General features: G+C 52.3%; 1 protein-coding gene across 1 annotated transcript; it reads left to right on the forward strand.

The window, feature by feature from the left end:
• The first annotated feature begins 20,884 nt into the window (after nucleotides 1-20,884).
• LOC144130277 (uncharacterized) lies at nucleotides 20,885-48,342 on the forward strand. Its single transcript, XM_077664236.1, has 3 exons — nucleotides 20,885-21,116; nucleotides 33,813-34,045; nucleotides 47,885-48,342. The coding sequence occupies exons 2-3, from the start codon at nucleotides 33,823-33,825 to the stop codon at nucleotides 47,980-47,982; spliced, it is 321 nt and encodes a 106-aa protein (XP_077520362.1). The 5' UTR covers nucleotides 20,885-21,116; nucleotides 33,813-33,822; the 3' UTR covers nucleotides 47,983-48,342.
• Nucleotides 48,343-52,139: the final 3,797 nt, after the last annotated feature.

Raw genomic sequence — 52,139 nt, forward strand, 5'->3', positions numbered from 1 at the left:
CAACAAAAAATGACCGATACACCATAGGCCGGCGAACGCGAGGGCCGCTCGAGAGCCAAGAAGGGTGACTAAGAATCCCGAACACCGGGAAGAAGATCCAGATCCAATAGCAAGGACTACAACCATTTCACAGCCAAGGAGGGAGACTTCCCAAGGCTGGAGGAAAGAGCAACCGCCAACTCCATGCGCCGCCGCTCGAGCTCCGGTACCAGGAGCCGATCCAGCTCAGGGCGAAGGCGCTCTAGCTCGAGAACCTCGGCTGACTCCTCCTCCACGGCCAGCAGTCCCGGGCGCTTCACACGGGACCCCAAGGCGCCATGGGGGCCATCTGCAAGCAGACGCGGTTCGAGTGGAGATCGAAAATCGGTAAGCTTCACAGCCAGCAGTCCCCAGGCAAATAGAGAGGCAGATGAGAGAATCGAAAAGCTAGAAAAAGAGAATCAAGAACTCAAGAGCATGCTCCGCACGCTCACTGCAGAGATCCAAAATCTAAAAATGGGAAAGAGTACCCCTCCTTCTCCACCGAGGAACCAATCGGTACCCCAAAAACAGGCACAGAAACAGACGCCCTCTCTCCCGCCTGCGAAGGCAGTAATCGCGCGCCCCGAGCCGAGGGACAACGAAGGGGAGAAAATGACTACTGAAACAATCAGGCAACCCGCCGCGGTGGCTCAGTGGTTAGGGCGCTCGACTACTGATCCGGAGTTCCCGGGTTCGAACCCGACCGCGGCGGCTGCGTTTTTATGGAGGAAAAACGCTAAGGCGCCCGTGTGCTGTGCGATGTCAGTGCACGTTAAAGATCCCCAGGTGGTCGAAATTATTCCGGAGCCCTCCACTACGGCACCTCCTTCTTCCCTTCTTCTTTCACTCCCTCCCTTGTCCCTTTTCTTACGGCGCGGTTCAGGTGTCCAACGATATATGAGACAGATACTGCGCCATTTCCTTTCCCCAAAAACCAATTATTATTATTATTAAACAATCAGGCCACCCCCGCAAAAACGCAAAGGGGATGAGACGGACCCGCTGGTGGCACTCGAAAGTAGAGTAGAAAGGAAACTAGAGGCTAGAGATGCTAAGTACGAAGCAAGATTCGAAAGAATCGAGACCCTCCTCACCCAACTAATGGGTGCAATGAATCAAATACAGACGCAACTCGCGCAATTCACTGCCGTGCAGAACGCCTTCAACGAGGGGCTAACTACATTAGGAAAGACGGTTACTCAAATACAGCAAAATGGACAAGCGCAGCAAAAATGAAAACACTCTGGTGTGGCAGTGGAACTGCCGCGGTTTCCAACGCAAGCGAGCGCTCTTGCCGCAGCACTTAGAGCAGATTGAAGAAAAACCTTTAGCTATAGCCCTTCAGGAAACGGGAAAGGGACCACCAAAATTATCGGGATATCAAGCGTTCCACAGTGACCGAGGCGAAAAATCTCGCGTCTCCACGCTAGTTAAAAGACATATAGCGGTAGTCGAGCATGAGGTCAACTCACCGGATATCGAAGCCGTATTAGTAGAAATTATCACCGGTCGCAAAGACAAGGCTAGTCTCTACATCTTAAACGTGTACAGCACCCCCCAGCAAAAAGGTACGTTTCCGCGCCCTCTTCCGCAAGGCGATTAGAGCAGCTGGAAACAACACACTCATAATCTTAGGGGACTTCAATGCCGCCCACCAAGAATGGGGCTACAATAGACACGATCCCAAGGGCAGACAACTATGGAAGGACATACACGACCTTGGCCTCACCCTCCTGACGGACCCTAACTGCCCGTCCAGAGTGGGAAACAGCGTCTGTGCAGACACCACCCCGGATCTCACCCTTGGGAAAAACACGAGAGACGCGGCCTGGAAAAACACGGCTCAAAATTTAGGCAGCGACCACTTTATTCTGGCTCTCACCCTCAGCAAGGGCGTCAAAACACGTCGCCTCAAAAAACCCAAGATCACTGATTGGTACATGTTCAGGCAAATTAGAGAAAATGGTGAATCGGAAGGCGATATCCAAGACATAGAGCAATGAGCGGAGGAACTTAAGCAACAGGTCGAGAGGGCAACCACGACCCTGCGAGAAGACGATGCGCCAGCGACGGTTGATAGCAAACTCCTTCACATGTGGGAAGCGAAATGCGGCATGGAGAAACGCCTCCGGTCACAAAGATGGAACAGGAACCTTAGAAGAAGGATAACAAGGCACAACAAAGAGATTGAGGATTACGCAGCAAAACTCTGCGAACAAAATTGGTGCAATAGATGAAACGAGATGGAAGGGAACATGAGTCTAGCTAATACGTGGAGTCTACTCAGACACCTGCTTGACCCTGATAATTCGAAAACCCAATCGGGCATAAGACTTACGAAAGCCAGGCTTACGTTTGAGGGCTCGGACAGAGAACTCATGGCAAAATTAATTAATATGTACAAGGAGATACAAAAACCTCACTCCTGCCGGAGTACGAAGGACCCCCAAACGAAGCCCTAGACGCGCCGATCACGGAAGCGGAGGTTCGCGCCGAAATATTAGGCCTAAAAACAAAGTCGGCCCCTGGTCCAGATGGCATTACAAACAAGGTCCTCCGAAACTTGGACGATAATTCCATCCGCATATGCTCACCAAATACATGAACATCGTATGGGACAGAGGCCGCCTCCCACAACAGTGGAAGACGGCAAACGTGATTTTAATACCGAAGCCGGGCAAACCCCCTAAGCTAGAAAACTTACGGCCAATCTCTCTAACATCCTGTATTGGGAAATTGATGGAACGGGTTGTCCAAACGCGCCTAACGCGTTTCATGGAGCTCAACGATCTGTGGCCGCACGAAATGGTAGGGTTCTGACCCGGCCTGTGCACACAAGATGTAATGCTCCGCTTGAGACACGACATCATAGAAAATAGCACCAAGGACGCGAGGGTAATATTAGGTCTCGACCTGACGAAGGCCTTCGATAACGTAAAACACGCGGCAATCCTCTCTGGCCTCCGAGAGCTGGGGGTTGGAAACAAAACGTACGGCTACATAAAGGACTTCCTGTCGGGTAGAACGATAAAAATAAGGTTTCAGGACATTTAATCCCCCACCGTCAAACTAGGTAGTAGGGGTACGCCGCAGGGTTCAGTGCTGTCCCCATTCCTCTTTAATGTTGCCATGCGAAATCTCCCGGCAGAATTGAGAAAAGTGGAAAACTTGAAATTCAGCATGTACGCGGACGACGTCAACCTATGGGTCACCCAGGGCAGCGACGCGAACATCGAGGAGCGCTTACAAACGGCAGCAGACACCGTAGTGTCCTATGCGACTGAAAGGGGCCTCTCGTGCGCTCCCCAAAAATCGGAGCTTTTTATCTGCAATCCGAAGGCGCTCAGGCACAAACGCCAGATAAACATCAACATAAGAGTAGAGGGCCAAACAGTGCCAAAAGTCGAGCAGATTAGGATCCTGGGGCTATTTCTACAAGCGGACGGGTACAATGATACAACGATAAAGAAATTGAGTGCGTACGCCACGCAAGTCATGGGTCTGTTCAGGAGAATCGCACTCAAGGGTCGAGGCCTTAAAGAACGAAGCCTCCTGAAACTAATGCAGGCTTACATCACTAGCCGCATATGCTACGCCACACCATTCCTAAACATCAGATCGGACGAAAAGCAGAAAATAGACGCACTCATCAGACGATGCGTGAAGAGGGCTCTGGGACTCCCCATCTCGACCTCTACTGAACGCCTCCTCGAAATGGGTGTGCACAATAATTGGACGGAGCTAGCGGAGGCTGTGCGCATGGCACAACTGGAAAGATTAAGCAAATCTACCACGGGCAGAACCATCCTTGGCTGGGTGGGGCTGCAGTCAGACAGGGGGACATGCCAACACGCGGACATTCCACGAGGATGCCGCGAACACATAACAGTGCCCCCGCTACCTAAAAACATGCACCCCACATACAACGGGGAGAGAAGACGGAAGAGGGCCGAGACTCTCGCAAAAAACGCGGACAAAATAGGGCCGAAAGGAGTCGCCTACGTGGACGCGGCTAGAGGAAAGTTGGGGGCGGCGGTGGCTGCGGTCGTTGACGACCGCGGCGTACCCGTCGCCGCCGCTTCCGTTAGAAGTCGAAACATAGACACGGCCGAAGAAGTTGCAATAGCGCTCGCTTGCGTTGGCACGGAAGCCAGTACGATCATTAGCGACAGCAAAACAGCTGTCTGGAACTTTGGAAAAGGGAGGGTCTCGAAGGAGGCAGTCAAAATCTTGGAAAAGGGAAAACTCGATAGACGAGTTCGAATAATTAGGACCCCCGCGCACGAATCCGTCCCCGGCAACAAGGCGGCGCACGAGCTAGCCCGAGCACTCTACTTCCGGGCAGCCGCAGAGCCGCCTGGTTGCGAAGGGATGGACGAGAGGCTGCAGACATACAAAGAGATCATAGAGCACTATAGACTTGGTAGACGGTCCCTGCCACCACCGGACCGAGCGCTAACAAACAGGGAGGCAGTCGCATGGCGGCGCCTGCAAGCTGGGAACTTCCCGAACCCCGTCTGGCTCTACCACACGCAAGTGGAGGAAAGAGCCGACGATAAATGCGCGACATGTGGAGAGAGGGGTACTTTAGACCACATAATCTGGCAATGCCCTGGTTCCCCTGGCGCCAAGGAGAACATAAGGAGTAGAGAAGCCTGGGAACTGATGCTGCGAAGCGAGTCCCTCGCCCACCAGCAGCAAGCCATCCGCCTGGCGGCTAAAGCCGCGAAGAAACACTGTCGCTTCGCCTGTCTTTAGTCGCGGAGACCCCGGCCCCCGTTCTCCAGGCCTGCGTGCCGGGGATGGGGAGTAGGGGGTCTCCTACATCGGTGGAAAATAAAGTTCTTACTCACTCACTCACTCACTCACTCATCGTTGCGCTCGCCTCCCCTCGCTTTGCCAGCAGCGTCGCATGCCTGATAACATGTCGGAGGATTGGAAAGGTGAGCCTGCGTGCGCCGCAATCACAGTTCTGTCGTCTTTAATGCAACAACATAGCTGAACAACCAGACTAACCTGGACTTGCAATCAAGATCAACCAAGGCTCAACATGCTATGCGTTAGCTTTCGCTACGTATAGCCGAGCTAAGCCAATCCCAATTTTGTTATTGCAGTCGCTCCTTTATCCCTTCCCTTAAGGCGCGCTTAATGTGTCAGCCGAGATGCGAGACAGATACTGCGCCCTTTCTATAATAATAATAATAATAGTAATAATAAAAATAATAATTGGTTTTGGGGGAAAGGAAATGGCGCAGTATCTGTCTCATATATCGTTGGACACCTGAACCGCGCCGTAAGGGAAGAGTAAAGGAGGGAGTGAAAGAAGAAAGGAAGAGAGAGGTGCCGTAGTGGAGGGCTCCGGAATAATTTCGACCACCTGGGGATCTTTAACGTGCACTGACATCGCACAGCACACGGGCCCTTTCTATTCGCCAAAAACCAATTTCCCTCCACTATGGCATATCTTTCTTCCTTTCTTCTCTCACTCTCTCCTTTATCCCTTCCCTCACAGCGCGGTTTGACTGTCCACAGGTATATGAGATACAGTTAATACGTCGCTTCCTTTTTTCTTTCAACTGGCTGTTGAGGAAAGGAAATGCGAAATATTTGTTTCACATCTCGGCGGACACCTGAGCTTTGTCGTAACGGAAGAAATAAAGGAGGGAGTAAAAAGACAAAGGAAGAAAGAGGTGTCCTAGTGGAGGGCTCCGGAATAATTTCGAGCACCTGGGGGTGGTGGTGAAAAACATTTATAAGCAATTAAATTTTTTACAGAAAGGTGATTGGGGTAGGACCCTATTGGCCCTTTCCCCTCACAGTACTAGGTGGAGCCCCTATTCTGGGGCCCCATTGGCAAGCAACGCCGCCCGCGTCCGTTGAACCAAGGCCTTTTGGCTCTTCAGGTCTTGACAGCCGAGCAGAGCCGCCTCCCAGTCCTCTCTGGTGGGGTTGGGGTTGGGGGGGATAGATGGGTTAGATTGACACGCCCAAACCATGTGGAAGGTGTCAGACACCTCCCCACAGAACTGGCACGTGCCATCAAAGGATGTATTGAAGTGTTTAAGCACCGCCGGGCACAGTACAGTGTTAGAATTTTGATGAGGAGGCGCTCGTCAGCGCGATCCAGACCCTTACAAGGGGCCGGGTAGCGCCGGTGCTCCTCCTTGTTGTAATCGGTGATTTGTTTGAATGTAATGGCCAGATTGTCTGATTGGGAGTACCCTTCCAAGGACAGGGAGATAGCCCGGGGAGAGATTGCGCGGGCGGCCTGATCGGCCTGTTCGTTTTCCTCGAGGCCCTGGTGATCGTGCACTGACATCCCACAGCACACGGGCGCCTTTGCGTTTCGCCTCCATCGAAACGGCCGCCACGGTCGGGATCTAACATATGCATACATATATAATTGTGGGCAGAGAAAAAGAACAAAAAATAATGTTGCCCAGCCCACACAACTGAAATTGGAAATGGTGGTGGTGGTGGTAGTGGTTTTTTATTAAAATAATAGTAAAAAGGAAGGAAAAGATTTTTGCTAGCCCCGGCATCTGCCATCGATACCGAAGCACCTGAGCTGGGGCAGCGGAAATAAAGGATAGCAGGCAGAAAGGAGAAATGAAATTAAAGACGCGCACAAGGCCGATCCCGGAGGTAGTGCAATACCGGGCCAACCGGTGGCGTGAGTGAAGCATCCTTCAAACTCTCCGCCACATTTCCAAAAATATGTGCAATTGGACCCGTAACAGATACTCTACGGGGTCCGGACATTCGCAATGGAAATTAATTTCGTTTGGGGGGAAATAAATGGCGCAGTAGCTGTCTCACATCTCGGCGTACACCTGAACCTCGCAGTAAGGAAAGGGATAAAGGAAGGCCTGACAGAAGAAAGGAAGAGGTGCCATAGTGGAGGGCGCCAGAATAATGTCGGCCACCTGGGGACTTTTAACGTGTTCTGACATCGCAGAGCACTCGGGCGCCTTTGTGTTTCGCCGCCGTCGATACGAAGCCGCCGCGGTCGGGTTCGAACCTGGGAACTCCCGACCAGTGGCCCAGCGCCCTAACCACTGAGTCACCGCGGCAAGTGCATACAACTGCTGAGGGGGAAAACTGTCAGGAAGATAGTCATCTTCTGGGTCACTTCAGCCGCTCCAGTTGGCCGGCAGTTTAACTCTGTCGGCGACCTCCTGCGCTCTTGCCGTGGCCCAGGACTGAATGTCCGGATCCAGGCTGGCGAGAACAGCTTCCCATTTTTCAAGTGTGGGAGACAACTGCTGAACTGAAGACTTCGCAACGAGCGTAAACGTTTTCTTTTTTTTTATTTCGTAGACCCACTGCAGATTCCCGGCTCAGTGAGGACAAGTAAACGAAACATACGCTCTTCGCAACAATAAGCATGTGATTTTACACAGCGTAAATTAAAAACCTGCCAAAGTAAGGCAGTGAAACTTCTTCCATTTAAAAGATAATGTAGCTTTCAGAAAAGAACGAAAAAAATTTTGTATATGCCTAATTGTGAACCCATCCCTTTTCTTCATGTTTCGGACTGTCATGACCATCGTAACTGGCTAACATTGAACACTTCATTCACAGTCCAGTTCTCATTTTCGATGCACTCAATGTGAAATAGAATTTAACCACGCCTCATTTAATACAGAACGCCGAATAAGGCAATCTTCTACAATGCGAAAGCACGCTGTGATTCATTTATAAATTTCTCTGACTGCTGGTCATCCTGAACAGCAGCCCAACTGTATTCACTCTCGTGCGCGACCACCCTGTACACGGGGGAGACTTCCTATCTCTTCCGCATACCTGATCCCCCTTACTACATTGCCTTCCCTTGAAAGATGATTGGCTGTCTGCTCTTCCCTAGCCTAAAGAGCAGCCCCAAAAATTACAGGATTCCACTTGTCTAATAAGAGAGGAATGCGAAAGCCTTTCTCTTTGATCTCTTTGTCGCCGGATTTTTAATTTTTATTTTTTGAATTTTTGAATATCTTAAATTGTTGTTGTATTTTTATCTGTTTATATTTTATTTATTTTAATTTTCTTTCCTTTTTGTTTTTATTGTTTTATTTTATATTTTATTTTTTGTAGTAAGTAAGCCTTCTCACTAATTTACATCGTCTTTCATCGAATCAGGTGCGAAAACCTACCTCAAACACAGCATATATTTTCATTAATTCAGTTCAATTAACCAATTACAATTCATCAACCAAACATTTGTCATTTAGAGGTATACTCATGCACTCCCTACCACACACTTTTGAAAATTGATCTCCGCAGAACGACACAGTCATGCGGATCAAACTTGCAGACACTTGTGCTGACGCGACATAACCATTATAATGGTTTGGCATTAAGAATATAATTAGTTTTTGGGGAAAGTAAATTGCGCAGTATCTGTCTCATATATCGGCGGACACCTGAAATCCGCTTGCTGTTTTCGGCAGCTGAGATACGCTTACAAAGTGCTAAATGGCTATGTCTGTAACTTCTTACCTGCAGATATGAGACAACAAAGTTGATGGAAAGACTCCACATGCTTTCCAGCAGCCTTTTGAGTTGTTACTAAGAGGAACTGATTAAATATTTAGTGAATTGAGTTTCCTTCCCGGAAACTCGGATATTCGGAAATTCGGACGATATCGGAACATTTCATTTCGGTGTTGCGTCATCTGGGTCAACGCAATGCGCTTGACAAATATGCTTGGACACCTGGATCAAAATTTTCAACCGTCAGCGTCCGACCCTTAGCAGTGCCTGCATCATCATCCTACGCCAACATGCGCAGAGTGCTGTCCACTTGGACTCTACGTGGCGACACAGTGCGATGAAGCTACAAACGAGCCTCGCGCTAGTTCCGCATCGCACGGCAGCATCGGAAGCATTCGCAACACTAATCTGTCCATCTACCTTGAGCAGTTGTATGTACATAATGACGCACTCATAGCCGACGAAGTAATGCATTCGTTGGCAGAAATGAAAGTTGGTGGCGTCTCGGTAGTTCGGAAGACTGCAAAGCCAAATTCCGACGGCTGCAACAACCGGGCAACACGACCGGTCATAGAAAACAACCCCAGAGTGCAGTGGCCCTGGGTCCTGGCACCGCTCAGAAAGTCCCCCCGCCTAGCAACAAGAGAGTGCCAGGCGCAATCGGACAAGCGCCACCGGCGGGCGCCTTGCCCGGGCGTGCCCAGAAGCCTCCTCGATCAACTAATCAGAAGCCGTCGCACGATCCAGGTGCCCCGCATTCCAAAACGAGGATTTACCGCCTCTCGTGGGCCCTCCACCTGGCGCGCCAAAGAAGACATCACAGCCCAAGGTAGGCAGCCGAGATGGGCCTCCTCCGCCTCCTCATACTCCCCTACGTTCTCCTCCACCAAATCTTCCTCCTCCTCCACCCTTAACTCTGACGTCGCGGACCTCCACTGCGAGCTCGAGACTCTACGAGCCCAAAATGCTCAACTCCACGCCAAAATTCATGCGCTAGAAACGGCTCGGTCCTCCCCGCCCACTGCCCAGGTAGCTCTGGAACCGATGCAAGAAGTGCCGGCGGACCCGACGCCCTCTAGCTCTGACATGCGTTTCACCGCTCTCGAAAATGCCCTCGCCCAATTAACGACTCAGATGTGCAATTTCGGTCAAATCCAAGACAGCCTGCTCAAGGCAGTCACGGCCACAGTTACGGCCGCCATGACAGCAAACATTAAGACGTAGCTAGAGTCAAACCCTCGGCTTCTACGCCGAATGGGACCACTCAGAGACGCGAACCGCTCATCAATATTCAACCGACCCATCGAACTAGCCGAACTCTTGGAGGAGCCGGAACCGCTCCCGCTACAGGTGACGGAACCTGTTCCGCCTCTCCAAGGCAATCTCTCTTCAAATCGGCATGGCTGCGTCCCCTCCCAACCAACCCCATAGAAGGCCCTGCCCCCGCAAAGACAGCAAGCTCTTTCTTTTGTACAGTGGAACAGTTGGGGTTTCGAAGCCAGGGCCAAACTCACCAACTTAAGGGCGTACATTGACAACCTCGAACACCCCGCCGCAGTCCATGCTTTGCAAGAAACCGGGGATGCAGTCAAGCTCTCCGGCTATAGTACTTTTCAACGGGACCTGTTCACCTGTATCCTAGTCCGTTACGCCTACACATCGCAGGAGGTTAATCTCGACCTAAATCTGGAATATTCGTACGTGATGGTCTCTGTCCTCCCTCTACGGCGAACAAATAGTCCTGCACACATCCTTAATATCTACTGCCCCCTAAACTCAAAAACACCAGTTTTTCTAACATCTTTAGCGCAGCGCTAAGGATCGCAGGTCGCCCCCCCCCCTCATTATAGTGGGCAATTTCAACGCCGCCTGTCCCAAATGGAGCCATCGCTAGGAAGAGCCGCGTGGTCGTAAGTTGGCGGAACTTATCTACGCTGGGCATCACTCTTCTAACCGACCCTGCCCACCCGGCACGTATAGAGAATTCCGTCACTGAAGCAACGGCCCGGCCTTACCCTCACGAAACACATCCGACACGCAGAGTATATCAACACTGAGGACACCCTCGGTAGCGACCACTGAATACTGAACACTGTAATTTACACTCAACCCTTACATCGCCCCCTAGCACAAGCCAAACTTCCCGACTGGAATGCTTTCCGCCACGCGCTCTCAGTAACTTCTCTCTTGGAGCACGACTACTCAACTTGGGCACATGGACTAATGCAAACGCTCCGTTCACACGAAAAGCAGATCCAGCTTACGGAACGTGCATCGGACGTGGATAACCACCTCATTCTCCTCTGGTGGTGGTGGTGGTGAAAACATTTATTACGGATGAATAGGAGGTATGTTTGGATCAGCCCGTAAGGGACCGATCCGTACAAGCACTAGGTGGAGGTCCCTAGTATGGGACCCCAGTGGCGGTTGCCGCCGCCCGGGCGCGCCCGACTAAGGCTTGTTGGGCCTGTAAGTCGTGGCAGCCGAGCAGGGTCGCCTCCCAGTCCTCCCGGGTTGGGTTGGGGATGGGGGGAATAGCGGGGTTGGAGGGGCAGGCCCACACCATGTGATAGGTGTCAGAGGACACTGCACTACAGTGTGGGCAGCTGCCACTAAAGGAGGGGTCAAAATGTTTTAGCGCTGCCGGGCACAGCAATGTATTGGTGAGAAGGCGGAGAAGCAGCCGCTCATCCGCCTTCTTCAGGCCTTTATATAGACTAGGGTAAAGGCGATGACAATTTTGATAATATGTTGTAATATCTTTGAATGTATAGACCGGATTAAAATCGGGTTCCTGATTGGATGGGGAGGAGAAAACAGCCCGGTGAGAGAGCGCGCGGGCGGCTGCGTCTGCTGCCTCGTTTCCTGCCAACCCCTGATGAGCAGGGGCCCATATGAGGTAACGGTGTGCGGGGTCCGTATCCCGTTGCAATTTTGGTATATTCGATAGGCTAGGAAGGGAGTGCAGCCTTGTTCGACGTTCCGACAGGCCCCTCGCGAGTCGGTGATTATGTATTTTGAATTAGAATGTGAGGCCGCGAGAGCAATCGCGACCTCTTCTGCTTGTGTTACACTGCGGGCTCTGAAAGTTAGGCCGTTAACTGTGTTGCCTTTGTGAACTACCGCGGCCGTGTACCATCCCCCGTGGTGAGGGCCGGAGGCGTCCACGTAGTAGACACCTGTTTTGTTGCCATAATATCGGGCTAGCGCTTCCGCTCGTGCCAGGCGCCGACCATTATGGTGTTCGTGTGACATGTTTGCTGGAAGAGGCCGCACGTGGAGGGCACGTCTCCACAGTTCCGAGATGCGAAACCTGTCTTCCATTGGAGGGGTGTGTTGGATATGGAGTCGAGCAAGAAGGCGGCGACCCGACTCCGTTAGCGACAGGCGCGTGTACTGGTTTGTAAGGTGCGCCTCCCGGAGCTCCCGGAAAGTGTTCACCACCCCAAGAGCCATAAGCCGGCTGTTTGAAGTAGTGATGGGGAGGTCAAGGGCACGTTTAACAATTTTGCGAAGGATGACCTCAAGAGCCTCCTCCTCTTGTTTCCGTAGGTGGAGATAAGGAGTCGAATAGAGAATTCGACTAGTTACGAAGGCGTTTGCCAGCCGCAAGGCATCCTTACTTCGTAACCCTCCGCGTTTGTTGGAAACCCGGCGGACCATGCGGCCCACTTGGTCCCCCACCTTACGGAGTTTGGCCAATGTAGTGTCTGGCCGCCTGTGTTTGTGGATGTAGAGTCCGAGTACCCGTATCTCATCACTTTCGCGTATGGGACCGCTCTCAAGAGAGAGAGATATTTTAGTTGTGCACTTCTGTGAGGGGCGGAGGTGCACAAATTCCGATTTTTGAGGGGAACATTGAATACCGCAGCGGCGGGCGTAGCGGTCTACTATCGTCGCCGCTGTTTGCAGGCTGGTTTCAATGTCTCCTGTGCTGCCCTGTGTGGCCCACAGAGTGATGTCATCGGCGTACAGGGCGTGCTGCACGCCGGCGACACCACTCAGCTGGGCCGGCAGGTGCATCATGGCCAGATTAAAGAGCAGCGGGGAAAGTACCGCGCCTTGAGGGGTTCCCCGCGTGCCGAGTAGGTAAGGACCATGGTCTCTATCTTGAATTCGAATGTAGGATTGACGATCCATTAAAAATTGGCTTATGTATTGGAATGTGTTGAGGCCACAGTCGGTGTGACTTAGGTTAGTGAGTATGATCTCATGTGTTACATTGTCAAATGCCCCTTTAAGATCCAGGGCGAGTACTACCCGGTCATTATGGGGGCATTCGAGGGGGTCAAGGACTTCCCGATTGAGTTGCAGGAGGACATCCTGTGCGGATCTGTGTGGGCGGAATCCGAACATGGTGCTCGCAAAGACTTGTTTGTGTTCAAGATATGTAGATAACCGATCCCGCACCATCGTCTCCATTAGTTTGCCCACACATGAGGTGAGAGAGATGGGGCGGAGGTTATCTGTGTCAATTGGTTTGCCAGCTTTAGGAATAAAAGTCACCAAAGCCGTTTTCCATTCGATTGGCAGGGGGGTGTCCCCGCGCCAAATCGCATTGACGTATTCCAGGAGGGACTGGTATGCCAAGTCGGGCAGGTTCGTCAAAAGCTTGACGGTGACCTTATCCCGTCCTGGCGCAGTGCCCCGTTTCATTTTGGCGAGAGCCACCCGCAGATCATGGAGCTGGAAAGGTTGATCCAGCTCCGTGTTCTCTCTGCCTGCATAAGAGTACGCAGATCCACGGGGGTCTTGGGCTGTACACAGATACTGGTCCCGAAGTTTCTGTGCCAGTTGAGTCGTGTTGCCAGGAAAATAGTGCATGGCTCGCTGCAAATGTTTTTGTGTTTCGGTTCGTGTTTGGGTTGGGTCGAGTAGGGCTCGAAAGAGACGCCAAGTGTTTCGGATGGACATTTGTCGCGCGGCCATGTTGCATCTATCTACCCAGTTGGAGTCGGCGAGTTGGGCCGCGTACTCTGCCGCTTTCTGAGTAAGCTCGGCAATTCGAGCTTTAAGCTTTCTGTTGTGTTTCTGGCGTCGCCAACGGCGGACGAGGCTGCGACGGGCTTCCCAGAGGTGTAGAAGGTGGTTATCCACGTCCGTGACCGCCTCTGAGAGCTGGATGTGTGTTTCATGCGAGGAAAGGTGTGCCAGCAGCTGTTGGGACCATGCTGTGTAGCCTTGCGCGGAAATGGGTGTATTATCAAGTGTGTTAAAATTTTGCCTGAATTTCGTCCAATCTGGGATATGGGCTTGTGTTCTGGGACGCTTGAGGGGGCGTGTGCGTAGTGTAGTGTTAATGAAGCAGTGGTCGCTACCGAGGGTCTCCTCGGTGTTGAGCCAGTCTGCGTGTTGTATGTTGCGAGTGAAGGTTAGGTCCGGACATGTATCCTGTGTCACGGAATTTCCTAGCCGGGTTGGGTGGACAGGGTCCGTGTGGAGGGTGAGGCCCAACGTGGACGCAAGCTCCGCCAGCTTACGCCCGCGTGACTCCTCCTTGCGATACCCCCATTGCTGACTGGGAGCGTTAAAGTCGCCCACAATAAGCAGGGGATCGCGGCCCGCTACTCTTAGCGCGCGGCTAAAGAGGTCCGCAAAAGTCACTCGCTTTAGTTTGGGAGAGCAGTACACGTTGAGTATATGCAACGGTGGGTCCCTGCGGCGGACTGGTAGGAGGGTCACCATTACATAAGAGTACTCTAGTGGGAGGTCGAGATCCACTAGATTTGCTGTGTAGTCTTTGTGGACAAGAAGACAAGACGCGGGATCCTGTTGGAACGTCGTGTAATTTGAAATTGTGGCGCCCAGGCCTGGCTCTTGGAGGGCAACCACGGCTGGTAAGGACTCGAAATTTTCAAGGTAGAGGCGGAAATTGGCCCGCTTAGTGCGGTCCTTAAAGCCTCTACAGTTCCACTGTGTTATTGAAGTTGACATGGCCGAATTGGAGATGGCGGAATTCATTTGATTAAGGTGTCTCGCCATGATTTAAAATTCTTGGGGGGGGAGGAGGAGGGATTGGCTGCCTCAGAGCCAGCTACTTGCGCCATCAAGGGGGTGATGACGGAAGGAGCGGGGCAGTTGTCCTCATTGTCCGAATCAATCATCAGACGGGTGAATTTTGAAGGGCGGGATACGCCCCTAATGGTTCCCGTCCGACGGAGGAGGCGGGGGTTGTCCGAGATGTGTTTTGAGACCACCGCGGGGACGGCAGATTTGACCTTTGTCAAGATCTGGTCCATGGCGGTCTCGATCATATATCGCAATTTAGAGGTTAAGCGCTCCTCCATCGCAGAGATGGCTGTCACGAGGGCAGGCGAGATCTCCGCGTCGCTCTCCATTGCGTCCGAGTTCTGCGGGCTCGGTGCGGCGGACGCCAATTTTGATTCTAAATTTTGAATTTTGTTGAGCAAAAGCTCATTCTGTGTCCGGAGCACGTCTATCTGTTTTTTGTATTCCGCGTCGAGTGCGGAGACGGTTACGGGGGAGGGTGAGGGATGGGAGGAAGAGGAGGCGATCTCAGCCCAGCTGCTCACCTGTTTGTGGTGTTGAGGCGCTGATGCCCGGGCGTCGGCAGCGCCAATTGTCTTGAGGGCCGGGAAGTGGCCAGTGTCTCTGCCGCTGGGCGGTGGAGGCGCCGTCTTCTTCCCGGGCGCTGGTTTCACCGACGGTGAATAAGGTGACGATGTCTTGTGGTCGGTGCCGTGAGCACCACGCGGCGTTCCGCCACCGGCACCTGGTTTTGAATGACTTGGCTGCTTGCCAGGTCGCTGGTTTTTTGGCACCTCTGGGCGCTTAGCCTTGGGGCCATGCACCTTGAGCTGCCGGAATTTTCCCGTGCAGTCGCGGGAGTTGGTAGCGTGGGCTTGCCCACAGACTGCACAGGACAGACTGCATTCATGCTGCGCCTTGACTCCGTCGACGGTCGGCGCCGTTTGGCCACACAGGCCACACTTTTCATCCGGGCAGGGGCAGGTGTCTGCTCGGTGGCCCACAGTGCCGCACCGCACGCAGGCCGGAATGGTTCTCTTGTACGGACGCACAAGGGTCACCTCAGAGTTGTAATGCACATATCGCGGCACCACTTTTCCCACGAAGGTGAGCGACGCGACGTCGGATTTGCCAAGCTTGCGGATATCGGCAAGCTCTCCAGCACGCCACTGGATCTTGTTTTGGAGGGACTCACTGGTCTCCTGCTTGGCCACGGTGATGACGCCGCGGCACACGTCTCCAGTGAGTTTCAACTGGCCGTACATGGAGAGCTGGCCCTTCGGTGATGTTAGTTGAAAATCCCGCAGAAGCTTGTCCGCGACGTGCGGCTCTCTGGTGCCTGCGACGATCAGGTTTTGCTCCCATGTGGGGAGCAGGCTGAGGGATGCTGCGGCCTTGGCGCCCAGGTAGGCCGCGAACGCTGCTCCCAGCTCGCCATGTTGGTAGACATCCCTGAGAGCGACGGTCACCCGGGGCTTCAGGATGATGACGATGTCTTCTGGATGAAGACGCGGCAGTGGCTTTGGTTTCCAAGAGGGTCCGGTCTTAGACTGGGCCCCTCCGTGAAGCGCTGCAGCGCGCGCAGCAGCGCTGTGCCGTGTTGAGCGGCCTGCCGACGTGGCGTCCGCTTTCTTGGAGGCGGCGTCCCGCTTGCGGGAGCGGCGTTCCACTAGTTTGAAGAGCCTGGGGTTCTCGATGGGCGCAGAATCCGGACTCTCAGGCGTTGGAGCTGAAGGAACCTCGGACCAGGCCATGGCGTCCTAGTCGTAGCCGCGTTGTACTTCTTGGGCAGCCATCTTGACACGGGTGGGCGACTCACTCACGGCCGAGCGTCGGCGTAGGCGTTAGGCCTAGCGCCGTCGCCACGAAACGCAAGTGAGGATCGGCCCTAAAATGCGTAAATGTTGCCCCACCTGTGTGTGAGTGGTGTCCACAGGTAGCTGTCGACTTCGCGAAGACAGACGCGGCTGTGTTTACGGGGTTCCGGCCGAGGAACCGTGGCTCCAGCCAAAAGTTGGTGGAGACGATGCGCTGTATGTCCACTCGCTTCGCGCGCTCACCTCATTCTCCTCTGGGAAGCTCGCCGCAGCCTCACTAAACGATGGCGGCGGCAGAAACACAAACGAAAGCTCCGCGCTCGCATCTCTGACCTCACCCAGCAAACTGCCGAGTATGCTGTCCAGCTCACTAACAATAATCGTGTAGATATATGCAAGAGCGCAGCAAGACAGATGTCGAGCCGCAACACTTGGCGGCTCTTTAGGAGTCTCATAGACCCTACACAAACACGCTCGGAAACCCAGAGACACCTCACTCGCGCGATACACAAGTTTCAAGGCAACACAAAACAGCTAGCGAACGTCTTTGCTCACAATACCTCAGTCAGGATCAAGATCCACGCGGGCAGGATTATTCGTGTGCAGGCAGCGATAATCCTGAACTGGATCATCTTTTCCAATTTAACGACCTTCGCGCGGCTCTTTCCAAAATGCGCAGGGGGAAGGCGCCCGCGAGGGATAATGTCACAGTCAAACTGTTGGCAAACCTCCCCGATCGGGCATACGAAGCAATACTTGAATATATCAATGCCATTTGGGCCGGGGACACTTCGTTGCCACCAGATTGGAAGACATCATTGGTAACCTTTATCCCGAAGGCGGGGAAGCCGGTAAACACAGACAACCTCCGGCCCATTTCCCTCACTTCATGCTAGAGAAACTGACGGAAACGAAGGTCCGTGACCGCCTCTCGGAATATTTCGAGAGCAAGAACACCTTCGCCAACACCATGTTCGGCTTCCGACCTCATAAGCCCGCACAAGACATAATTTTACAGCTTCATCACAAGGTTCTCGAACCCATAAAACACCCAAAAAATGACAAGATAGTCCTTGCACTCAATCTGAAGGATGCGTTTGACAATGTTAAACATGCCGTAATATTAAAACGTCTTAGCGAGACCAACTGAGGTCCACGTACATTCACCTACATGAAACATCTGTTAACAGACCGCTTGGCCTATATACGAATACAAGCGACCGAGTACAACAGGTTTGAAATAGGAACGCGGGGCACACCACAAGGCGCTGTGTTGTCCCTGTTTCTCTTTAATATTGCGATGATGCACCTCAGGCACAGCTGGCGGGTGTCGACGGTATTCAGCAAGCACTGTACGCAGATGACATCACCACCTGGGTTACTACGGGAAACATAGGAGAGATGGAGGAATGCCTGCAAGCAGCGGCGAGCACAGTAGAACACTATGCTACGTACTGCGGCTACAGTGCTCCCCGCCCAAGTCTGAATTTGTGCATATTCGACATTCTTCAAAATGAAAAAATCTCCGTTCAGCTCTCGCCAGCGGCCCCATCCGTGAAGCGCAAAAGCTGCGAATACTCGGTCTCTTCATTAATATCAACATCACAATGCAAACATGACCCTTGCCAGACTCCGCAAAGTCGGCGACCAGGTGGGCCGAATGGTTCGCCGCGTTTCCAACAAGCAAGGAGGGTTGCGAAGCAGGGATGCGGTGTGGCTCGCTCGCCCATGCCTTTGTAACTAGCCGAGTACTGTACTCAGCTCCTTACCTCCGATTAAGGAAACATGACGAAGATTGCTTGGAGGTTGTACTCCGCAAAATTTTCAAAAGAGCCCTCGCCCTCCCACTCTCCACTTCCAACGCGCGACGGCTCGCTTTGGGGATGAACACCTGTCGGGAAATTTTTTTTTAAAGCGAACTTTATTGCCCCAGGGCATTAATGATGGGTTAAGGTGTGATGAATGATGCAGTAGAGATTAAGTGAATGGAAAAAGGTTAGCGGATTTGATGAAGTCCAGTAGAGAACGATGGTACGGTGCCTGCGTCCAGGCAATGTATGAAGCAGGGTTGCTTGATGAAAGACCTGCTACCATCAGGTGCCGGATCCTTGTAGGCTTGAGAGCTGGGCAGTCCCACAGTAAGTGATATATGTCGGCTTCAATGTCCTCGTGTTTACATATCGGACACCCTGGCCGAAGAAACAAATCTCGGTACTGAGGCCACTTCCGAGTGACGGCTGGTGTGAGGGAAACACCGACCCGGATCCTCCTAAGCGCAACCTCCTCTGCACGGGTAAGACCACGGGAGAGGATTACTGCACACGGAGGGATGAGAGCACGTGTGCGGCGCCGGAGGAGTTCCTTTCTTGATGAAAAGAGGGTAAAATTGTCCAAATGAAGGAGCCGAGGCGGTGATCAGTTTGTATTCGCAAGGCGGCTCGCTAAATCTGCCTCGCTTTGATAGGTCAGCAGATCCCGTGGGACCCACTCAAATCGTACTGGCTGCGTGATGCGTGCCGCGAGCCGGCGGATGTCCTGACATATCGTTGGACAGCGGCTAACACGTCGTAGCAACTGGACAACTTGAAGGGCGTCAGTGCGGATGACAACGCGGCCGCAGGGAGCATAGTTATGTCGGCCACAGAGCCGAGTGCTTCTTGAACTGCAACGAGCTCAGCACAAAATGACGAAGGGGGTTCCGTAAGCTGAAACCAAGAGGTTTGATTCTTGGCAGGTGTGCACGGACAGTAGATAGCTGTGGTTGCTTTGCAGTCTTGTATGCTTGCGTCTACGTAGACAACAATGGATCCATCAGGCAGTCAAGCATCTTGTTCCTCAAATTTCTGGCGAAGCAACGATGCCGAACTTCGCGAGACCCATCTCGTTAACCAATACACGCGTCTCGCTCAGACCGTGCCCGGTCACCGCCTTTTGGCCCGGTTACATATAAGACATGACCACCATATAATGGGACGGGTTCGAGTGCCCGAACTGTGGAGGCGCGTCCTCTACGTTCGACCCCTTCCGACTAAGATGAACAAGGAGGACCATAATGGCCGGCGCGAGGCGCGGGCGCATGCCCTGCACCGCCACTATGGCTCAAAGAAACACGTCTTCTACGTCGACATTGCAGGCCCCTACCACCACTCCAGGGGGGAATGGTACACGGCTGCAGTCATACACGAGGGAAGACCGGTGGACGGCCTCTCGTTCAGGGCGCCCAGCTCAACTCATGCGGAGGAGGTAGCGATCGCCCTCACAGCCTCCAATCCTGACTCTAAATTAACTCTCACAGACTCTCGCGGAGCCTGTCGTAACTGTGAGCGGTTGGATCACTTCACTTGCTCACCAAATTCTTCACCACAGTACTCGCGACTGCGATCCAACTCATCACTCTATCATATGGGTCCCCAGCCACCAAGGCATGCCAGGTAACGAAGGCGCCCATGAGGTTGCCCGCGCACTCACTTACCGGGCACAAGGCGTTTCTTGGGCGGACCTCAACCCAGATCACAGCCCTCTTCTTTCTTTTAAAGACATTACAGAGCACTATCGTGCCGTACGCCGGCGCTGCCCGGTTCCTATGAAGGGACTGGGTAAAGCTGGCGAACGAACTCTCTTTAGGCTCTTTACAAACACCCTGCTGTGCCCGGCGGTTCTCAAGCACTTTGACTCTTCTTTAGACGGCCGCTGCTCATTCTGTGGGGAGGTGGCCGACACCTTTCACATGGTTTGCGCATGCAGGAAAAATCCTTCTCTCCCCCATCACACCTTCCCCTACCCTAGAGGACTGGGAGGCGGCTCTGATCGGCTGCCAGGAACTATTGCCCCAACAGGCCCTGGTTCGCGGACCTGCGCAGCGGTAAAGACCGACGGGGTAGCGGAATGAGGGACTCCGTCTTCTACTGCAGTGGGCGAGATTCACTAGGGGCCTCTCCCCGAGCACCTTTCTGTACATATAGATTAACAAATGCTTTTCACCACTACCACTCTCACTCGTGTTAAACTAAATTGGTTTTCTTGTGAAATGAAATGGCGCAGTATCTGTCCCATATATCGGCGGACACCTGAACCGCGCCATAAGGGAAGGAATAAAGGATTCAGTGAAAGAAGAAAGGTAGAGAGAGGTGCCATGGGGGGGGGGGGGGGCTCCGGAATAATCTTGACCACCTGGGGATCTTTAACGTGCACTGACATCGCACAGCGTTTTGCCTCCATCGAAACGCAGCCGCCGCGGTCGGGTTCGAACCCGGGAACTCCGGATCAGTAGCCGAGCGCCCTAGCACTGAGCCACCGCGGCGGGGCTCGCTCATGTTCCCGGGACGGTTTTGGGCCCTCCGCTCTGATTCGCTTTTCTCCTCTTCTTCGATGGTTCTACTCCGTGCTGTACTTTGCACTGTGTTTCGCATTCTCAAACGTATGCAGTCCTGCCACATTTTTTTTAACACTGAGCGATGACGCATGCCTCCTTGCACCGCATATCAGCAGCTACGCTCCGACGCCGGCACTCACGATATTCATAGCGGAAACCGCTACGGGGCACCCGGACGCTCTCGGAAACCCAACCGCGCAGACGACTGCGCGGACGTGCGAGTGAGAGGACAAGAGCCGGTACGGGGACAAGAGCGATTGTGTTACGCGCGGCCACTCTTCGGCATGGCGACGCAGACGGTCGTGCAGGAGCGACGGCGCCTGCTTGTGCAGCTAACTGTGTAGGACTCCTTCAGTATTACTGCTCTTTAACCACAACGCCCCTAGAACGTGAACCCGGACGGGATTTCTACGAACGCTGTGCTTCAGGTAACGTTTCTTGTATTCTTGTTTTGTGAGTGATTTACACGCCGCGGTGGCTCTGCGGTTATGGCGCTCGGCTGCTGACCCGAAAGATGTGGGTTCGATACCGGCCGCGGCGATCGACTTTCGTTGCAGGCGATATTTTCGAGGCCCGTGTACACTGCGATGTCAGTGCAAGTTAAATGACCCCAGGTGGTCAAAAATTCCGGAGCCCTTCACTACAGCGTGCCGCATAGCATGTGTCGCTTCGGGATGTTAAACACCCATAAATCAAACCATTTACACACGACTGACTATCTTTATAGTGAGACAGTCCATGCGTGTCGATTCTATTGATCAAATTACCTACGTTGTCCGCAATGTTATCTCTGTATTCAAGATGATATTTCGAGAAACAGCACACCTCAGTGGTGCCTTAGATGACACGTTGCTTGAGAGCTGGTCTGGACATTCGCCTTCTTTGTGCTCGACACATTGTCTCCCATTTAAATCTCGGCAAAGAAATCTCAATAGGGCATGGCAGATACTCCGCCCACGCACAGCCAGCAATCGAATCATTTTAATAGCACGGGATAGGTTAAAATTGAGGACTATTCATTTTTCGGATTTCTACCACTGTGGAATGCCGAAACAACCCTGTAGTACATCATTCAGTGACTCACATGCTTTCAGGATCTTTGTTAGAACCAGAACACGCTGGTTTTCGAAACCATGGGGCGCACAGGCTCACCCAATTTTGTTGGAACCTCCACTCTGAAATCGAAAATGATGAAAGGAAAACGGCTGTTTTCTGAAGTGGCCTTATTTTCTATCAGCCATAAGTTAAAGGCGAAATATGGATTGCACGTTTTATTGAATGCTGGCAAGTTTTGCTCTCTGCTGCTTTTGCTTCATGTGGAGAGCGCGATTCCTTTCTCATTCGTGCTTGTTTTGCAAGTCGGTTGAACATCTGGCTGAATAGTTAAAAAACATGATTGAAAACGTATTTTCAAGCATTGCCTGCCCAGCCGCGGTGGCTCAGTGGTTAGGGCGCTCGACTACTGATCCGGAGTTCCTGGGTTCGAACCCGACCGCGGCGGCTGCGTTTTTATGGATGAAAAACGCTAAGGTGTGCTGTGCGATGTCAGTGCACGTTAAAGATCCCCAGGTGGTCGAAATAATTCCGGAGCCCTCCACTACGGCGCCCCTTCCTTTCTTCTTTCACTCCCTCCTTTATCCCTTCCCTTATGGCGCGGTTCATGTGTCCAACAATATATATGAGACAGATACTGCGCCATTTCCTTTCCCCATAAAACCAATTATTATTATTATTATTATTATTATTATTATTATTATTATTATTATTATTATTATTGCCTTCTGACAGTTACCCTTGTAATGAGCGCTCTTGAAAAGATCCCCCACTTGTTGAGATTTTTTTAACTATCGAGAGTTACTCAACAGGATTCCCTGAAGGCTCATTCTTCCTTTCTTCTCTTAGTCCCTCCTTTCTCCCTTCCCTTACGGCGCGGTTCAGGTTTCCGCCGATATGTGAGACAGATACTGCGCCATTTCCTTTCTACAAAAACCAGTTTTCCAAGGCTCATTATATATAATAAACCCCCGCGGTGGCTCAGTGGCTGGGGCGCTCGGCTACTGATCCGGACTACCCGGGTTCGAACCCGATCGCGGCTGCCGCATTTTGATGGAGGCTAAACGCTAAGGCGATCGTGTGTATGACTGCACGTTAAAGATTCCCAGGTGGTCGAAATTATGCCGGAGCCCTTCACTACGGCACCTCTTTCTTTCTTTTAAAGCGAAAGCTAAATTTACTGGCCGCGAACTTGCGATTTCGCCGTGGCGATGCTCCGAAGAGGCACATGACGTCACAACGCGCGCCTCGCCGCCGAGCCGAACCGGTCTGGCCGGGCCGGCGGCGGCTGGCGCACTCGGCGCGAAATAGAGATGTGCTCCAAGTCTCCGCCAGTGCGGTCACAGTGCGCCGAAGCGGCCGAACGCGTCGGCGGTCAAGCGCAGTTGGAGTTTAGAGGGTCTCGCTTTGGCCAACGTGACGTCGCCGTGCAGCGCGCACGAGCGCGTTACGCCGGACTATAAACACGCTTTAACAGAGCCTGCGCTTAACCGCTAACCAACGTATTCGGTGGCGGCATCTATGGGAGCCACTGAAACCCCCCGCTCACTCACTGTATAAAAAAAAACCTCTGGCGGGGCTCGGAATCGAATCATGGCCTTTGGCGTTTAAGGCGGTGGTGGTGGTGAAAAGCATTTATTAGGCTATATGTACAGAGAGTTGCTCGGGAGAGGCCCCTAGTGGGCATCGCCCCTTACAATAGAAGGCGGAGTCCCTCATTCCGGCACCCCGCTGGTCCTGACCGCTGCGCAGGTCCGCCGAACCAGGGCCTGTTGGGCCGATACTTCCTTGCAGCCGAGCAGAGCCGCCTCCCAGTCCTCTCGGGTAGGGGAAGGTGTGATGGGGGAGAGAAGGATTTTGCCTGCACGCCCAAACCATGTGAAAGGTGTCTGCCACCTCCCCACAGAATGAGCAGCGGCCGTCAAAAGAAGAGTCAAAGTGCTTGAGAACCGCCGGGCACAGCAGGGTGTTTGTAAAGAGCCTAAGGAGAGTTCGCTCGCCAGCTTTACCCAGTCCCTTCGTAGGAACCGGGTAGCGCCGGTGTTCGGCACGATAGTGGTCTCTGATATCTTTAAAATAAAGAAGAGGGATTTGATCCGAATTAAGGTCCTCCCAAAGAACGCCTGGCGCCCGGTAAGTGAGCGCGCGCTGCCTCATGGGCGGCTTCGTTACCTGGCATGCCTTGGTGGCAGGGGACCCATATGATTGAGCGGTGAGTTGGATCGCAGTCGCGAGTACTGTGATGAAGAGTTTGGTGAGCAAGTGGAGTGATCCAACCGAACTCAAAGTTACGACAGGCTCCGCGAGAGTCGGTGAGGATGAATTTAGAGTCGGGATGGGAGGCTGCAAGGGCGATCGCTACCTCCTCCGCATGAGTTGAGCTGGATGCTCTGAACTAGAGGCCGTCCACCTGTTTTCTCTCGTGTATGACTGCAACTGTGTATCATTCCCCCTTGGAGTGGTAGGAGCCTGCAATGTCGACGTAGAAGACGTGTTTCTTTGAGCCACAGTGGCGTTGCAGGGCATGCGCCCGCGCCTCGCGCCGGCCATTATGGTCCTCCTTGTTCATCTTAGTCGGAAGGGGTCGAACGTAGAGGACGCGCCTCCACAGTTCGGGCACTCGAACCCGTTCTATTGTATGATGGTCATGTTTGATGTGTAACCGGTCCAAGAGGCGGCGACCGGACACGGTCTGAGCGAGACGCGTGTATTGGTTAACGAGATGCGCCTCGCGAAGTTCCCTATAGGTGTTCACCATCCCCAACGCGAGCAGTCGCGCGTTAGAAGTGCACGGAGATCGAGAGGTCGAGGGCTCTCTTGAAAATTTTGCGGAGGACAACCTCTAAGCAATCTTCGTCATGTTTCCGTAATCGGAGGTAAGGAGTCGAGTACAGTACTCTACAAGTAACGAAGGCATGGGCGAGCCGCACCGCATCCTTACTTCGCAACCCTCCTCGCTTGTTGGAAACGCGGCGAACCATTCGGCCCACCTGGTCGCCGACTCTGCGGAGTTTGGCGAGAGTCGTGTTTTCCTTGCGATGCTGATTAATGAAGAGGCCGAGCATTCGCAAATCCTGCGCTTCACGGATGGGGCCGCTGGCGAGAGAGAGCTGAACGGAGATTTTTCATTTCGGAGAATGTCGAATATGCACAAATTCAGACTTGGACGGGGAGCACTGGAGGCCGCAGTACGTAGCATAGTGGTCTACTGTGCGCGCCGCTGCTTGCAGGCATTCCTCCATCCCTCCTATGTTTCCCGTAGTAGCCCAGATGGTGATGTCATCGGCGTACAGTGCATGGCGAACACCGCCGACACCCGCCAGCTGCGCTGGGAGGTTCATCATGGCAATATTAAAGAGAAGCGGGGACAACACAGCGCCTTGTGGTGTGCCCCGCGTTCTCATCTCAAACGGGCCGTACTCGGTCTCTTGTATGCGTATATAGGCCAAGTGGTCTGTTAAGAAATGTTTGATGTAGTTGAATGTACGAGGACCGCAGTTGGTCTCGCTAAGATGTTTTAATATGACGCTGTGTTTAACGTTGTCAAACGCACCCTTCAGATCGAGTGCTAGGACTATCTTGTCATTGCGTGGGTGTTCTATGGGTTCGAGAACCTCGCGATGAAGCTGTAAAATTATGTCTTGTGCGGGCTTATGAGGTCGAAAGCCGAACATGGTGTCGGCGAAGGTGTTCTTGTTCTCGAGATATTCCGAGAGGCGGTCACGGACAATCGTTTTCATAAGTTTCCCTGCGCATGAAGTGAGGGAGATGGGCCGGAGGTTGTCTGTGTTTACCGGTTTCCTCGCCTTCGGGATAAAGGTTACCAATGATGTCTTCCAATCAGGTGGCAACGAAGTGTCCCCGGTCCAAATGGCGTTGATATATTCAAGTAGGGTTTCGTATGCCCGATCGGGGAGGTTTGCGAACAGTTTGACTGTGACCTTATCCTCCCCCCCCCCCCCCCCGGGCGCCGTCCCCCTGTACATTTTGGCAAGAGCCGCGCGAAGGTCGTGAAGCTAGAAAAGCTGATCCAGTTCCGAATTATCGTTGCCTGCTTACGAATAATCCTGCCCGCGCGGATCTTGATCCTGACTGAGGTATTTGGAGCGTAAGACATTCGCTAGCTGCTCTGTGTTTCCTTGGAAATTGTGTATTGCACGAGTGAGGTGTTTCTGGGTTTCCGAGCGTGTTTGTGTGGGGTCTATGAGACTCCTAAAGAGCCGCCAAGTGTTGCGGCTTGACATCTGTCTTCCTGCGCTGTTGCATCTATCTACCCAGTTATTGGGCAGCATACTCGGCAGCTTGCTGGGTGAGGTCAGAGATTCGAGCGCGGAGCTTACGATTGTGTTTCTTTCACCGCCATCGTTTAGTGAGGCTGCGGCGAGCTTCCCAGAGGTGTATCAGGTGGTTATCCACGTGCGATGCACGCTCCGCAAGCTGGATCTGCTTTTCGTGTGAACGGAGTGTTTGCATGAGTCCGTGCGCACAAGTTGAGTAGCCTTGGTCCAAGAGAGAAGTTACGGGGAGGGCCTGGCGGAAAGCATTCCAGTCGGGAAGTTTGGCTGTTGCAAGGGGGCGATGTAAGGGTCGAGTGTAAATTACAGTGTTCAGTATGCAGTGGTCGCTACCAAGGTTGTCCTCAGTGTTGATCCACTCTGCGTGTCGGTTGTGTTTCGTGAGGGTAAGGTCGGGGCAGGTGTCCCGAGTGACGGAATTCCCTACACGTGTCGGGTGAGCAGGGTCGGTTAGAAGAGTGATGCCCAGCGTAGATATAAGTTCCGCCAACTTACGACCACGCGGCTCTTCCTTGCGATTGCCCCACATTGAACAGGGGGCGTTAAAATCGCCCACTATTATGAGGGGGTCGCGACCCGCGATCCTTAGCGCTGCGCTAAAGATGTTAGAAAAACTGATATTTTTGAGTTTCGGGGGGCAGTAGATATTAAGGATGTGTGAGGGACTATCTGTTCGCCGTAGAGGGAGGACCGAGACCATCACTTGCGAATATTCTAGATTTAGGTCGAGATTAACCTCCTGCGTTGTGTAGGCGTTATGGACTAGGAGACAGGTGAACGGGTCTCGTTGGAAAGTACTATAGCCCGAGAGCTCGACCGCATCCCCAGTTTCTTGCAACGCAAGGACTGCGGCGGGGTGTTCAAGGTTGTCAATGTACGCCATTAAGTTGGCGCGTTTGGTCCTGTCTTTGAAACCCCGACAGTTCCACTGTACAAGGGAAAGAGCTTGCTGTCTTTGTGGGGGGCGGCCCCCTGTAGGGGGTTGGTTGGGAGGAGACGCAGCCATGCCGATTTGAAGAGAGACTGCCTTGGAGAGCCGGAACATGTTCCGCCACCTGCAGCGGAAGCGGTTCCGGCTCCTCCGAGAGTTCGGTTAGATCAATGGGTCGATTGAATTTTGACGAGCGGTTCGCGTCTTTGAGGGGTCCCATTTGGCGGAGAAGTCGAGGGTTTAACTCTAGCCACGTCTAATGTTTGCTGTGACGGCGGCCGTAACTGTTGCCGTCACTGCCTTGAGCAGGTTGTCTTGGATTTGGCCAAAATTGGACATCTGAGTCGTTAATTGGGCGAGGGCATTTCCGAGGGCGATGAAACGCACGTCAGAGCTAGAGGGTGTCGGATCCGCCGGCACTTCTTGCATCGGTTCCGGAGCTACCTGGGCAGTGGGCGGGGAGGACCGAGCCATTTTTAGCGCGTGAATTTTGGCATGGAGTTGAGCATTGTGTGCCCGGAGAGTCTCGAGCTCGCGGCGGAGGTCCGCAACATCAGAGTTAAGGGGGGGGAGGAGGAGGAAGTTTTGGTGGAGGAGAAGGTAGGGGAGTATGGGGAGGCGGAGGAGGCCCATCTCGGCTGCCTACCTTGGGCTGTAATGTCTTCTTTGGCGCGCCAAGCGGAGGGCCCACGAGAGGCGGAAAATCCCCGTTTTGGAATGCGGGGGCACCTGGATCACGGAACGCGTTCTTAGTTGGTCGAGGAGGCTTGGGGGCACGCCCGGGTAACTCGCCCGCCGATGGAGCTTGTCCGATTTTGGCTTGCACTATCTTGCTGCTAGGCGGGGGGACTTTCAGAGCTGTGCCAGGACCCGGGGCCACAGCACTCTGAGGTTGTTTTCTATGATCGGTAGTGTTGCCCGGTTGTTGCAGCCGTCGGAATTTGGCTTTGCAGTCTCGCGAGCCCGTAAGATGGGCGCCACCGCAGACGATGCAGGAGGGATTGCACTCGTGGGACGCCATGTTGCCGTCTTTGAGGACTGCGACCGTTTGGCCGCAGTGTCCGCAGCGATTGTCTTGAGGATTCAGGCAAAATTCCACGCGGTGACCGATGGTGCCGCATCGGAAACACGCGGGAATAGTCCGCTTATATTCGCGCACCAGTCACCACACTGTTATAGTGCACGTAACCACGCCAAAGTCAACGGTGAAGTCTGCATGGGGATTATTACGGTCCATGAGCAGAAAACTTCTACCACCTTTAAATCTGAAGTCCAGTGGCGCGGAGGAGAAATTGCCTTCATCCGCAAGCTGGGGAAGTCGACGATTGCCCTGCTCACCTTCGTGGTTCGTAGAGTACCGCGTTTAAGGCGGAGACGCTACCACTCCGCCACGACGGCCCAAGAATTAACCGTGAATAAAGGCACATCTAGTGAATGCACTTTTCCGATGCAGAAGTCTCCGCGATTTCGCTACGTATATCCTGGCCTAACAGAGCTAGGCCATCAGCAATTTTTCTCTCTTAGTCCCTCCTTTATCCCTTCCCTTACGCCGCGCCTCAGGTGTCCGCCGATATGTGAGGAAGATACTGCTCCATTTCCTTTCCCCAAAAACCAATTTTATTCGCGCCGAACGATATATGAGACAGATGCTGCGCCATTTCCTTTCCCCAAAAACCAATTTTATTCGCGCCGAACGATATATGAGGCAGATGCTGCGCCATTTCCTTTCCCCCAAAACCAATTAATATTATTATTTATTATTGCAAAACTTCGGTCCACAGCTCAACACAGCCTCTACGTCGCGAGGAAGTTCAACACCATTTAAACATTTTAGCTCTTTGCGGTTCACTTCACTCCTATATGTTTCCTTATCCAGGCGCACAGTGCCGGCAGGTACTGTTCCCACAGAAGGTTGGACAATCGCTCGCACTTGAACGAAAGGCACTAAAATCTGGCCTTGCATGTCGGCGCCGCACTGTGTGTGCATGCATGCACAGAAGGTTGGATAATCGCTGAGCTTTCCGTGTCCAAGTGCTATACACTTGCTCACTTCCCCGTTCCGCTCAATTTCCTGCGCGTGTAAACAGGTGCGTTTTCTTCGTCTGTGTCTTCGAGTACATGCCACGTCCGTCGTGCAAGACCAGCTGGGTAGTGAGCAAGTGCATAGGACTTGGACACGGGGAGCTCAGTGATTGTCCAACATCCTGTGGGAACAGTATCTTAGGCTACACCTATCATTTTTCTTTTCATAGCTCGTTGCGTTGTCCTTAACTTAAGCTGAAGCCTTTTCCTTAGCCTCTGGGCATCTGCCCCATAGGTGAGTAGTAAGATACAGCTGCTGTGTACTTTTCTCTTGAGGGATATTGGTAAACTGCCATTCATGATGTGACAGAACCTGCCACATGCGCTCGACCCCATTCTTAATCTTCTAGTTATTTCCCTTTCATGATCTGCATGAGCCCTACCAGCCCTAAGTAGGCATCTTCCTTTACCGCTTCAAGCACCAAGCTAGCATTTGTGAACTGCTGTTCCCTTCCTAGACTTGAACCCTACTTTGGTTTTCTACATGTTAATTTTTGGACCCACCGTTCTGCTCTGCCTGTCTCATTGATCATACTTTGAAATTCATCCCCAGAAGGTGATGACGTAAATAATTAAGGAAGACCCGCCGCGGTGGCTCAGTGGTTACGGCGGTCGGCTACTGAGCAAAGTACCCGCTCTTCTATGTCAGAGCACAATAAAGATCCCCGGTTGGTCGAAACTATTCCAGAGCCCTCCACTAGGGCACCTCTTTCTTGCTTTCTTCTCGGTCTCTCCTTTATGCCTTCATTGCGACACGGTTCGGGTGTCCATCGAGACAAGTTAGACAGTTACTGCGCCATTTCTTTTCCTCAAAGCCAATTTTCAATTTTGTAGCGAGAGCTACTTTACCCGCAGTCTCGCCATTTCGCTGTGGCTGTCGGTCGCCAGTTCTGCGCATGCGCGAGGAGCCGATTGACGTCAGAGCAGCGCAGCTGGTGCGCCGCGCGCCGACCGCGGAGCAGACGCCGCTAGCCTGCGACCGATGAGAGCCGAGTGACGTCAGAGTTGCACAGCTGCCGGCGCGGCGCGCCCACCGCCGAGCAGACGCCGCTCGCCTCCAGCCAAGGAGATTGCGCAAGCGCGAGGAGCCGAGTGACGTCAGAGCACGCAGCTGGCGCGCCGTGCCGCTGCGCTCTACAGCGGATGCGCAGCAAGCGGAGGAGGGTTTGCAGTGTACTATATAAGGGGTGGTGGTGATCTGGCGGTGGAAACCACACTGCCATGGCGGCCAAGGAGAGCAAGGCCGACGCTGCGCGGCGTAGAAGACGGGATAAACTCGAGTCGTCGGATCCCGATGTTGTAGCCTGGCAGTTAGTAGCCATGTTAGATCCCGATGTTGTAGCCAGGCAAGTAATAACTAGCAGCGAAAGGCCAAGAGAAATGCGGAGACGCCGGAGCAGAGAGAACAGCGCATTGCCAAACGCAGACGCCAGGACGTGGAGCGGAAACAGCGGCGTGCCCTGGCCCTACTGGATGACCGGAGCGAGGCGATAATGCATACGACCGAAGAACAGGAAGTGAAGAGGAGAGTGTAAAGGCTCGTCGTATACACCTTTCTATCGTGGAGAGCGCCATCTTTCAAAGCAAGCCTCAAACCAAGGATCAAAAATCCAGCAGAAGCACACTGGTACCGAGAGTAACGCATATCCCAGTGTTGCCCGTTTGCTTTGGACTGCTCCGACTGGTGAAACTTGCTGCGGGCGTGCATGTGCGTGATTGTTTTCGATGTCGGAGGTTGTGGGCGACAGCCGCAGGTTGTGGGCGAAAACCAAGAGGAGACGCAGCAAGCTATGCAAACACCAACGTAGTGCACGGACGCAGGCAGTCCAAGATGGCGCCGCCGCTAGGTGTCGCCCCTTTTCGTGGAGGGATTTAAAAATGCCGCCAACCGCAGGTGCTTCCATGGAAAGGTGTATAACTTACAACGCGATTAGACCAGGGGGGAACTGCAGCTCTCGCTACGTATATCCTGGCATAGCTGAGCTAAGCTACTGCCAATTTTTTCAAAAAGGTGCCATAGCGCAGCAATAAAAATGCGTTATAGATCACTGCGGTGACCCACGTTGGGAGAATGCGAAAGCACTAAAGCCTCTTCCACACTCGTCGCCTCTCTTCGCTTCAGTGACGTCCAAGCGCGTTTGTGTCATTCGTTCCTGTCTCTTAGCATTTTTTTTCATTACTTATCATTTTCTTTTTACTTTTACATCATTTAGCACTTTTTTAACCTGGCAAATATTTTCGAACCTTTTTTTCGTTTTATGCTGTTTCGTCGTCCGAGGCTGTTTTGACGTCCTCCAACTACATCGACGTCCGTGGTTTTTTTGCGCTTTTATTTACTCCACAACAGCGAAATCTTTTTGTTTAATTATCGCTCATTAATTACATTTTAATCTATTCCATACCTTAATCCGGCTTGGTTGCGTATTTTCCTACAAATTCGATGCCCACGACAGTTTTGACGTTCACCCACTATATAGACGACCGGGCCTATTTCTACCTCTAATCGACTTTTTCGCCTCTAATTAATAAATTACTCCACATCAACCAAATTTGACGCGCATCGATATTTTAACATCATCTGTCACGTAGAAATCATTCTTTTATTCCTAATTCTTCCTCGAACGACGCAAGGGCTGCCGACACGTTTTGCGACCACTTTCTGCGGACACGAAACCGCGAACATAGCCAAGTAATGCTTTCGAATTTATAATTGGCTACCGAGAAAAGAAACGAGCAGTACTTGCCTCTGTCGGTGAAAACCTCAAGCGCGCCCTGGGGACTGGCAAGAAGGCAGTGAAAGAAGGAAAAGCGAAAAGGAACCGTAACGCAAGGCTCCAAATTAATTTTTTTGACCCCCTGGAATTCTTCAATCTACGCGGATTCCACAGCACACGGAAATCTTTTGTATTTTCTCCTGCATCGAGAAGTCGCTGTTGCGGCCTGGAATTTTATCCCGCGTCCTGAGGCACACCAGCCGAATGCCACGCGCGGGGGTGGCCCAGCAATTGGGGTGCTCGGCTACTGAGCGGAATACCCGGGTTAGAACCCGACCGCGGCGGCCGCGTTTCGATGGAGGCGAAACGCAAAAGGCACCCGTGTGCTGTGCGATGTCAGTGCACGTTAAAGTTCCACAGGTGGTCGAGATTATTCCGGAGCCCTTCACTACGGCACCTCTTCCTTTCTTCTTTCACTCCCTTCTTTGCCCTTTCCCTTACGGCGCGGTTCAGGTGTCCAACGATATATGAGACAGATAATTCGTCATTTCCTTTCCCCAAAAAAAGAACCAAAAAGAAACCCTTTACGGCGCGCTTGAGGTGTCCACCGAGATGCTAGACAGTTATTGCGTCATTTCTTTCCTCAAAAACCACTAACGCCCTCATTCTTTGCCACTATGGTGCACGCTCGGCTCGCCTATAGCAGCCCAACAAATGGCATAAGCGGAAATCCTCACCGCCGATAGTGAGACGGCTAAAGCCTGTTTCACATGGTGCGACGGGAACGAAAAATTACGGCCTGGTCGCACTGTCGTTGCGACGGTAATCGCAGCCGCCGTTTCACATGACAACGATGAATTCAGTCGGTGCCGTCGGCACCAGCGCCCTAGCGTCGGTGCTGCCTTTCAGTGGCCGAAAATTCTTCGGCTGCAATAAATGTCAAACATCGTGGCAGGCGTTGATTTCGTAATCATGAGTAATAATATTGATCCGTGATGTATTATTAAGTTCAATAAGACGTTTTCGAGATTTTCCTGTCATGTCGCTGAACTCCTATTGGCTGACTACTGTGGCCATCGCTGCGACCGCACCGACGCTGCGACAATGCGACCAACTTGTTGAAAGTCTGTCGCAGTGGCCCTGCGACGAGAACGACGCGCATTTCTGTCGCACAGCGGCAGAAATCGCACTGCGCTGCGGCAACAATCGCATCATGTGAAACGGCCTTAAGAAATGCCTGAAGACGTCCCGCTGATGGAGAGAAGGAGCCCGGTGACGTCAGCTGTCCGATTGGCCGTTGTCGGAAAAGTGGAAGTGGGCAATTTAGAGAACTTGGAGATAATATAGGGACGGAAGTAGAGTGCAGGTACAGACAAGTGTGCGTATACAGATAGACTTCACCCATTGAGCCAGCTGCAGCTGTGGCCACGGGCAGCAGTATCAGACCAAGAGCCAACCGAGATCAGTGAACGAGGTTGACGCCCTGAGCAGATGGACCCAGTCGAAGTCTCATACCCAACAATTCTGGACAGAAGCATTTTTGAGCAATATGCAATCAATACAATCCGTATAACGATAAATATATCCTCAGACCATCTGACGGCAGATGGTAGTATTGCAGTTTTCTATGTTATTAACGTTTCTGCTCTCGTCAAAATCGTTCCCCATTCGTTTTCTATGGCCAACTTAACTGCTCGGTGCGATCGATGGAAACACATTAAAGTAAAGACTTCTTTACACGTCAAAAGAATGAACCATTGTCTTCAATATTTCCATAACGGCTATCTTACAATTTTTCAATACTAAGAATTTTTGTCCGAGAATGTTGGACATATATGGCTAGCCCAGCTGCAGTGAACGGGTCTCCAGGTTTCCCCTTCAGGCCGAGCTAGTAATAAATTGTGGTTTGCCAGATTACTGCTTTGCTGGCTGATTTCTCCTCATTTGAGCACGAGCTCTAAATTGCAACTTAATCATTTGCGTTTCGTAGAACCTCCGACAGGCGGGTACGTACAAAATAGGGTAAATAGCGCGTAATCTTTTTCGTAGGTTCCATGCCATGACCGGGCAGTCGCTGGCACTTATCTTCTGCGTCTCGACGGTGGCGGCTTCAGTGGCCAGCAGCAACCAGTTCTACAACGTGTATTACGGAATCCGACTACTGGAGACCGACCGGGTGTATGGATGCCTTCAGTGCTTCGCGCTGCCATGCGCCCCCAGGGAGATACGGGCGCGGCCTCTGGAAGGGCTGATGGAGTGTTGCCGTGCCTGCACCGTAGTGGGTGGGTAGCGCGGCTGGTTTTAACGTCTCGAGTGTAGTCTGCCTGGTTCGTTGGTTTGCTGAAGTCCAAGGACGAGCGGATTTGTTTAGCGATTATCTTCGTAAACACTTGTAAATAATGGATAGTAATGACTGGTTTGAAATTTTTCAAGCCTTTCCCTCATTATTGTCATGGCAGCGCTCTTCCTAGAATCCGTTACGCTCGAGGTCATGAAGCACTGCCTACACAGGGTGGCAAGATTTTCCATCGCAATGTCCCCACCGTCCTTGAATAAATCTGTATAGTTACCTGATTTTCCCCAGCCACTTTCCTCCTTTGCATTGTTTGTAACACTTTCTTACAGGATGTCAAATTTCACTTCACTGGCTTCGTTATTAGCATCCTAATTATTTTGGCTACCGCAGACAAATGTCTAGACATTGTTGTAGTATTTTCCAGCTGTTTCAACTATTTTACCACATTGGCAACGGCACTGCCCTTATTCGTTGTATGGGCGTGCATCTTATTTTTGGCAGTGACTAACTTCCTATTGACCGCTTTTAGCTTGCATTTCTTTTATATATATATATATGTATATATATATATATATATATATATATATATATATATATATATATATATATATATATATATATATATATATATATATATATATGTGTGTGTGTGGAAGTGGTAAAGGAATACATATACTTAAGGCAGGTATAGTGACCGCATATGTGGACCTCAAAAGAGAAATAAAAAGAATAACAATGGGATGGAGCTGATTTGGCAGGTACTCTAAGATTATGAATGGCAGTTTCCCATTATCCCTTAAGACAAAAGTATATATATGCTGTATCAGGCAGAAATATAGAGGTTACCGAAACGGGTTCCACCTAAACTGAAGACAACGCAGCGAGCATAGAAAAAAAAGGTAACTATAACGTTAAAAGACAGGAGGAGAACAGAATGGGTCAGGGAACCTCCGCGAGTTAATCGCACCGCATTTAAAATCAAGAAGAAATGGGCATAGTAGGGCGTGATGATTGTGTCAACTCAGGTCGATTCTGGAGCGACTACAGAGTAGACCTTACCTGTGGCCGGTTGTGGCTGTATTTCTTACCTTCTGCGACTGTCAAGTTAGGCAACAATCTCGTCAGTCCATCACGGCCACTTGTCATCATCACCAGCCTTGGTCATGTCTACTGGATGACAAATGCCTCTCAGTTTACGAGCAGCCCTTTCCTGCTCCAGCTACCCCTTCCCGCTCCCTCTCAATCGCAAAAGTATTCTCTATGCCTCATCTCGTCACCAGAGTACCTACCACTCCCGACTACGACTGCCTTGGAATTCGCTATCTACCTGGTAGGGACACTGACGTCAACCTTAAATTGTCCTGTATCGATGCACTACCACTTCTAAGAAAAAGAAGCTACTTTCGCTCAAAAGTGAGTTTTAATTAGCTACAAAAGGTCAAACAATAGAATGCAGGTGTCGCCAGTTCCAGCTGTTCCGCAAGACTACTGTAGTGCATCATGGCAGTCTTTTTTTACTTGTGGATCCTTGAGGGTAGGCAGAGCCGACATTCACTGTCAAACGGTGATAACGAAGTCTTTCATGGTCTTTGCACCACGAGTTTCAATACAGTGTAGAGAAAATTTTTTAAGCAATCTTCTCTGAATGCTTGTTTTCGTGTCGCACAAACGCTGACATAGCTAGAAAGCGCCCCAGAACCTAATTCTTAAAAGGAACAAAGCTAGATGGAGTTGTCCCCATGTCTCTTTCACAGATCGTTCCTAATTTAGCGTCTTCATCACATGTTCTAAAACTCACTCGCAGAAACAAAATCTGTCCGTCCGTCCGTCCGTCCATCTGTATGTCTGTCTGTCATCACATCATCACATGTTCCGCGATAGGATACCTGTTTTCGTATCCCTTTTTCACCCCATTCGACGCGGAAAAGAACAAGGGTTGCTAAAATGTTTTTCTCTTCCTTAATTCCAGCTAGGTTATCACAAAACTCAAGTTTTGTTCTGCAGTCTACTAGGCCCTCTTTCCTTCTCTAAAAATTGACCCTATAATTTTCCTTTCCGTACCACTGTACTGTCTTCAGCTGAATTCCCAGCCTTTTCTTTCCTGCCCCATGGGTGAGTACTACCAGTATAGCATTATTATGTGCTCGTGTCTAGCGTCTTTGGGCAAAAATTTTGAACGTAGAAAACGCGAGATCTGAGGATATACTGATTGGTATACGTGGTTGGTTTAAGAGGTTTGTCGTCCCAAAGCGACTCAGGCTGTGAGGGAATCTGTAGTTAATGGCTCCGGATAATTTCGACCACCTGGGGTTCTTTAACGTGCACTGAGATCGCACATTACACGGGCCTCTAGTATTTCGCCTCCATCGAAATGCGACCGCCAAGACCGGTATCGAACTCGCGTTTCTCGGGTCAGCAGCCGAGCACAATAACCACTCAACCACCGCGGCGGGTTCATTGTTGTAGTGAAATCTTGCAATATGTGAAAAAACTGCCTTCATAAACTGTCCTATTTGGCAGAAATATAGTGCGAGGAAAAAAATCGATAAACTGTATAGCAAAAGAATGCAAGCTCGTTCCAGTTCAAAATGCGTTTGTTCCAAATTGTTTGCTATATCTTTGAACGAACATCGGTTAGCTGTTGCCCATGTCCCATTAGTCCCTCCAAGGTGCTATCCAACTGATTCCTATTTTTTCGTATATATATTTAAATTTAATTGCTGTATTAGTTTTAGCCACCAACTAAAAATATTTCTAAAAGGCGCAAAAAGCCTCTACCACCACGGTGGCTCCGTGCTTAAGTTGCTCAGTTACTGCGCCAGAGTACCCGGGTTCGAACCTGACCGCGGCGGCCGCGTTTCGATGGAGGCGAAACGCAAAATGACACCCGTGTGCTGTGCGATCACTTAAAGATCCCCAAATGGTCGAAATCATTCCGGAGCCGTCCACAATGGCAGCTCCTACTGCCTTTCTTCTTTCGCTCCCTCCTTTATCCCTTCCCTTAAGGCGCGGTTCGGGTGTCCACCGAGATAAGTGAGAGAGTTACTGCGCCATTTCCTTTCCTCAAAAACTAATTTGTAAAAAAAAGCCAAAAGGCCTCATCTCATCGCTTCATAATGTGTTTCCCATTGGTCGGGCGCCTTTGGGCTACTACCACCAATATACCGTACTCGTACGCCATGGTAAGGATCCTACCCTCCGCCGATCGGATCCTACCCTCCACGTACTTAATGTATACTGCTCCCCGAAACTGAAGCGAGTGACCTTCGCGGACCTCTTTAGCCGTGCAGTTAGAGGCGGGTCGCCAACCCGTGCTGATTGTGGGCGACTTCAACGCCCCTAGCCAGCTATGGGGCTATCGTAAGGAGGAATTCCGCGGACGGATGCTGGCGGAGTTGGCGTCCACACTGGGGCTCACCATCCACACCGATCCGGCATTTCCTACCCGCGCAGGCAACTCGGTGAGCCGAGACACATGCCCGGACCTCATCTTCACTCGCAACATAAGGCACGCAGACTAAATCAACACCGAAGATACTCTCGGCAGCGACCACTGCATCGTCAACACCTCTGTTTATACACGCCCCCTAAAGCGCCCCACCACACAAGCACGCATTCCAATTGGACCACCTTTCGCCAAAATTTCCCATCCGACGCCAACACGAGTATAACAGAGCAGGGCTACACGAACTGGTCCCGGTCAGTCATATCGCACCTTCGCTCTCATGAGAAGCAGCTACAGCTCACAGAGGTGGGCCTGCACGTGGACAACCACCTCCTCCACCTCTGAGAAGCGCGCCGCGGCCTTACGCGCCGCTGGAAGCGCCAGAAACACACCAAGAAGCTCAAAGCGAGCATTGCGGACCTCACCCCGAAGGCAGCAGAATATGCGGCCCAACTCGCTGACTCAAACTGGGTGGACCGCTGCAACACGGCGGCGAGGCAAATGTCGAGCCGCAACACGTGGCGGCTCTTCCGAGCCCTCATCAACCCAACACAGACCCGCACAGAAACGCAGAAGCAACCACACAAAGCCATGCACTCATTCCAGGGAAATACAACGCAGTTGGCACAGGCGCTCCGGGTTCGCTACCTGTGCACAACTCAGGGCGCCCGCAAATTGGTCTACTCCTACGCAGGCAGGGAAAACTCGGTGTTGGACAAGCCTTTCCAGCTTCATGATCTGCGGGCCAGTCTGGCCAAAATGAAGAGGGGCACCGCGCCGGGCCGGGACAATAGCACCGTCAAACTTTTGTTGAACCTTCCTGATTCAGCTAGCCAGTGTCTTCTCGAATACATCAATGTGATCTGGACGGGGGAAACCCCCTCCCCATTGACTGGAAGATGACCCTTGTCACTTTCATCCCGAATGCCGGGAAACCGATCGACACGGACAACCTCCGCCCAATCTCTCTCACCTCGTGTGTGGGCAAATTTATGGAGACGACGGTGCGGGATCTGCTCTCCGAATACCTCGAACAACACAACACCTTTGTGGACAACATATTCGGATTTTGCCCGTACATATCCGCACAGGATGTCCTGCTCCAACTCGACCGTAAAATCTTGAACCCCTCCACACACCCCCAAAGCTAAAAAATTGTCCTCGCACTCGACCTGAAAGAAGCGTTCGACAACGTAACCCAGGAGGTCATACTCTCACACTTGAGTCAAAGTCACTGCGGCACCAATACCTTCCTTTACGTGAAACAGTTTCTCACGGACAGAGTGTCCTTCATCCGAATACAGGACCAGGAGCATGGACCTTTCCTGCTCGGTACGAGGTGGACTCCACAAGGCGAGATGCTGTCCCCTCTACTATTCAACATAGCCATGATGCGCCTACCTGCCCTGCTGGGTGCGGTCGAAGGGGTCCAGCACGCGCTGTACGCCGACGACATCACCCTCTGGACTATGGAAGGACGCCTAGGGGACATGGAGACTAGCCTGCAAACGGCCGCCAGCATAGTGGACCGCTGTGCCCGAGACTGTGGTCTGCAATGCTCCCCGCAGAAATCGGAATTCGTGCATCTGCGCCCGTCGCGCACATGCTCGACACAAATCCATCTCTCCTTGCAAAGCGGTCCCATTCACGAATCCAAGGAAATCAGTGTCCTCGGACTCCTCATACACAACCAGCGATGCTGCGACACAACACTGTGCAACACAAGCAGAAGAGGTCGCGATTGCTCTCGCGGCCTCCCATTCCAATTCAAAATACATAATCACCGACTCGCGAGGGGCCTGTCGGAACGTCGAACAAGGCTGCACTCGCTTCCTAGCCTATCGAATACACCAAAATTGCATACGGGATACGGACCCCGCACACCGTCACCTCATATGGGCCCCTGCTCATCAGGGATTGGCAGGAAACGAGGCAGCAGACGCAGCCGCCCGCGCGCTCTCTCACCGGGCTGTTTTCTCCTTCCCACCTGATCAGGAACCCGATGTTAATCCGGTCTATACGTTCAAAAATATCGCAACCTACTATCAAGATAGCCATCGCCTTTACCCTAGCCCATGTAAAGGCCTCAAGAAGGCGGATGAGCGGCTCCTTCTCCGCCTCTTCACCAATACATTGCTGTGCCCGGCAGCCCTAAAACATTTAGACCCCTCCTTTAGCGGCAACTGCCTGCACTGTAGCGCGGTGTCTTCGGACACCTATCACATGGTGTGGGCCTGCCCCTCCAACCCGGCCATTCCCCAATCCCAAACCTAACCCGGGAGGACTGGGAGGCGACCCTGCTCGGCTGCCACGACTTACAGGCCCAACAAGCCTTAGTCGGGCGCGCCCGGGCGGCGGCTACCGCCACTGGGGTCCCAAACTAAGGACCTTCACCTAGTGTTTGTAAGGATCCGTCCCTTACGGGCTGATCCAAACACCTCCTGTCCGTTCTGAATAAATGTTTTCAGCACCACCACCACCACAACACTCGCCAAACTCTGGTAGGTGGGGGCTCAGGTGGGGCGCATGGTCCGCCGGGTTTCGAACAAGCACGGTGTCACATATATTAGGGAGCCGAAATTAAATTTTAAAGGAAAGTTGTCAGTGCACGTTAAAGATCCCCAGGCGGTCGAAATTATTCCGGAGCCCTCCACTACGGCACCTCATTCCTCCTTTCTTCTTTCACTCCCTCCTTTACCCTTCCAGTTGAGTTTCCCCTTCCTGTTTCGATGAGAGGAAACTACTTGATGATGAAATCGGGGTTTCTTGATGACCCGGTGGTTCTACTCGCAAACATTCACATTACTCAAGGAAAAGAGAAGGTTAACTATTTATTTACAACATAGGTAAAAAACGAGAAGAAACAAAGCAAGGAGAAAACTATTTACATGACTAAATCGTGGATCAGACGAATTCAGCCCCCGCTCAACCCAGAGCGCTTGGTTTTAAACCCTCTGTCTCCGCCCTTAGCGGGGACAGCAACCAATAAGATAACCAACGACCCATCTCGCCAATCAGTGGTTAGGGAAAGGAAAACAAGGTCCGCCCACTGATCAGAGATTGGGGAAAAAGTACTGATTAAACATTTGGGAAAGGAGAGGTTGCAATCAAATAGACAAACAACACAAATGCGACTTCCGTTCCCCACGCCACCCACGGCACCACAGACGCTAGAAACATGTGCCGACGAGGCGATGACTCAGGTTGTTGACAGCAACAAAGAGAACACAGTCGTTAAGGGAAGTAGACAGTCGTTACAGGAATAGTGGGTTTCCGGTCACTCGGCTAATACTCAGCCGTATCTCGTGCGCCCCCGAAACCTCGTCCACCCCTTAACAACCACATGTCGTCAGCTGTACTTGGTTCGCGTTTTTCCCGGCGGGTCATCCCCGTGACGGCGCGGCGTAAACGAGGACGTCCGCTGCACAAAGGGGAGGCAGGGACCGGACGGGCCCCTTTGTTGGGGACTTCCGACCCTGCTGGAGCGGCCTTCCTTGCGAACACAAGACCAACGAGTTCGCGGAATGGTCAGCGAACTCCACACTTCCCTTACGGCGCGGTTCAGGTGTCCAACGATATATGAGACAGATACTGCGCCATTTCCTTTCCCCCAAAAAACCAATTAAAGGAAAGTTGTGAAGACGACGTGAATGAACCGAAGAATAAAGAAGATGAAGCATTCGGTGCGGTGAGGTGGAGAGAGATGATTGGTGGAGAAGAGAAGATGACGACAAGGCTTACGTAGACTAACGCCAAGGCTATAAAAGGGCGAGTGAGCGCGAGGCACGGGGGGAACAGCAGAGAAGCGGAGGCTCCGGCGGGTCAGGGGAACACCGGCTGGAAGAGAGCGACGCCGGCTACTGCTCCGGTGAGATCGCGTTCTACGGCTTCGCATCGTGGACTGCCTGCCGTGCCTGAGCCCGTTCCGGGGGGTCAACGGAGGACGCTGCCACCTGCTACGGCCAGGGGTGTCTCCAGCGCTGTTGCCACCCGTCCGGGTGGTTCCCCCAACGCCAACAACACCGGCGTCACCTCCACGGGCGCTTGGACCGGGAGCTCGTACGACGCAGCCAGCTACGCCGTCAGCGCCGCCAGCTCAAGCACGTCGAACGCCGCCTCGACGCCGGCTACTGGATCCATACAACGCCGCATCCGCACCGAACCAACCGTGAGCACGAACGCCGACCGCGAATAGTAGAACGCTAGTAGTAGACGCTGATAATAGTGTGCCCGGGTTGTGCGTATTTATAGTCTTTGTGTTTTGTGTTAGTTTTGTTAGTTTTGTGTTCTAGTGTGTGTGTCACGTAGGGTGTATTAAATGTGCGTTTGTGTGGGTACACCCGTCGCCTAGTCCATTCTTTTGGTCCGAGTGTTCTCTGGGGAGATCCGTGACAAAGATAAAGTGGCGAACCTGCCAGGAGACATTTCATTTTTCTTTTTTGCTTTGTCTTAGATTTTTTCGATCTCTCGACGGCAGAAAGTATGGATTTGGCAAGAACGTTAGAACTGGCGCTCAAGCTTGGGTTAAGGAAGGAAGAGGCGATGCGTCTCTGCGATCAGCAGAAAGAGGAGGCAGATAGGCAGAGAGATTAAAGGGCTCAAGCACGTGCAGACGCTCGCGCAGACGCTCGCGAGGCAGAAGAGCGAGAGGCTAGAAGAGCTCGCGAGGCAGAAGAACAGGAGAAAAGAAGGATAGAACGGGAGAAGGAGCTTCTTTTGTGGAAGAAGGCGCATGTCGCGCGAGGATATGAGGAGATCGCGGACAGTGATAAGTGTTCCTTAGCGGGTAAAGAATCTCCTAGATCGGCCAGTTTGTCCAAGGAAACTGATGGCTCCTTTCGATGACAAAAGAGATGATCTGGACGCATATCTGCAACGATTCGAGCGGATAGCTTTGGGGCAAGGCTGGCAGTGCAGTCAATGGCCCACGGCATTGAGCATGTGTTTGGAAGGATGCCTGTTGCTGACTCCATGGGCTACGAGAAAGTCAAAAAGGCGCTATTTATTTATCCTCCAAAGATTCAGGCTTACGGCAGAGGGTTTTCGTGAGAGATTTCGCACCGCGAAACCTGAGGATTCAGAAACCGCTAAGCAGTTTTCATGCAGGCTGACCAACTATTTTGATAGGTGGCTTGATATGTCAAACACAGAAAAGAGTTTTGAAGGGGTGCGTGACAAGCTGGTCACAGAGCAATTTTTAGCGTGTTGCAGCTCAAAGCTAGCGCTATTCTTGAAAGTTTTATTCATTGGCATAGTTCGCCGACACTGCAGACCAATTCCTCGAGTCTCAACGGCTAAGAAATTTGAGTAAGGCAAAGGAGGAAACCGAGAAGACCCTAGAGACAGATACGGCAAAACCAGGAGCATATGGCGCTGCATCTAAGGCGCCAATAATATTTTTTCACTGCGGCAAGGTGGGACACCATGCAGTTGACTGTCGAACTAGTAGCGCTGCCCAAAAAACACAGGCTGTGCGTCAAGGGGGTAAGAGGAGGGGTCATACTCTGGATGAGTGCCGATACAGAACGCAGGGCCGAGCTGCATGCGTTGACTCTAGGGTAGAACTTGTCACGCCACCCGAAGTTCCACAGCTTTTAGGAGCTAGAGCAAACGCCGCTGGAAAAGGCCAGTGGTGGTTGGGCAAATAGGGGACCGTCCTATATTGGTGCTTAGAGACAGCGGAGCCAACACAGTCTTGCTTCGGAGAAGCCCGGTGAAGGACGAGGATCTTACAGGGGAAGCATCGGCCGTCACCCTTGTAGACAGCACAGTAAGGTACCTTCCTGAAGCAAGGATTCTAGTGTCCACGCCATATTATACGGGGCAGGTAGTGGCAAAATGCGTAGACCAACCCATCTACGATCTCATCTTGGGAAACATAACGGGTGCAAGAGGTGTCGAAGACCCCGATCCCGAGTGGAGGATGCTCGACGTTGAAGAACATCCAAAGGAGGAAAGGCCCGCGACAGCTCAGACGGGTGCAGTCAGTTTCTCGTCGGCAGTGGAGACAAGAGCTCAAGCGACAGCCCGAGCAACGCAGCGTCCGCTCCCTACTCCTGTTACGATGTGCCTGAGCGTAAAACCGGGCGAAATTGCAATTAGGCAAAAAGAAGACCCGAGCTTGAAGGCCTGCTTCGAAAGAGTCGGGGAAAAAGTGAAAAGAAAGAAGAGTCGTACGTCCTTCGAATATCAATTGGTAAACGGTCTTCTGCACAGGGAATGCATATTTAGTTCAGGAAGGCGAGTCCAACAGCTGGTGTTACCGAGAGATATGCGAGAGACCGTGCTACGCTTAGGACTTGACACCAGGGTGTTCAAAAAACGGTGTCTAGGGTCACCGAGGAGGTCTTTTGGCCGGATGATCAGAGTGACGTTAAGCGCTTTGTTCGCTCATGTGACGTGTGCCAGCGCACAGCTCGGAAGGGAAGAATTGGTCCCGTACCTCTGGGCAAGATGCCAGCCATCGACCTACCGTTTCAGCGAGTGGCTATTGACATTGTGGGGCCATACTCTTCAGTATCTGCCAAAGGCAATAGATATGTGCTTACTCTGGTTGACCTCTTCACTCGTTATCCTGACGCTATTCTACTGAGAAGTATTGACAGTATCAAAGTGGCGGAGGGTCTCGTGGAAATGTTTTCGCGTTATGGGTTCCCGAGGGAAGTTTTTGAGTGACCGGGGCTGGAACTTCACATCGGAACTAATGAAGGAGGTTAACCGATTTTTGTCAGTAAGGTAATTACTGACAACGCCTTAGCATCCCATGTGTAATGGGCTTGTACAGCGGTTCAACGGCACCCTCAAAAACATGATCATCAAGAAAATGTGCCAGGAGAGACCTACTGATTGGGATAGATATATCCCAGCTCTTTTGTTCATTTACCGCGAAGTACCGCAAACGAGTCTTGGTTTCTCGCCCTTCGAGATGTTGTATGGGAGAACCGTTAGAAGTCCACTTACAATACTCAAGGAGATGTGGACTAATAAAAAGATTGCATCAGATCTCAAGACAACATACACGCACGTTCTTGAGTTGCGGGACAGGTTGAAGGAAACATGCAGGCTTGCACACCAAGGCCTGGAAAAGGCGCGTCAACGCCATAAGGGATAGTATGAAAAGAGCCATCCACCGGAATCTGAATCCGGGCGACAGGGTTCTCGTCCTGCTACCCACGGATCAATAGTTACTGATGTAATGGAAGGGCACGTACCTTGTGGCACGGAAGAAAAAGGGCATGTATTATGAGTTATTGATAGATGACACTAAGAACGTTTTCTATGTAAATATGTTGAAGGAATACGAAGAAAGGGGTCCCGCGTGGTACACCTTCAAGGTAGCATGTGCAGTAGTGGTCGAGGAGACAGGTGATATTTCCGAGGTGCCCACGTACAGTGGGAAGAAAAATGCAGGAGGGAATGAGGTACTAATGAAGCCCCAATGTAAATAAAGACATACGATCACAGCTCTGCTCCAAATCAAGGGGGAGACGTTTTCGAATGGGCCAGGCAAAAAGGAGGTCATATGTTACAAATTAGATTTCTATACAGATAGAGCTAACTTAACAGCTCTAGGTATCTCTGGGATGTATCGTGTTGTTGTTGTTGCTGTTGTTGGTGTTATGTGATTACACAAGGGAGTGTATTGTGGACATCAACATGTTTATTAAGGACTCTGTATGGACAACGGCAGTGGTGTGTTAGTGTTCTGAAAACGCAATTCGGTATGCTGTGTTAGTGGTGCGCGTTTGGTGTGTGCTTGACATCTGCGGTCTGGTGTGTGCTCGGTCCAGTATCGTCACAGAAGATAGTCGGTTGGCTGTGTGGCTTGAAGATGAGGATGACGTGAGCAGTTTTTCATGGAAAAACTCTTGAGAGAGGGGGCCCTTGTCACATATATTAAGGAGCGTAAATGAAATTTTAAAGGAAAGGTAGAAGAAGACGATGTGAGGTGAGGTGGAGAGATTATTGGTGGAGAAGAGAAGACGACGACAAGGCTTACGTAGACTAACGCCGAGGTTATAAAAGGGCGAGTGTGAGCGAGGCACGGGGGGAACAGCAGAGAAGCGGAGGCTCCGGCGGGTCAGGGACGCATAGGATGGAAGAGAGCGACACCGGCTACTGCTCCAGTGAGCTCGCGTTCACGGCTTCGCATCGTGGACTTCCTGCCGTGCCTGAGCCCGTTCCGGGGGGTCAACGGAGGACGCTGCCACCTGCTATGGCCAGGGGTGTCTCCAGCGCTGTTGCCACCCATCCGGTTGGTGCCCCCAACGCCAACAACACCGGCGTCACCTCCACGGGAGCTTGGACCGGGAGCTTGTACGACGCAGCCAGCGACGCCGCCAGCGACGCCAGCCCAAGCACGTCGAACGCCGCCTCGACGCCGGCTACTGGATCCATACAACGCCGCATCCGCAACGAACCAACCGTGAGCACGAACGCCGACCACGAATAGTAGAACGCTAGTAGTAGACGCAGGTAGCAGTGTGCCCGGGTCGTGCGTATTTATAGCCTGTGTTTTGTGTTAGTTTTGTGTTCTAGTGTGTGTGTCACATAGGGTGCATTAAATGTGCGTTTGTGTGGGTACACCCGTCGCCTAGTCCATTCTTTCGGCCCGAGTGTTGTCCGGGGAGGTCCGTGACACACGGTGGGTTACGATGCAAAGACGCCTTGCGGCTGGCGAACGCATTCGTGACCAGTCGAATCCTGTATTCGATTCCCTACCTCCACCTGCGGAAACAGGAAGAGGTTGCCCTCGAGGTCATCCTCCGCAAAATCATGAAACGAGCGCTGGACCTCCCGGTCTCTACCTCTACCAGCCACCTCATGGCGCTGGGGATGGTGAACACTTTCAGGGAGCTTCGGGAGGCCCACCTCAACAACCAATAACCTCGTCTGACAAAGACAGGGTCGGGTCGCCGCCTTCTAGCCCGTCTTCACATCCAGCACACCCAATTAACAGAGGAGAGCTGCCGACTTCCCGTGCACTGGAGACGCGCCCTCCACGTGCGACCTCTCCCCACCAACATGTCCAAAGAGGACCATAATGGCAGGCGCCTGGCGCGGGCGGAAGCCTTGCACCGCCGTTTTGGGAGAAAACCAGGAGTATTCTACGCGGGCACCTCCGGCCTGGACCCCCAGGGGATAGTACACGGCCGCGGTCGTCCACGAGGGCAATACAGTAGATGGCCTTACTTTCAAGGCCCAGTCAGCAATTCACGCAGAAGAGGTTGCCATCGCCCTGGCAGCCTCCGATTCATCCTCCAAATACATAATCACCGACACGCGAGGGGCTTGTCGAAACGTTGAGCTAGGGTGGGCTACTCCCCTGGCTTATCGCATCTACAAAAATTGTAGCCGAGAGTCGGATCCTGCGCACCGATCTCTCGTTTGGGCTCCAGCTCACCAAGGTCTCCGCGGAAACGAAGCAGCCGACGCCGCCGCCCACGCGCTCTCTCTCCGGGCATTTCCCACGGGACCCGACGCTGACCAGGACACCGATTTCAATCCGGTTTACACTTTTAAGGAAATATGCGATTATTACAAATCTACGCACCAATCTCTTCCCACCCCGTGCAAACGGCTGGGGAAGGCCAACGAGAGGGTACTCCTCCGCCTGCTCACTAACACGATGCTGTGCCCGGCAACTCTAAAGCATTTCGATCCTCAATTCGATGGGCGGTGCTCACACTGTGGGGAGGTGTCTGACACCTACCACATGGTGTGGGCCTGTCAGCATAACCCATCCCTAACCCCTATCCCAAACTCTACCCGAGAGGTCTGGGAGGCGACTCTGTCCGGCTGCTGCACCCTCGAGGCCCAAGGGGCCTTAACGCAGCGCGCCCGGGCTGCGGCAACCGCCAATGGGGTGCCTGACTAGGCATCCCACCTAGTGATTGTAAGGGCTGTGGTTGTAAGGGTGGCTCGCGCGGTTCACCCACAGCCGGGCTCGAGTAGCGGCGGCGGCGCGCGCGCTCGCCTTGAGACCGGCCGTGGTTCACCTTGTGGCATTCGCACGCTCGCCGCTGGCTGGTGGAGAAAATGGGAGTACGCGTGTATCTCAGTTTTCATCTAAATCCGGTCGCCACGACCATGCAGACATCCAGTCGTGCCTTTTGAGGTAACTCCACAACTAACGTCCATCGATTATCGAGAGCACTTGCAGCTTAACCTGAACAGAATGCCATAAGGCGCGGATAAGTGACGAATAAGGTATTCTCAGGAAGCATCACAGCTCTTAAGTTCTGTCGCCCAGAGGCAACAGCTCTCCGTTCTCTTCCTTAAAAATGTCATAAGTTACCTGGGGTCACATTTGCTGCTAATATTTCCAGAATCAGATACAGTGAAGTGTATGCTCATGGTCATGTTTCTTTTTCAATGCAGGTGCGGGCAAAGAGTGTTCGGTCTATCGCGAGCATCCTGCAATTGTCTGCGACAGAGCACGCAGGTGTGACACCAACACGCAGGTCTGCATAAAATAATGACAGCGACGGCTGGAGCTGACGCCTTTCCACAGCGCTGAAACTAGTAATCTAGCACGCTCCGACTAGACCCGAATGCATTTCATGCCGTAAAACAGTAACATGCTTAACTTTCAAAACCAGCGTGGAGAAAAGCCACACTAAAGTTGTCATGGTGTACAGTTAACAACGATGCAGATGATAGATCTAAACCTTGGGAACTTTCGTGTACCCGTACTTATAAACATCTTTCGTCGTTTCGCAAAAAGTCAAACTGCCGTCTTTGCACATTTTGCATATAAAGACTCTGAGCCGATTCGGGCAACCATGCACACGAGATTGCTAGCCGCAGCCTTCTCTCTTATTCTTTGCTTTTTTGCAAGTATGTCTACATTCAGAAATAAAGTTTTCTCGTTCCTCTAGGGCTTCTGTCTATACCCACGTTTCTTCTCTGCATCATCAACCACGACACCAGACGCCCCACCATACACTGTTACGCGTTCGTTTCAGTGTCTCCAGACAACTGTCATATGGGCGCAGCCCTGAGGTGCGTTCATTTGGCCTTTCGCGCAACGACAGTCTTCGACGTCTGGCCTCGAACGTTCAGGCTGGAGACACAAACCCCATACTCGACCACAAACCCAATGCAGCGCAGCCGCGATACCGTTCATAAAGGCAACACCTCGTAAGCCACCATCTGGCCTGGCTGACCCCTTGGCCGTGCCCGGATCGTGTGCTCGCGAAGTGAAGCACAGCAGGATCACCACCGTGGAACAGCTTTGTGCTGAATTTTTCGTGTAAAGCACTACCTTAGCCGGTGTAGTGATTTTATTTATATACAAGCAATTGTACCTTACTGCGCAACTGTCATTCAGAAAAGCGATCTTCGAAGAGTAAAAGCAAAGGTGCACAAACGCATTGCTCACTACGATGTTTAAAAAATTGGCTGAGGTTTAGCTTTGCGTAAACCTGGAGTGACGCGATGGCTACAGCTGGCCGAGTGGAACTTGCTCAGTTGACCAACCACGTGACAGCGTGGCGGCGCAGCCATTCACAGGGTGGCAGCGCCACCACGCTGAAGGCTCGAAATGCTACCGTAATGTAGCTATCGCTAAAAAAATGGCAGTTGCTTAGCTCGGCTATGCCAGGATGTACGTAGCGGGAGGTACGTTTCCCTGGCTGAGCTTGTGGTCACTGTATGTTTAGCAATGAGAGAAATCGGGCACCATCTCGCCGGCAATGCGCTGTCTATTACTCTCGGCAGCCTGGCATGTCCGTTTGGCAAGCCGTTCCTCTTTCTGTTCGGGCGTCTCCGTTGCTCTCTTCGCCTTCTTACGCTCATTCTCTCTTTGTTGAGTAGCCAAGTGTCAGGTGACAACCTCAGGATCGGAAGAGTTAATCTTCTGTTGTCTACACGGCCATTTTTCAGCAGCATCAGGACTCTCGTTCTCTGCATCCATGTAAAACGTTGTACAGCCGGCCATTACATCTCCGCCTTTTATACGCAATGCTGCGGATGCGACGCACGGTTCGGGTGATAGAGCGGCGTACGGCGAGGCCAGCGAGGCGTCGACGAAGCGCGCGGCGCACCTGTGGGGTCTCTCTGGTTAGCGTGGAATCGGCGCATGCGCACAGCTGCTCATCTGCGTGACGTCAAGAGAGGCTCCGACGCTGGAGCGGGGCGCGGCGAAGCGCAAGCCGCACCACGGCCGCTCTCGAGGGGAGCGCGCGCTTTTCTTACCGCCTTCGCAATAGGGTCTAGTTAAAGATGTTCCAATTAATCCTGGTCACGGCACCAGTTAAGAAGTTCCTATCAATCCTTCTCTGATGGGATGGCCGGATTGGGCTGGTCGGTTGCTCGTCGCGAGCGGTGAGTGATGATGGCACGCTGGCCGGTGGTCGAATATAAGGCGGTTAGCGGTACGAAGAGCCTTCAGGTCTTCGTCCGCTCGTCTGGCGACACGTTGCCGGTTGGGGCAGCAGTTCCAAATTCTTAAGACAAAACGTATTTATTAAAAACGAGACCGAAATACAAGGCAATGATGATAAGGCAGTTTGAAGAAAAGGCTGTTTAAAAGCGACCGAGACTGACACTTGGCGCGCTCCTCCAAAGTCTTTGTTTGCAGCGGGTTTTAAGACCTTCGATAATTGGGCGGAGCTTTAGAAAACCAGCCCTCGCCCAATTCGAACCAATAGCAGTGCAATGGCACCGTACATACAAATGGGCGGAGCCCAGGGCTCACCAGAGCCCGATCGACCCAGTGAACCCCGCACCTCCTGGAACGTGCAGGGCGCGCGGTTTCGCGTACGCAGCTCGCTGCATGTGCATATTCATCGAGGCGCCGCGCATCGGCTTTGCTGTCTCCCCTGACAGCAAAGGAATTTCTCCCGGTTTCCCACGGCTTTGGGCAGCGTCCGAAATGCGCGATGCACGGTCACCGTTCTACCCCTCGGGCACTGCCGGTCCGCAGGGGATGAGTCGGCGCCAGAGCCGAAAGGATTAGTGCGGTAGCCGGCATCGAGGTACCCTTAGGGCACATTCACGCTTGTCCAAAAATCCGGCGAGCGAAGCGGATTCGCTCGCCGGGAAAACTAGGACCTGTTCTCATCTGTTGACGCCCGGGCGAGGCGGAACCGCCGCGCCGCTGCTGTTTCTCGCTTTTCCACACACACCCCGGCCACCACGTCACCGCTCGCGGCGTACACAGATATGGTTAGAAAAGAGCATAAATCGATGCTGTCTGTGTGTCATAACCGTATGCACGCTTGCGTACGTAAACGCAAGCACATTCCCATTTTTAGTTCAGCGTATGCAGACTCGCAACAAAACTCCCAGCCTAGTGGCGCCATCTGCTTGTCAGGAAGGGAACTAGTACTGTCAACAAAACCGGCGCTCCTCGTAGGCCTAGTAGCGGCGGAATCGTCCCTCAAAATAAAAAAAAATGAAGCAAATTTATCGCTTATACTTTTGCTTATAGGCGAGGTGAGACGAAGCGATGTACCGGTGTCCGATGTATGGCCAGTGAACGCGCTGAACAAGGCCGCAACAACGACGAATTCATTCCGAGGCGAGGGGCCCTGCGTCGAAGGGCGCCGCCATGTTTTTCGCCGCGGCGGCGAACGCGGAAAATTTAGGTCCAGCCCGATCGCCCTTTTTTGGACAAGTGTGAACGCGCCCTTAGGGCCCGTTCACACGTCCAAAAATCCGGCGAGCGAAGCGGATTCGGCCGCTTTTGACGCCGAGCGAGGCGAGGGGGAACGACCCACTGGCGCCGCAGGCTAAATCCTGCCAGCAGTTAAATAAACGGTTGATCGCGAGAGGTTGGTCACCCAATGAACGCTGCCGCTTGTTGCTGCAGTGGCGGGAGTCTGACACGATGCTGTCAGAGCTAATGCATGCAGCCCATATCTATCTCTCTCCCCATCCCACTTACCTCAAAGCGCGATCCAGAGGTCCACTGCCAGCCAGTTATGCGCCTTCCTTTACTCAAAATCATCGGAGTCTAGAGCGCTGTCAACGCTAAATGAACACAAAGAATGCGGACAGTCTATACCTTCAGTGCCCGTTTCTGCTACATGGTTGTGAAAGCCAACCCATGCATCCCACATCTGTCACTACCCCCATGTAGCTTAAAGTGTGACTTAAGTGTCCACCATTCCAGGGGGCCAGCTGTGCCCCTTTTCTTCGAATTGGTTTTTGGGGAAAGGAAATGGCGCAGTATGTCTCACATATCCGCAGACAACTGAACAGTGCCTAAGGGAAGGGATAAAGGAGGGCCTGAGAGAAGAAAGGAAGAAAGAGGTGGAAGAGAATTTCCACCTCCTGGGGATCTTGGACATGGCACAGCACACAGGTGCCTTTGCATTTTCTCTCCATGAAATGCTGAGGTTGAACCTGGGTACTGCAGATCATGCACTAACCACTGAGCCACCAGAGTGGGTATGCCTTTCCTTTGCTGGGTACCCCTTTTGGGAGAAAATGGAAGATTGGTTTTTGAAAACTGGCTTTTGAGGAAAGTGAATGCCTGAACCCCACCCTAAGGGAAGGGATAAAGGAGGGAGTGAAAGAAGAAAGGAAGAGGAGGTGCAGTAGTGGAGGGCTGGGGAATAATTTCGACCACCTGGGGATCTTTAACATAGGGGAGTGTTCCAGAATGGTTTTTAAAATTGGTTTTGAA

This window comes from Amblyomma americanum, chromosome 4, assembly GCF_052857255.1.
Source record: "Amblyomma americanum isolate KBUSLIRL-KWMA chromosome 4, ASM5285725v1, whole genome shotgun sequence".
NCBI lineage: Eukaryota > Metazoa > Arthropoda > Arachnida > Ixodida > Ixodidae > Amblyomma > Amblyomma americanum.

Coding starts and splice junctions, on each gene's coding strand:
- LOC144130277 (XM_077664236.1), top strand. CDS start 33,823: ATGACCGGGCAGTCGCTGGCACTTATCTTCTGCGTCTCGACGGTGGCG. Junction 34,046..47,884: donor CCGTGCCTGCACCGTAGTGG/GTGGGTAGCGCG, acceptor TTTTCAATGCAG/GTGCGGGCAAAGAGTGTTCG.